The 66,619-nt window shown below is 39.3% G+C and overlaps 4 protein-coding genes across 6 annotated transcripts; 2 read left to right on the top strand and 2 right to left on the bottom strand.

Moving 5' to 3' along the window:
* Positions 1–9,653: 9,653 nt before the first annotated feature.
* On the bottom strand, positions 9,654–11,185 carry LOC122019977 (protein ELF4-LIKE 3-like). 2 transcript variants are annotated; one of them, XM_042577648.1, is made up of 2 exons: positions 10,957–11,185; positions 9,654–10,254 (listed from the first exon to the last, which is right to left on the bottom strand). In XM_042577648.1, exon 2 carries the CDS (start codon positions 10,227–10,229, stop codon positions 9,900–9,902), a length of 330 nt encoding a protein of 109 aa, XP_042433582.1. In that variant the 5' UTR covers positions 10,230–10,254; positions 10,957–11,185; the 3' UTR covers positions 9,654–9,899. The 2 variants fall into 2 exon arrangements, with proteins under 2 accessions (XP_042433582.1, XP_042433581.1); XM_042577647.1 differs by having other exon boundaries at positions 10,919–11,183.
* A 4,514-nt stretch (positions 11,186–15,699) lies between these two features.
* On the top strand, positions 15,700–20,160 carry LOC122019976 (stress-response A/B barrel domain-containing protein UP3-like). Of its 2 annotated transcripts, none has more exons than XM_042577645.1 (2): positions 15,700–16,569; positions 19,889–20,160. In XM_042577645.1, the coding sequence occupies exon 1, from the start codon at positions 15,728–15,730 to the stop codon at positions 16,541–16,543; it is 816 nt and encodes a 271-aa protein (XP_042433579.1). In that variant the 5' UTR covers positions 15,700–15,727; the 3' UTR covers positions 16,544–16,569; positions 19,889–20,160. The 2 variants fall into 2 exon arrangements, with proteins under 2 accessions (XP_042433579.1, XP_042433580.1); XM_042577646.1 differs by having other exon boundaries at positions 19,842–20,160.
* A 1,861-nt stretch (positions 20,161–22,021) lies between these two features.
* Positions 22,022–39,993, top strand: LOC122020155 (exportin-T-like). The gene is made up of 13 exons (XM_042577937.1): positions 22,022–24,076; positions 24,166–24,261; positions 24,349–24,438; positions 24,560–24,664; positions 25,631–25,690; positions 25,861–25,923; positions 25,991–26,086; positions 28,789–28,953; positions 37,348–37,521; positions 38,592–38,657; positions 38,754–38,852; positions 39,417–39,563; positions 39,886–39,993. Exons 1-13 carry the CDS (start codon positions 22,397–22,399, stop codon positions 39,973–39,975), a joined length of 2,931 nt encoding a protein of 976 aa, XP_042433871.1. The 5' UTR covers positions 22,022–22,396; the 3' UTR covers positions 39,976–39,993.
* A 1,897-nt stretch (positions 39,994–41,890) lies between these two features.
* On the bottom strand, positions 41,891–44,881 carry LOC122020156 (subtilisin-like protease SBT1.8). Its single transcript, XM_042577938.1, has 2 exons — positions 42,939–44,881; positions 41,891–42,838 (listed from the first exon to the last, which is right to left on the bottom strand). Exons 1-2 carry the CDS (start codon positions 44,569–44,571, stop codon positions 42,183–42,185), a joined length of 2,289 nt encoding a protein of 762 aa, XP_042433872.1. The 5' UTR covers positions 44,572–44,881; the 3' UTR covers positions 41,891–42,182.
* Positions 44,882–66,619: the final 21,738 nt, after the last annotated feature.

The following is a 66,619-nucleotide window of genomic DNA, read 5'->3' as shown; positions in this document are numbered from 1 at the left end:
TAAGCTCAATAAAACTCCTTCGGGCGGAGAAGCCTCGTACAGCGTTGAAGTGCAGAAAACAGAAGATTAGACTAAAAGAGAGTGTGCAAGCACTGGATTTACATTCAGTGAGTTCTGTCTAAGCTTTTGGACCAAGGTTATATTTATAGTCTTGGTCCGGGCGCCTGGAAGAGTTCCGGGCGCCCTGGGGGGGATAAATTTTATCCCCCAACGGTTGGATCGAGTCAAAACTCGATCCTGTTGAAAAGTCGATTCCGGGCGCCCCGGTCGGTTCCGGGCGCCCGGAGCCCTAAGGTTAACATAAGTTGACTTTTCGACTCCGGTTTAGCTCCGTTTGATCCAGCGCGTGTTCCTTCTCGTCCACCAGCGTACTCATCCGCAGTCTTCGTCCCTCAGTCGCACCCCGTGACGACCTTCGCGCTAGCTGCGTCTCTTGCTCCCCGAGCAATCTTCCGCTCTGGCTTTCGTCCCTCGGAACCACCGCGCACGCTTCCTTCTCGTCCGCCGGTGTACTCTTCCGCAGCACCTCGTCCCTCGGACGCACCGCGTGCCGTCCTTCTCGCTAACTGCGTCTTCCGCTCGAGTACCTGTGCTCCTAAGCTCCTGCACACTTAGACACAAGGTTAAATACAACGCAGGACCTAACTTGACTTGTTGATCACACCAAAATAACCTTGGGGTTTCAACAATCTCTCCCTTTTTGGTGTGATCAACCCAAGTTAAGCTAGGGACAAAAATAGATATGAAATTAAATAGTTTATTGCAATAACATGCAACATGATAGATAAAATTAAATTTTAACAGAATTTAACAGAAAATTTCAATTTTCTCTACCTCCCCTTAAATTTCAATTTTCTCTATCTCCCCCTAGACTTATACTTTCTCTTCTCCCCCTTTAATCACAATAAAAATGGGGTTTCAAGAAAAACAATCTAAGAGTTAAAGACTTAGAAAAAAAATATCTCTAAATCAAAAAAAGAATTTCTAAGTCATTAAGAGCAATTTCGAGAACTTTGAAAATTTTGCAGTAATTTTCACAAAAAAAATCATTCTAAGCCCAAATATTTATGCAAGAAAATTTATCAGAATTGATAACGTAAAAAATTTTCTTTGCATTTATTTAATTATTGTTCTAATGCTCTTTATCAACAGGATTTAAATTTCCATTTTAATTTATCAAAACTTCTTAAATCACACTGTTTCAAATTTAAAGCCACAAATATTAAACATGCAACAATTTGTATCATGTTAATTTCTATTATTTTTTGAATTTCAACTTCACAAAAATATTCAAATAGCATAAATTCTAACTTGATAAAATTCCTCAATAATATAAAAAAATCTTTCGGCAATGTGCAAAATTCGTTTGAAACAATATTTTGTAATTTGCCAGAATTTTTTAACAATAAGAATTTGCAGGAATCTATTAATAATAGATTTCTTAATCCAAAAATATTTTTCGATGAATCAATTTCTAATTCATAAAACTTTTTCAATAAAGTAATTTGTAATTCCAAATTTTTAGGACCAGAAAAAGTTTTCGATAATATTTCTAAGTTGCATAATTCTTTCGAAAAACTTCTTTGTGATTCACAAAAGTTTTTTAGCAAAGTTTCCAACTTGCAAAATTCTTTTGTTAAGATATTTTGAAATTCGAAGAACTCTTTCGATGATTCGCAAAAATTTTCAGGCAATTCTTCGATTGAATCATTCAGTTGATCAGAGGTTCGAGTCCATACCTGACTTACCTTGTCAGTAATTGATTCTCCCCCTATCGAGTAGCTTTCTTCCGAAGATTCTCCCCCTTCAACGATCTCGGGATGTACTTCGGCTGTCGATTTCGGACTCTTCTGTCGGTGGCTCGGTGTCTATTGAGGTGTCAGCTTCTGAAGGTTCTTCGTAGAGCTGCAAGAACTTTTCCCAAAGTTCTTTTGCGCTTTCATAATCTGCGACCTTTTTGAAATCTTCCTTTGGTATTACATTCAGAAGATAATATTTTGCCCGCCCATTTGCCATAGACTCCTCACGTTGCTTTTCGTTCCAGAGGCGTAGATCGAGTCCTTCTCCGTTCGTGTTCTTTGGTTCTTCATAAGCAAATTTCATTATTAAAGAAATATCAGAATCTGAGTTAAGGTATACCTCCATGTTTTGTTTCCAGATGGAAAACTCCCCCTCGAATGCATGTGGGTAGTTGCTAGCTCCGGCCATCGTTTTTGTTGCGTCAGACGGCGGTTAGTCCTTCTAAGGCGTACTCGGCTCTGATACCACTTGTAGGACCGTTGGGCCGGCTAGGAGGAGGTTGTTAGATATCTTGCTAACACAAAAAAGAAAACAAACCCTCCTCGAACTCTTTATGCTAACACTTGCATAATTAAGTTAAGCAGATAAATTAAAAGCATAAAGAAAAGCGAGGCACAAAAGATTTACTTGGTTAGAACCGATGTGGTTGTTAATCCAAGGAAGATTAAGCTCAATAAAACTCCTTCGGGCGGAGAAGCCTCGTACAGCATTGAAGTGCAGAAAACAGAAGCTTAGACTAAAAGAGAGTGTGCAAGCACTAGATTTACAATCAGTGAGTTCTGTCTAAGCTTTTGGACCAAGGCTATATTTATAGTCTTGGTCCGGGCGCCTGGAAGAGTTCCGGGCGCCCTGGGGGGGATAAATTTTATCCCCCAACGGTCGGATCGAGTCAAAACTCGATCCTGTTGAAAAGTCGATTCCGGGCGCCCGGAAGGGTTCCGGGGGCCCCGGTCGGTTCCGAGCGCTCGGAATGGTTCCGGGCGCCCGGAGCCCTAAGGTCAACATAAGTTGACTTTTCGACTCCGGTTCAGCTCATCTCGATCCAGCTCATCTCGGTCCGGGTCTGTTCGCTCCGGCTCCGTTTGCTTGGGTGATCTCGGCCTTCCGGAATAGGGCTCACCCGAACCCATGTTCCGGCCTTCTCGAGCATACTTCCCGGCGGCTTCTCGTCCCTCGGAATTGCCGCGTGTTCCTTCTCGTCCACCAGCGTACTCATCCGCAGTCTTCGTCCCTCAGTCGCACCCCGTGACGACCTTCGCGCTAGCTGCGTCTCTTGCTCCCCGAGCAATCTTCCGCTCCGGCTTTCGTCCCTCGGAACCACCGCGCGCGCTTCCTTCTCGTCCGCTGGTGTACTCTTCCGCAGCACCTCGTCCCTCGGACGCACCGCGTGCCGTCCTTCTCGCTAGCTGCGTCTTCCGCTCGAGTACCTGTGCTCCTAAGCTCCTGCACACTTAGACACAAGGTTAAATGCAACGCAGGACCTAACTTGACTTGTTGATCACACCAAAACAACCTTGGGGTTCCAACAGGTTAGTCATCCTGAAACGTCTCAGCTCTGATATCACTTGTAGGACCGTTGGGCCGGCTAGAAGGGGGGTTGAATAGCCTAAAAAAATAAATAGAAAAGACCCTTCTCGAACTTTCAATAGAACACTTGCATAAAGTAAATTAGCAGTAAATAAAAAGCAGAAAGAAGAGGCTCACAACTTGACTTGGTTACAATCAAGGAGGTTGTTAATCCAAGGAATGAACGTGCACTAAAATATCTCCTTCAAGCGGGGAAGCCTCTTACAGCAGTGAAAACACAAAAGACAGAAGCTAAACTAGAACAGAAGCGCACAAGTGTTTGGAATGTAAATTTCTAAGTTGATTCTAAGCTTCTGGACCAAGGCTATATTTATAGCCTTGGTCGGGGCGCCTGGAAGGGTTCCGGGCGCCCTGGGGGAGATAAATTTTATCCCCCAACGTTCAGATCGAGTCAAAATTCTGGTTCCAGGCGCCCGGAGGGGTTCCGGGTGCCCCGGGCTGCTCAGGGCCCCCCGGACTGGTCCGGGCGCCCTGGGCTGGTCCGGGCACCCCAGACAGTTCCGGGCGCGCGGGATGCTGAGTCAACTCTGGTTGACTTTTGTCCGGGTCCTCTGCTCCGGATCCGCTTGATCGGGTGATCTCTGCCATCCAAAAAAGGGCTCACCCGAACCCAACTTCCAGTCTTCTCAAGCGGGCTTCCCTCCGGCCTCTCGTCCATCGGAATCGTCGCGTGTTCCCTTCTCGTCCGCTGGCGTACTCATCCGCAGTCTTCATCCCTCGGACGTACCGCGTGCCATCCTTCTCGCTAGCCGCGTCTCTTGCTTCCCGAGCAATCTTCCGCTCTAGCTTTCGCCCCTCGGAACCACCGCACGCTTCCTTCTCGTCCGCCGGTGTACTCTTCTGCAGCACCTCGTCCCTCGGACTGCCGTCCTTCTCACTAGCTGCGTCTTCCGCTCGACTACCTGTGCTCCTAATTTCTTGCACACTTAGACACAAGGTTAGAAACACACAAGACCTAACTTAACTTGTTGATCACACCAAAACAACCTTGGGGTTCCAACAACTTCAACCTAAAACATTATATGAGGGAGACCGACGTTGAGTGCTTTTCAAGTAGAAATCTCCACTTTCCACCAAAAAATTAATTGTCCTGTTGAAGACTGAGTCCAAGAGGTGAATGCGGACCAGTCGGTGGCTTAAAAATGTTATGTTGATGTAATTAGGGTTGACTCATGTAAGGCCCACCAAGCTCAAGATGTTGGTGCAGTTAACACTAATAATCTAACTCAAGTTTTGATGAATGACAAATAAATTAATGTTAGAAGTTGTGTTGTCTAATCTTGTTACCAAGTGTGCAGGACTGAAAGACTTTATAGGGACCAGACACTAGGCTAAAGTCCAGTAAGATCAGGAGGATCAGACGATTGTCAGAAAGTCCAACTGAGTCAGAGAGGACTAGATAGTTAGCTGGAAGTCCAGTCGGGTCAGGGAGGACTAGACAATTGGTTGAAATCCAGATAGGATATCTAGCAGGAAGACCTGGTGGGTCAAGAGATCATGGTCAATTAAGTCCACAAATGGTAAGTAGAGATAAACAATTAGTGGAGAGATCCAATGAAGGCGTATTTCTAGTTGAGGGAACAATTGGCATTGGTTTGACTTAGAGTTTCAGCAAAACTCAAAGTCAGGACCGGATAATTCGGATATCATAAAAAATTACTCTGCTTTAATATTACTGCTCGTTGTGCTAAACTTGTGTTGTAGAAAAACAATTGCTAAAAAAGGCTTGTCTAGGCGCCTGAATGAGTCTTGAGCGCCCAGACGTTCGAGCGCCCGAAGGTACTATAGCGCCCGGACGAGTGGATAGACATCCAGATGACGGCTTGAGGTAGTGCTCATTGGTTGGCTAGCCCATGTCTGCGGTCCAAGCGTTTGGAATTGGATAAAGTTTATGGGATAAACTTTCGATGAGGTGTAGCCTCGTCAGCACACTCTAGACACTCAGGGTTGGTTTAGGCACTCAGAGAGGTCTTATAAAAAGGCTTTCAAGTAACAGCTTTAGAATATCAATTCAAACGACTTCTACTCTTGCGAATTGCTCTGAAAAGGCTTTTACGACACCGAAAGGCTACTCCAACAACCGACGATCTTTTGTTCCTCTACTTCTTTTTTATTGTTGGAAATATTTACTTTATAGTTCTTGTACTCAAACTCTGTAAATCTTTTTGAACTGAGTAGTGATTGCCCAACGAAAGCACTCAACGAGTGTGAGCCTTGGAGTATGAGTCGTCAAAGACTCTGAACCAAGTAAATTGAACTTGTGTTAGCATTTGCCTCCTTCTGTCTTGATTCTTTTTCTTTATATTTTTTATATGAACTCGATTTTTAAAAAGAAATATTTTCAAAACCACGTGATTCAACCCTCTCTCTCACGTACTCATGATCCAATACAAGATACCTTAGTACAAGATGTTCAAGATGTGTTGGTGTCTCAACCAATAGAAGACCAAGAAGACGTGCAAATTTATCCCGACAAGTTAGAGGGGATCCCCCAAGTAGCTGCAAATCTCCACTTGGAGTTTTAAACGAGACTTGATTGTGTGTCTCTCGTGTAACTAAGATGTCTTCACCTAGTCGGCTAAGTCACAGACATCTCTCCAACTATGATGGTCCACTGGTTGAATGCACTTTTAGATGTTCGACCGCTTCAATAAAAAAAAAGCGATATTTTTCACTTGAACAGAACCAAGTGATCCAAGAAGAAATTAACAAATTACTGGAGGCTGAACACGTCCGAGAAGTCCAATTCCTAACTTGATTCGTCAATGTGGTACTGGTATTCAAGCCGAGTGGCTAGTGGAGGGTCTGCCCAAAGGATTCTTATCCTTTTCCTCGTATTGATCAACTAGTGGATTCAACTTTCGGTTGTAAATTTATATGTATATTGGAGTCACCAGGGCTATCATTAAATTCCCCTGACCCCTAAGGATAAGAAAAAGTCAGTTTTATCATCTCTAATAAAACTTTTTGTTTTACTTATAAGCCTAGTGAAGCCAGCTGGGGGGAGAGGGTGAATAGCCCTGCAATTAAAATTATAATAATTCTCTTGCTATTAAACTTAGCAAGGACACACAGTTAATTAAAAAAATAATTAACTTGTATAAATTAAAGTACGAGGCGAAAAGTTACTTGGTTACAACTTGAGTGGTTATTAATCTTCTTATAAACGTTAAAAACACTAGCAATTGAATCGAATATTATAGAAGTTAAAACAAGCATGTTATATTTAACTTCGAATATCAAAGTTCTATTTATAACTCACTAGTTGAAGTTAGTTGTTGGCTGACGTGGCAACTCCAAGGTGCTTGGACGTTGTCGACTCAACCTCCTCTGCAACGACTTCTTTCTAATGGATCCTCGCATCCCAGGCGTCTGGACCTGATCTGGGCATTTCGAGTCAGCTAACGTGGACTCCAGTGTTGATCCTCGCTGCAACGACTCGCTGATCTGGCCAAGACTGGTTTTGGCGACTGGACTAGGTCATCTTCTAGGTTGACCAATTTTTTGTCTGGTCGCTTAGGTGATTCTCCGGTCATCCAGAGTTAAACTTATGTGAACTCAAATCAGGTCTTTTACTTGAGCAATCTTCCTTCCCGACTTCTCGTCCCTCGGAAGTGTCACGCGCATCCTGCTCGTCCTCCGATGTACTTTTCTGCAACTCATCATCCCTCAGATCCACTGAGCCTAACGACTCACTTCATGTATGATTCTTCTCGCTAGCTATGTCTTTTGCTTGACTTCTTATATTCATAAGTTCCTGCACACTTAGACACAAGACATCAAAAAATGTAGAGTCTAACTTAATTAGGTTGATCACATCAAAACCAATCTAAGTTACTTACAATATTGTCATGTCGTTTAGCTTAAAGAACGCAGGAACAACTTATCAAAGGCTTATGGATCAGGTCTTCAAATATCAAATCGGGAGGAATATTGAGATTTATGTAAATAATATTCTAATCAAGACTGCTTGATCTGAGAATTTAATTTCAGACTTTGAAGAAACATACAATACTCTAAGGCGGTACGGGCTCAAGCTCAACCCCAACAATGTCTAATCGGAGTCAAGAGCAGGAAATTTCTTGGGTACATTGTGACCGAATGGAAAATTGAAGCCAACCCCGAGAAGGTTAGACGCTTAAAAATATGCCTTCCCTCACAATTTTAGAGAAGCGCATCGACTGGTCAATCACATTACAACGCTCTCCCGATTCATCTCACGTTTCACTGGTCAGAGTCTACCCTTCTTTACGGTGTTGAAGAAGACTTCCAAGTTTGATTCGAATGCAAATTGCGACAAGGCTTTCGTTGTGCTGAAAGAATATGTATCCCGCTTAGAGGTAATTGGAAAATGTCATGTGGCTAAGAAAAAATCAATAGTTTTGTTAAGGTGGAGGTCAAAGTCGACAAAAGACAGCCTCTAGCTCCAGATCGTCCCCGATTCTGCATCACTCTTGGCTCCAGATCATCCCCAACTTCGGATAATCCCCAGCTCTAGATCATCTCAGACTCCACACTACCCTCGGCTTCGTTCAATCTCTGCATTTGTATTATTCACGACTCCACAAGCGAGGTGTGAAGCCATTGCTTACGTAAGATACCGACAACGTAGCCGTTTTCTTTAGAAAATGTGAAAAAAATACAACCATTAATTTCAGAAAATATAAATAGCATAACTGGAAATCTCAGAATACATGGAGAATTTGAATATGCAGCTACAACTCTATTAAAAGTTGCATGCTCTTGCATGCGTAGGTACACACATATCTAGACTTTCAAAAATCCAAAACCATTAATTCTTCTTGTTCATTCTCTCCGGAATTGGAAACTTATTTAGACATCCAACCTTATTTAGACGCTGAAGTAGCTGTGCTGGAGAATTTACCGACCATTATTCTAATCCTCTCATTCATGTTCTTTTCTATTTAGACTTTGGTTAGTCTCTTCACCGTTTCTTACTATTTTTTGAATAATTGGCCACTTAGTCAACTTCAGCTACAATAACAACACCAACTCATCATCGGTGATTACAGGATCAATCAGTATCTTAAATTATGAAAAAAAAATTATAAATCGAGGTGGCATTGAAAATTACTTTGTGAAATTATTTTTCTGATTGATGACCTGCATCGAGGCATCCATCAGAAAGCAGACAGAGATCCTATCTTTTGCCATCCTCGCATACCAAAGTTCTGGATAAGTTTACAGTTGCATTTGAATTTGTCTGCATCTGACTGATGGCGATTTCCAACCTAATGGGACAAATAATATTCATCTCCATTGCCATTAATATATGCCATTGCACTGTGGCTCAAGTTTGTAGGGATTCCCTTTATTGGCCTTTTGTCCAGTTCTTCGTCCAGGCTGTTCGCTGAATTATTATCTTCTTCAATAATTGATTCAACGGGAGGCTGTGTCTTCCACCAAGATCTTATCCGCTTGTGCATGCATGTTCTCCGAACACCGTAAAGAGAATATCTCCACACTACTATCTTATTTAGTACTACACTTCTTGCACACCCTTCACCATACAAGGTAAACCCTTCAATTAAATAAGGGCCATCTGTTGATGCAACTTGACAGCAGAGAAACAAATGATTAAGACGATAGTAGGTGGCTTGCAACAGCCATGAAGACAAGGAGTGTGAAGTGTCAGCTAACTCATTTCATATGATAATATTTGCCGGAATCAGCAAACTCAAGAAGACAAGGAGCATGATCAGAGTCTGTGGACCACCAAGACCCTGCTGGCGAGTCAACCTATGGTGGAATCCTGCCTCTGCAAGCTACATCAGCAAGCATGAAGGAAAGGCACGCAGAGCTGAATAAGGAGATAAGCATTGATGTAGCTTTCATCATCCAAACACTTTTGATAAGGTCTATAGGGACCAAACTGATTTGATCCTTCATGGAGATGTTCATGTGCAATATAGAACTGTTTTTGTACAGGTTATGTTTGAACTCCAATCAGCAGGTGCCTGCCCACCATCAGGTAATAAACAAATGGTCAAAAGGGCTCAGCTACTCCCCTCATTTGAGATTCTCCAACAATGGTACAAGCATTGCATGATTGGGGGACAAAACGTTAATCTAATGCAGCAAACTTACCTGCTGATGTATTAAAAGGCACTCTTATGAGCCCACTTAACTAGCAGTCATTTGCTGTCTCAGGAAAAAGGACGGAAAGATCTCTCTCCATCTGCAGAATAAAAGCTTTGATACCATGACAATGAAATTATCAGCAACAACCGAGCACAAAAACACCATGCAGAAAACATTAGTAAATTTGGAACACACACATGTTGATAGCTTTCCAGTGCTGCAATGACATGATGATTAATTACTACAATGCAGGTAAAATCATCTGTTATTTTGCTCTGCGAGTTACTTCGTCTCCTCCTCTCACCTCCAAACTTGCACAATTCTGAATCCTAACTTGTGTAATCTGTGACACTCTCTCCTCTCTCTCTATCTCTCTCTCGGTTTCTCTCGACTAATTGTTTGATTGCTAATTACAGAGGTCTGTTCCTCTTGTGGCCGGACTTCCCTTCGGAGTCCCCTTCCGAGGAAGCGTCCATGGACCTGGTGAAGGAGACGGAGAGGTCGGCGTAGAGGTCGACGACGCGTCGTATGTTGTTGTTGAGCTCGCGAATTAGGCTGACGTTGCGGGTGAGGTTGTCGGGGATTTTGGACTCGTGGTTCTGATTGATCTCGTTGATCAACAGCCTGTTCTGGTCCAAGATGCTCTGCACCTGGAGGAAGCTCTTTTGGAAGGTCGCGAAGACCTTGCCGTCGACTTGACTTCCGTTGCCGAACCCGGAGAAGCTATCCCCTTCCATCATCCCTTACCTCGATCGCCAAAAGGCCCTGCAAAATAATCAATTAATCGTATCAAAGTCGAGGACTTTTTCCAGTGGAAGACGGAGAACACAGAAAAAGTATAATATCGGCGATAAAAAAATACGGCGCGCAAGCTGAGTTCCAGTCTACAGAAAGAGAGATGCAGAGCAAGGACTGAGAGAAAGAGAGAGAAGAGGGAATCTATTGAAAATTTGTCGCGATTCACTAGGGCACGAGAGACAGTAAGTGTCGAGAGATAATGGCCGCTGCAGCTCCTTTTCAGAGAGGAAAACGAGATCAGATGGAGCAGCGCGGCTCTTTTTGTATCCTGGCGCACAAAAGCTTCTCCAGTTCCCCACGGAGAAAATGCTCTCGCCTTGGTTCATGTCGCAAATCCCACTTTGAATCAATCAATACGAACAATCAACGAAGAAGAAGAAGAAAAAAAAGTTCATTAGATCGTCAAAAGGAACCCTATCGTGAAAAAAATATGGTACAAATAAAACTTTATCACTGCGGTTCCATCTCGAATGGCAGAAAAAGATGGAGCAAAAAACACAAAAAAAGCGGATCGGCTCCGGAAGCCAAATTTGTCCGCTAAGCGACGATCTTTGATGGATAAAACGCATGAAGAAAGAGATTTCAGTGCGATAGAAACTTGTAAACACACGACACGGAGCGAGAGGCCGACCTTTGTTGTGTCAAACTGGTGCTTTTTGTGCGACAAACCTAGGAGATGCGGGGGAGCAAGGAGATGGTGAAATCGATGGGGGCGAAGCCTCGAAGGTATCAGCGATTCCCTCGAATCTCTTTTTGAGAGAGAGAGAAGAAGAGAGATCGATCGACGAGAAAATGAGAACAAAAATCCCGCTGCGGAGAATGAGACAAGCAGCCGGGTGGCTCCTCTTGCGTGTTCGCCTGCCTCTCCTCTCCGCCGCCAGGAGCTTAAACAGTCACCGACATCCTTTAGCGATCGCCGATTGGTCGAATTTTATTTTTCAAACCAAGCCGGTCAATCGGCCCGGCTCGACCTCCGTTTTATTGAAAAAAAACAGAATTTCTTATCCCATCCAATAGATAAATTTTCAAATTATCTAAATCATTTATCATAATTTTAAAATTATTAAATTATATATTTGTTTTCTGTTTTACCCTCATCTTTAAATTAATTCAACTAATTTTTTTTCTATGCGTTTAAAAAAAATTATGGAATTTTGGTCAAAATCTATATAGTAAGAGTAGTGATTTTTTTAAATATAAATATATTTGAAAAATTAATTCATCTTTAAAAAAAAATATTACTCTAAATATATTCGATCAAATTGATATTTGATAATATTTTTACAATCAAAAGAACTAGATAAACACATATGAACTATTTTATGTCATTTCGAAGTCTTTATATCCATCAGTCGATTTTGGTTGAAACCGACTATGGATTTAGATAACTCGAAATGACATAAAATCAGTTCCTATGTGATCGTCTAGTTCTCCTAATTGTAAAAATGTTATCAAATATTAATTTGACACAATATATTAAGAGTAATGATTTTTTAAATACGAATGTATTTAAAAATTTAATTCGTGTTTAAAAAATCATTGCTCTCAATATATTGGGGCAAATTAATATTTGAGAGTTTTGATAACTCATAAGATCTGGTTTCACTTTATTCCTTTACTCCGAAAAAAATAATAATCCCAGTTAGCCTCATTGACTATCCCTAGGGGTGCGTTTGGTTCAAGTTATCATATATAACCTTGGTTATGTGATTACCAGGTAATCACATAACTAAGGTTATAAGGAATAAAACATAACCAAATGTTGTTTGGTTCAACCTAGGTAATGCAACAAAAACTTGTTTGTTTGAAGGTTTTAATGAATACCTTAGTTTAATATTTTACTGTATTACCCTCAGTTACAGAATCAACTATACATATTATTATTATTATTATTATTATTTATTTTTTTATGTTTTTTTTACTTTTCTTTTTCTTGTATATCTTTTTTACTTTTTATGTCTTTTTTTATTTTTTATTTTTTATATTTTTTTATTTTTTTACATTTTTAAATTTTAATTTTTTTTAAATTTTTTAAATTTTTAAAATTTTTACATTTTTATAAATTTTTTATTTATTTTATTTTATTTTATTTTTGATTTTTTAAAATTTAAATTTTTTATTTTTAAAATTTATATTTTTTAATTTTTTTTATTTTTAAAAAATATTTATTTTTAAAAAATTTAAAATTTTTACATTTTTAAAATTTTTTAAACATTTTTTTATTTTATTTTTACATTTTTTATTATTTTTTTTACAATTTTTTCTTATCGAAAGGTATTTTTGGTAAAAAAAATTCGTTAACCCCGGAATCAAGAAAAACCTTAGTTTTCTGAGGTTTTCCGATTCTGGGCTGCATGGAACATTACTCGGGAATCATCGAATACCTAAACCAAACAAGGTTTTTGTTGATAACTTTGGATGGATAACCAAGGTTATCAAGAATAACCCCGAACCAAACGCACCCTAGAAGTAATCGATCCGGCCCCACAGAAGTTTTCCACCGGGCACCAAGATAAACCAAGAAGCACACGTAGCAACCAGTCCAGAAGTCCATCATCCTTTGGTTACGCCCCCATTTGGAGGGAAAATTCTTGCAAATACGTCTTCGCTGAGGTTCAAACTGTGAGTGTCTGGGTGACAACCTGAATGCCCTACCATGACATCATGGCCCCGGGGACAGATTTCACTTTATTCCGAGCTCTTAGGTTCATCCAGCCATAATTTCAAAAAATTAATGCTCTCAGTATAATGGACCTAGAAACCTTAAATGACATTAAATGAGTTTTTTTTTTTGTTCGTCTAGTTTTTCTGATTATAAAAATATTATTAAATATCAATTTGACGTAAGAGCAATAATTTTTTAAACACAAATGTATCTAAAAAATTAATTTATATTTAAAAAAATCACTGCTCTCAATATATTAGGTCAAATTGATATTTATAATACTTTTCACGATCAAGAGAACTAGATGAATATATATAAATTAATTTTATATCATTCCAAGATTTCTAGGTCCATTAGTCGATTTTGGTTGAAATTGATTGATAAATTTTTTAAATAAAATAAAATAATTTAATTGATTTTTTTTAGTCAAATTAATTTAAAGACGAGGGTAAAACAAAAAATTGATATATTATTTAGTAATTTTAATATTATGATATATAATTTAGATATTTTAAAACTTATTCCGATAAAAAATTGGAATAAAAAATAACTATCCGGGAACTTAGATGGAGATTCGAGAAGTCAGCCACGTCATTATGTTATCTAGTCCGCCAGATGCTCCGGCTATTTGATGACAGATAAAATTTTTAAAAAGTATTATTTATTTTTAAAACTATAATTAAAATATTATTCTTATTTTGGAAATAATTTGATTTAATATTTTAGATGGAGACACCGTTTTGAGCACGCTAACTGGACAGTAGCTATAGCATGAACGAGCTGCAATCACTGAATAATTTCCACACGCGTAAATTTAACTTTTTTGGATTTAAAAATTCTTTCGAAAATTAATTCATCTTTTCTGATTAGACGTAACTATTCCTGCATTGGATAATATTTTGTTGGCTAAATCTTTAATAATAATTTTAAAAAAATATTTTTAAAATTAGTTATTAAAAAGAATTAAATATTATTTTTTAGAAAAACTAATTTTTATATAAAATTTAGTTTTCTGTGATAATAATTTTATTTTTTATTAATAAAATTATTAAATTATTTAACTTTTTAGTTAGAATGTCAAATAGAGTTTATTAATTTTAATTTTCAAAATTTTATTTTTACTAATACATTTTATTTTATATTTTATATTTTATGATAAAAAATCTCTAATTCGTATTATTATCGAGAAATAAAAAGAAAGAGCGAGGAAGAAATATTATCGACAAAGAAGAGAAAACGTTCTTTGTGAGTATCATCGGTGAGGAAGGAGAAACATGTAAAATCGTTAATAAAAAAGAAAAGGGCACAATGTACTGGTGAAAAAATTATTAGGATTTTTAAAAAATATTGAGGAGAAAAGAATTTATTATGTTTTATAAGAATAATATTACTAATTGCAAAATAAAATGAGAATCGGAGTAATAATAAAAAAAAAGAAAGAAATATGTCAATTTAAAAATGAATTATATTTAAGGTAGAGTAAAATCTCATATAAAATTATGGTAGACAATTAATGAGAAAATAAAGACAAGTACAAGGGATAAATAGGAAGTGGAATCGATAATGAAATAATTGACAAGATGTCATTAATGAATTAACAAGACATTTATAATTAATTAATATTAATGGTGCTAATTTAATTTTTTCAATATCTTTAATTAATTAGCCCCAATAAAATTAGGGCTCTAGGCATATGCCTTAATGATCTATGCCTTGAGCCGGACCTGGTTATTATTCCAAAGATTAGTAGTCGTCTATGATTTACTTTCTCCGTATTGATCCTGAAATAAATTGACGAAAGTGCTGGGAGTAAACACATTCATCTTTTATCACCAATCATGCTGATCATCCGTACCAATCATGCTTCTCAAGTTTTTTTGGAATCGGAATCGGACCGATCGTTTTTATATTGAAAGATTATAATTCTGAGTGACCAATTGGAAAAAAAGGATTATTTTAATATACAGACTAAGCCCTTTTTAGCATAGTTTAATATGATAAATTTTATGGTAGTTTAGTCAACCAACGCCTAAAAGTTTTTAAATCTCAAATCACACAATTTAAATTTCGAATTATCAAATTAAGCACTCCAAAATATCCCTCAGCCCTTCCTTATGAGATCTTATGAGATAGGATTCTCCGTCCCAAAATTTCCTTATCCTCCTATCTCACTTGTCACAGGCAATTGATTGCCTGCGGCCATCGTCGACGAAATCTAAATTATACTAGAAGGTGAATTTAGGAGGTCGTTCTCAGCATGATCATGGTTAGAATTTGACAACGGAGGAGCAAGAGCCCGAGTCGACGGTTGTAATTTCACAATTAGTTCGATCATAATTTTGGAACCACGTAATAGGTAAAAATTAATCATAATTTAATCAAACTAAGCTCATTCATGATAGTAAAAATTTAATAATCAAATCAAAGCATACTACTAAAATTTTTATCTAAAATATTTTAATTAAAATTTAAGGATCAAAATGATTAAATAATATTACATTTTAATTTTTTATATTATTTAAAATTGCAGAGGAAAAAGATATTTTTAAATGAAATATATCCTTCGATAAATTTTAATTTTTGTTACCTCGTTTAATAAATATCAAATTTAAACGCGGATTTTGGTTAACCCGCCCGTTAAATGCGTACACCAGAAGAGTGTAACATGTACTCCTGCAAAACGTGACGACTTTAACGTGGACCGGCGCCGTTATTAAAACCCACGACCGACGCCAACAACCACAAAGCAGGGCGTGACCTTACAGAAGAAAGCCCATGGCGTGTCTGAAAACCTTCCCTAATCTTCACCGCCCTCGCTTACCCTTCAGATCCCTCAGCTCTGCCCCTCGGCTTTTTTCCTCACATCATCTCCGCCCCTCCGCCACGCTATCCTTCTCCTCCTCCTCCTCCCCCAACACCGCTGCCATGGCTGCCGTCTCCACCGTCGAGCACGTGGTCCTCTTCAAGATCCGGGAGTCCACTGACCAGTCCAAGATCGATGCCATGATGTCCGGCCTGCGATCCTTGGTCTCCCTCGACGTCGTCAGCCACCTCACTGCCGGTCCTATCCTCCGCCACCGATCCTCCGCCGCCTCCGCTTCCGGGTTTACCCACTTGCTTCACAGCCGCTACCGATCCAAAGAAGACCTTGCCACCTACTCCGCCCACCCCGCCCACATGGCTGTCGTCATGGAGCTCGGGCTCCCCATCTCCGATGACGTCATGGCTGTTGATTGGGTCGTCGATCTCGATGGTCCGGTGGTGCCACCGCCAGGGTCGGCGATGCGGCTCACCCTCGCGAAGCCGAAGGAAGGTGCCACTGCGGAGCTCATGGAGACCCTCTCCAAGGTCAAGGCCTCTTCACCGGCCGCGGTCACGCAGGTGAGTTTCGGGGAAAATTTCTCGCCGGCGAGGGCCAAGGGGCACGGCGTGGGGCTTTTGGCGTTTTTTAGTAGCCTGGAAGAGCTCGATGCGATGGATGCGAGACAGAAGGATTTGGTTGATTCGGTTAAAGAGAAGGTCAGGCCGCTTTTGGAGAGCTTCATTGTGCTTGATTTTGTTGTTCCGCCACCTGACGATGCTAGCCTTTGATGCTTTTTCACCCGAAGCCCACAGAGGTTCATTCGAAACTCCATTTTTTTCCGATATAATTGAACTTTCAAATGCCAATCTCCTCAAAGAAATAATTTCCTCTCCAAAATTGTATATTTGTAGCACATATTTTTGGAATTATGCTGAAGAGATTAATTTTATTGATCCTTTCTATTTGTTAAACAATCTTGAACAAAATTGGTCTTAGAAGAATTAGAGTTTTGATTACACAAAAAAGACTGGCTTAAAGCTCGTCAAACTTTGGGATTGGAATTTGAAGCAACCTATATTAACAACTTAATATTACTTATTACAGGGAAGCAACTTTGGTAGTGAAAAGGGATTGATTGCATTCCTTGGGTCAAGCGATGTGCATTGTATTTATAAATTACAATCCGACTTCCCTCAACATAGACTAACAAAGACTTGTTAAAGTTACAACTTAAAGTTTTAATGGCAACTACACTTATTTTCCAAGTCCTTGGATTATATTTTTCCTGATTAATATACATATTTAAGATACTTGGGCTCAATATAAAATTACACTTTCAATCATTTTGTTTGTAATCTCTCTCTCTCTCTCTAAATCTCATTTGGAGTTGAATCATAGACTTTGATTTTTTGTTCCATGGTGACTCTGCTTCTTGCTTAGTTAAGATGGGAGGGGCCACTAGCTACACCAAGAAAACTTTAGTTCAGGGATCTAAATAACTTAGGTAATACTAATGATGGAACTTTACATAGAGCTTAATGGAGAGATATCAAATATAACTGACCAAAATTAGGTTGGGCACAAGCTCACATTCACGGAGTTGTGTCAAGTCACTAGGCATTACTTGCCATTTAATACAATGCCCAAGCCTTTTAGTCTAATCTGAGTAGCTTGCAAGCTGTTCATTTGTGCCTTGTTTGTTACTTTAGATGCCTTTTCTATAAAAGAAATGAGGGAGGAGAAGGAGAAAAAGATCTAAAATTCTGTGTTTTCTAGGATGGATGGAAAAAATGCTTACTCATCTCTTTGTATGGATTAGGCTTAATTTGTCCTTTTATTTATTTATTTTTTAGGTTGTATAAGATTCAGACAAAAAGACAGTAAACTCCACCTGCTGGTCTAGTTGGTAATGGCCTCAAATTGGTGCCTGTGTTCCTCACTTTCAATCGTCAATGGAAAAGAAACATATTGGCACCTTAGACCATCACATTTGTTCATGTGGTACTATGGATATGGAGCATTGTAGCTTCAACACTTCCTTTTAAGGCGGGGTGTACCTCTTTCCATTCCAAATTAATTTAAGAACCCCAAAATGCCAAGATTCTTTATTGGGAAAGTTTCATGATCTTAACCATGTACGATTGAAGGGAGGAAATGACTCATATTCTCTTTCATTGCCTTGAATTCCAAGTTTATCAAAATTGAGACATTGCTTTTGTGATCATGTAGAAATTGGGTGGAGCCACTTCGTCCCAAAATCACTTGTCACTTGGATGGAAATACCTTATTATAATACTCACATCATGGATTAGGCAGATTATAGGCACAACCTCAGCTAATTGTGACCCTGCTCCACTAAACCCATACCTAGCCTAGCAAATTAGAGTTGGCGCCAATCCATACCCTAGCATAGCCCAAACATATTTGCAAGATTCAAGATCTTGAGTAGTGCTAAATTTTTAGTTTTTGACTGGAATAATATTGGTTTCTATCATGCTAGCATTTTGATGTATGGTGCCAATGGAGAATTGGAGGTGGAGGAAGAAAGGAAGGAGATAAAGTAAGAAAAAGAAGATAAGGCAACCATGTACTTAAGTTCAAATTTTGTGTTCCGTCTAGAAGGGTATAATATTGATATTGTTTTGTATGACCATGAGTTTAAAAAATAATAATGGGATTTCAATTCATCTTTACCTATATTATAGCATGCCAAAGAGTGTCAAGTGTTGCCATGACATGTTACTCATCCGCATGATTGACACGACACAAGAGATAATACTCGTGCTGAATAGTATTGAGTTTAAGAAATTTATTGAAATGATACATTTCGATCGTGCCACATAACATGATATGAAATTTCAAACCATCCATGTGTGTCTCAAGCTCATAGTTATTTAAGGCGTGAGACGTCCAAAAGTGCATAGGTGCTATAGGGCCTGAGGCGCATTGCGCAAAGTGAGGCGCACACCTTATCAAAGTAAGGCGCTCTGGGTATAAAATTTTACAATCCAAACATATATAGGGAATTTCTATCAAAATATTTCTCTAACAAAACTATAGTCCATAAAATATTAAACAATAATGTAAATATGCACACTTAAGGCGTAGGCGCAAGAGGCTTGCTTGGATGCACCTTGCGCTTGCGCCTAGGCATAGCTAGGCGAGCACCTTTAATAACTAAGTCTAGCTTATATTTAATAATAAAATCTGAGGTATAGAAAGGCTAAGAAGAGGGCTGAATAGATGGAGAGAGCAAAGCTGTACTAGGCATGTTGTGGGACAAGTAAAGGGACCAAGAGTTTAATCATGAGGGGACAAATTCAAAATGTCAAATAGTTATTTATGGGCCAAGAAGTGCTAATTCTGTAAGTTTTATTTTACCAATGTGGTTCCTTGGTTGGACTAGTGATATTGCTCTTAAAGAAGCTCAATGACTAGAAAAGACCTTTGGAAGTTGACTAGATTTTTGCTGATTCATTCCTTCAAAATTTTCATAGTTGATCTGTAAGGATTTCAAATTTTGTGAATTCCTAACAGTTCAATCCTTAAAAAGGTATAGGGAGATATACTAGCTAAACTTTTAGTTGATACCTAGGTTCCAATTTTTCTTCAAGACCCAGTTCATATGTACAGCTCTGTTCTTGAAGTTAATCCTATTTTCACTATTATTAGCTCTTTGTATGTGTAGAAACAATTTCTGAATAACATGGCATTGACAAAAATCCCCAAAATGTTTCACTTGAAAAAATTAAAATGATTGGAAGAGCTTGCTTTACAAACTATATATATTCCTACTATAATTGGAGCAACGTCGCTACATGTATGTTGTAACTCGGATTCAGTTGCAAGTATGCTGTAGTTTTCAAAATTTTATACGTGGACAATGAACTGGGTATATAATGAATCAGCAATGTTATTCAGGTTACAATGACCATTGCTGTAAATTTCATATGAAGCATGCTCCTTGTCTCCTGGAAAATTCCTATTTTGTTACATGTAGCTACTTGAAATTTACATATGCCCATCAATTACTATATGTTCTTATTTCTTACAGTTGAAATAATCTTGAGATCTTCTAAATTCTAGGAATTTTCCAACAACTTTAATGAAGTGTCATGGTCTTCCTCTTGCAGTCTCTCAGTTATCAAGGAAGCTTCTGATGGATTTTCTGCATGTTGTCCTACAAAATAAAGGCATTGTGTTTGGTTCTTTTCCTGATTTAGGCAAATATTATTTATCCTTCCTAAATTGGACTGAACGTTTCGTGTCCAAGATTGTAATCTTTGATGCCCTAATTCTGGATCTTGTGCCTGCCTTGTCGCCCATCAATGGAGGTTGGTTGCATTTTTTATTAGAGAAATGAAGATTGCAGCAGGAGAATGTGAATATCATTTCTTCTGTTTTACATAAAATGATATTAAATGGTGATAAATTTTTTGCTCGACTGTAATAACTCTTATCTTAGCAGTTATATTCATTTTGATACAAAAAATTGTAATCCAGATAGGAGTTAAATTGCACCACAGATATTTAAGACATCACAGTCATCCCTCAACACATGCCTTACACTTCAATACAAACCCGAGAACAAAAGAAGCATCATAATCCCACAGGAAGACCCTCCAAATCTATGTATCCAGTGAGGGTAAAACGACTCGAACCTCATGATCCTTTTGTCGATGAAGCGATGCTGATGGTGAGGACTGGAATTATGAACACAAAAAGAAGCCAAAGGGACAGTGATATGCTACTCTCACGATAATCATCCTCTGGCTCAGCAACCTGTCTTCCAGTCCATGTATAATGGCGATAGCACAGCAAGAAGTGCCAGTGTGATGGCAGCAAGCTTCACAGTAGAACTATTAGTCCTACCCATGCAGCTTCTGGAGTCAGGATTTTCTGGACGATTTTTTGTGGTCTAGAAGATGCGCCACTTGTATTTGTGGGCGGATCATGATCGTGATCCGGCCGTAAATTGTTGTGATCCTTTCCTGGATTCACCATCCTCATCATGTTATAGTTTTTGTTCGGAGCGGGCGGTCGGAGACCGCTTGGAGGACATCTTTACTCGGTGCCCAGTAACTTGATCACTTATCTACCATCGGAGGCTTTCGGGCGGTCTCCGGCCGCCTGTTCCGAACAAAAACTATAACCTGATGGGAACGATCAATCCAGGAAAAGATCACAATAATTTATAGTTAGATCACGGTCACGATCCGATCATAAATACGAATACCACACCCCCTGGATCATAAAAAAAAAAATGATCCAAGAAATTTGTGCTCGCAGCTCTGAAGGTACGATCATCCTCTGCCTTAATGCTATTGAAAAGGTCAATCTCCAAAGATAGTCGCAGTTTGCCTCACTCATAAGAGATTTCATTGCTTTCCCAAATGTGTTAGTGATTGATGGAGTCAGATGCTTCAACTAGTGGAAGATAAGGTCCTGGAAATCCATAACAGAGATTTTATGATTGACTAACTATCTCGCTATGCAATCAGTGTCTGACATGCCTATGATCAAGAATAACCTAATACAACATTTTCTACATCCTACAAGATTACTAGTTGATACGCCATTTGACAAATTGAGCATATGGTATTCAACCAAATGTGCAGTTTATTCTCATGATGAGCATCTGGTATTCATACAAATTGAGAATAGTCTTTAGGTGCCAACTGGTTTAATTTAGTTTCAATACAAGGTATATGTTCTTGGAAAAACCAGTTGGAAAAGTGAGTTTTTTTTTTCCTTCTCATTATTACTTGAAATAAGCAGTGGTACATTAAAGTTTTAAGGGGGAGATAATTGAAGAAGAAATGGGCTTAGTGAATGCGATTGATAAATGTAGTTTCATTTAAACTAAATCAGTTGATAAATATATAGATCAGCTTCAAACAAACTCAAATTCATAAAAAAATAAACCAAACTAAACTTAAACAATCATTTCAAAAATTTAATTCATTTTAAACTCAGCACAACTCTACTCGATTATCTTATTAAATAAATTTAAATATCCTAAAATTCAGCTCAACTTGATTCATTTACCGTCCTATCCGTAAAGTTTAGATTTTAGATGATAATAAATCCCCTTAACCCCTTAGCTTGCAAAGTCCAAATAACTTGGTATGGCCCAACTACACACACAGAGGCTGCTTAAATAAGGCCCAATTCAGAAAACATTCTCAATACGATGGCCGCGGGCCTACACGTTCCGTCCCCCATCACCCCCAGCCTTCCAGCTCACCTTATAACGTCGAATCCCCGGAAACCCACCCCATCGAATTCCCATCTCACGCTCCGCTCTTTTCGTCCGTCTCCATTCCTCTATTTTGCAGCAGCCCTCCTTCGTTTTCGCTTCTAATATATACTCTCGTCGCATACGCTTCCTAAAACCCTTCTCTCTCATTTTTTCATTGGCTGCCACCATCGTCGCTGTGCCCACTGCAGCCGCTGCCGCTACTGATCAATCTCGCCGCAAAATCCACAAAATCACAGCGCCGTGAACCGTCGCAACTCGACTCCGCACGCAGATCGATCCCCCCTGCGCCTCTTTCCTGGCGAAACAAATAAAAAAAGCCGCCCATCGAGCCGATCCATCGCTAGGGTTTACTGGCGGAGCGCTAGCGAAGAAGGTGCCGATGGACGACCTCGAGAAGGCGATCCTCCTCGCATACGAGCCGAGCGTCGCCGACTCCACGCTCCGCGCTCAGGCGATCGCCTTCTGTGACCGCGTGAAGGCCGACGCTTCAGCACTCATCCGCCTCTGCCTCGACCGCCTTCAGCGCTCCCCGCTCGTTCCCGTTCAGTTCTGGTGTCTTCAGGCCCTCCACGATGTCATCCTTCTGCGCTACTCCTCTATTCCCCCCGCCGACCTCCCCATCCTCCGCTCCGCCATGCTCTCCCTTGCCTCCGATCGCCCTCTCCCCATCGCCTCCCCTCCTTTCCTCAGGAATAAGCTCGCCCAGGCCGTTGCCGCCCTTATCCGCCATGAGTACCCTGCCTCATCCTGGCCAGATCCTTTCCTCTGCGTACTCCCCTCTCTCCCCGCTGCCGACCCCGCTTCCATTGACATGTTTGCCCGCTTCCTTGCCGCTCTCGATGATGACCTTCTCAGCCTCGACTATCCCCGCTCCTCCGAGGAGGTCTCCGCTGCTTCCCAGGTTAAGGACACCATGCGCCAGCAATGCGTCCCTCAGATTGCCCGCCACTGGTACGACGCGGTGTCGCTCTACAATTCCTCGGACCCTTCCCTTGTCACTTTAGTACTCGACACCATGCGGCGTTACATCACTTGGATCGACATTGGTCTGGTCGCCAATGATGCTTTCGTCCCTCTCCTCTTCGACCTCATTCTAGCTCCTAGCTCAACTGATCAACTCAGGGCTGCTGCTGGAAGCTGTGTTCTTGCAATCGTTCTCAAGAGAATGGATCATCGCCAGAAAATGGCTCTTCTCAGCAGTCTACGACTAAGTAGGATTTTTGCCAATCCTGATTTGGTCCAGAAGGTTCCAGCTTTGGTCACTGGTTATGCTGCTGAGGCTCTCGAATGCTACAAGAGGTTGGGCTCTGCGGATACGGATGGTTATTCGCCTCTCAATCTTCTCGACGAGGCCTTGCCTTCTATTTTGTATGTGATGCAAGAAAGTGAGGAAATGGAGTTAAGTAATGTTGTTGCTTTTCTGTCAGATTATGTGATCGCTATGAAGTCCCATTCCGCAAAACAAGCAATGTACCTAAGTCAGATCCTTGAAGCTATTAGAGTGCAAATTCTCTATGATCCTATGTACAGGAACAATCTTGATTTACCAGATAAGATTGGTAAAGAGGAAGAGGATCAGATGGGAGAACATCGGAAAGAACTATTAATACTCTTTTCTAGCATTTGCCGAGTGGCACCGAGTGTGACCCAGCTTTTTATTCAAAATTTAGCAATTACAGCCTTGTCTTCTTCCAAAAGTAGTGTGGAGGATGTAGAAGCGATGCTTACTTTATTCTACAGGTTGGGTGAGACAATAAAAGAAGAAGCTAGAACTGGCAATGGTTCGTTGGGTGAGTTGGTGCAGTTGCTCCTTTCAGCACGATTTCCTTGCCATAATCATCGTCTTGTTGCACTGATCTACCTTGAGACAGTCTCAAGGTTTATTAAGTTTGTTCAAGATAATGCTCAATATATACCTCATGTACTAGCTGTCTTCTTGGATGAAAGAGGTATACGCCATCCAAATCTTAATGTGAGCAGACGAGCTAGTTATCTTTTCATGAGATCTGTCAAGTTACTGAAAGCTAAGTTTGTGCCTTATCTGGATGTGATTTTGCAAGTATGTCTCCTCTTCTGTCATGGTCTTGTTTCTATATATATGCATATTTCTTACTTGTTTATTGTTTCACATGTTTATTCTATTCCCAGGGATTGCAGGATATTGTGGCTCAATTCACTAGTTCAGATTGGAGCTCCAAATATCTTAAGTGTTCAGGTTCTGAAGATGGTAGCCAAACATTTGAGGTCTCAGTGTTGAAATGTCGTCTCTGTTGTCTCCTTTTGTTGACAAAACATTCTCATTTCTTTGCCTATTTCTTTTTGGATTTATAGGCAATTGGATTATTGATTGGGATGGAAGATGTTTCCCCAGAAAAGCAATCTGAGTATTTGGCAGCACTTCTTGACCCTCTTTCTCAAAAGGTTAAAATTGGATCTGAATAATTTCTTTCTTTTCTTTGGTCCATTTTCTGGCTGATTTTTGTAATTATTTCACATCATCTGGTCAATAACCAATAAGTTGACTGATGCTTTTTTAATCCAGCTGAAGGGGCTTCTTTCAGATGCCAAAGCACATGGCCTAGAAGAATCATCAGCAAAAGCCTCAACCATCCAGCAAATTATTATGGCTTTGAATGCTTTAAGCAAGGTGTGGTGTTTTGTATTCTGAATTGTTGATATGTATTTTTCTAAGAGCAGTAAGAATTTCATTTTTCTAAATTTGTGTTTTATAGCATTGTATAATACCAATAATGAAAATGTTCTTTCTGATTTGTTTACAATTATGGAAGTTGATTGTTCCTCATGATTCAAGAAAGGGGAGCGCTTATCTGATGTTAGAGAAGTTTTTTTTTCCTATTAAATTTTGTGTATAGTTTATATATCATATGTTCTGGTGTTGTTACTTGGCATATCAAAGTTTTGGTACACTGCCCTTATGAATTTCAGGAATGATGGAGGTTCTCTTAAAGGGAAAGAGCTAAAATTCCTATAAGTTTTTTCCTTTGATGCTTTGGTTTTTAAAGTGAAAAAGAAAACAGATTGGCCATTGCAGGTTGTTATAATTCTTTGTTTTTTGAGAATAATTTAGTTTTGTTTACTTTTTAGTGAGGGTTAGTTTGAATTAATTTGTAACTTGAATTTCTGTCTACTAGTACAAGGGTTAGAATTTAAGAATTTCAGTTTATTGTAGTAAAAAACATACATATGAAATTTAACATTAGCAATACCAAAATAAGTGAACAAATAAGCAAGCTTGATGATCTAGATGTTTGCAAGGTACGAGTTTTCATTGATTTTTCAGTAAAGAGCAAATATCAACAAATATAATATTCAAATTTCGTGTTTAACTATTGTGTGCCCCTTAATCAAATGTAAAAGTTCTAGAGATAATACTTGACCAGTCAAGGACAGTACTATATAGTTTGACTAGGTCAATCAACTATGGTTGGATATCTATAAACCTGACAATCTGCCTTATATTGGATTTATTTTATATTTAGTAGTAATTGTATCAAATTTCTCTGACTTTAAATTGGTCATCTTGCTGTATTTTTTTTAATATATTTGTATAAACAAATCTGAACCTCTGTTTGTTTATATTTCTTATAAACAGGGTTTTAATGAGCGACTTGCTATGAGTAGCCGCCCAACCATTGGAATTATGTTTAAAAAGGCTAGTAAACATCCAAGGCATACGTACTTTTTTTGTACATATTCTTTTATGTTTTAACTACATTTGTGTAATGGAAAAAAATTGGTTTTATGTAATTGAAGGAAGATGATTGGTTTCAATCACGACCTTATAAATATACATTTGAGATTCCTCTTCTTTTTATTTTGCAGACATTGGGGATTGTCTTGGAAATCCTCGTCTCATTTCCAAATATTAGAGCTTTGAGAAATAAGGTCATGCAAAGAATCTTTGCAATGTGCTTTTCGTTCTTCAATAATTAATAATATGTTGTGGTTGCAGATCACATCATTCATTCATCGCATGGTTGAAATTTTAGGAGCATCTATCCTTCCGTTCCTTCCAATGCCGCTAAAGCATCTTCTTGTGGAGAATGAGGTACCTTTACCTCTCCACCTTCTACAAATTTTATTGAGGTTTTTTCCTCAAGTACTCCAAATCGTGGATGATTTTTCTTGGGTAATTCATTTTGTTTAATTACTATGAATCGTCATTGTGGTTTTAATCATCACCAAGCCATGTTTACCTTAACTATTTTAAGTTGGCCATATGGATCGTATTCCTACATTGGCCTCTATCTTAGGCTGACTGCTAATATTCAATTCAATTTGATAATTTTTAAATTGCCATGGCACGTTCATTAGTTTTTGTCATGCAGTCTGGATATAATCCTAATGCCCAGTGCAACTAACTAATACTCATTCTTCAAATAGGAGGCAGAGTAAGCAATAAGGCTAAAATGTGCCAAGTAGGAATTAGAAGAATTCTTAACATAGGTATAAATAAATTTAACATCAAGGGTGTATCATCAGGGAAAATGGAATAATGAAAATACATGATGTGTGTATTGCATCTCAACTTCAATGTACAAGCTATCATAAGGTAAACCTTCATAGGATACGCTAGACATCAATCAGGGGTGAATCATGGATCTGTGGGTTTACCTTCTGCACTCCTAAAGTTACTACAGGGAGTGGCACCATGTGTCTGTGTTAATATGGATACGATTTCTGATTTAGTCCAGGTTATGTTGCTCCAATGTCTTGTACAGCTTGTAGTTTCTGGTCCCACAAGAGTCATATACATAAAGGCCATGAATAATTAGATTATCATATGTCTGCCCTATGCTCCTAATAAGTACAACACAATCATCTGCTATACTGACATGTAGATATCACCTCATCTAATTTATACTTGTCATAAGTAAATAGAACAGATAATCATATAGCCAATTGTGCTATGATAGACATATTTACAATTAAGCATCATGCCCCACATGAGAAACTGCATGATGCCCCACAACTTAAGATAATGATTTGATATTACAACATGATATAATTGCATGGTATAACGTGCATAATTGCTTCATTCTATTTCTGTCACATAATCACATGAGCATAGATAATATGATTTTGCATGTACACACATAATTGCTTCACTGTATTTTCCAGTTCCATTGTTAGAACCATTAACAAAATTCTAGAGTCCTCACTGTGTAATTATAAATTAAATGAAAATTATAAAGTAGGTTCATCTGGTTCTAAACCCAAATCATATAATTCCATAGACTTTTATTTATTTATTTCATTTCTTTGCTATTATCTTTGTTCTCATCTGTTTGTTCATCCTTTAGTAATCACATTTGAGAAATGGAACAACTCGGATTGACAGTTATTGCTTCCAATCCAACTCAGTCGATCTAAATTTTGGAGCCAGCCTAGTTTCCAAATTGGGTCTTGATTCTTCCAGTTTATATCCAACATTGACCGTAGCTAGCTCAAAGCCTCAAACCTCATTCCCTGGAATAAAATCCAATACCCCAATTAAATTCAAATTGAGTTCAAGCAACCAATTGGATCGAGATAAAATCAATTTAAATTGATCCAATGAACTCTTTGAATTCAAAGATACTACTTAAAAGTCATATTGTAGTAATTTCTTTATTTTGATCAGACCTTTATCTTCTTACCTGAACTATACTATCTTCAAAATTTGAACTTCCTTGATGGTTTTACAAACTTAAATACAAGTTATTTTTGAACCGGTTCCATTGTTTTTCATGCTCTCCAACCAACTTGACATAGGTAATCGTTACTATATTGCTTTATGTAGAGACCAGTGACTCTACAAGGTCCATGTATTCAACTCCCAATGGTTGGGTAGTTGAGGCATATGACTTGTGGCACTTCAGCATTTAATGGCTGTTATTGTAGATGGTCTTGTTTCATGTTGTCATATTATCAAAACTTAGTTATAAATATTACATTTTGACAAGTTTATTTCTTTTGATTTTGAAACCAGACCATTATTTCCACATCGGAACTTTTCTGACTTTGTAGATCTTGAGCTTCTTTGTTTGTTGTACAAACTTAACTACAACTAAAAAGGTGGATTTTATTCATATTGAACTGGCTCCATTATCTTTACATGTTCTCCCACTACCTTGCCCTAGTCTCCACTGATGATGTTGTCTGTATAGAAATCAATGGTGTCATGACTCATGAGGTCCATATAATTAACTCGAAATAGTTGGATAGTCAGGACACATGGCTTGTTGTGGTAGTTTTGGGGTTTAATGATTGTTACTGAAAATGGTATTATTACATATCAGATTGCTGTAATTTGCTACTAAGGTACAGTTGTTGCATTTTTTTTTCCTAGTTTTGCTCTTTTTGACATTGAAATTACACCTTTGGCATTTGAACTGTCATAAATTCCAAGAACTTGAGCTTCTTAGCCGACCCCATTTAGTGGGATAAATGTTTGGTTGTTGTTGAAGAACCTTATGTGTTAATCTTACTAACTAAATACAACTCGAGGGTATATTTTATTCATAACAAACTGATTCCATTCTTTTGCATGTCCTACCAACAACTTGACCTTGTCATTACTAATGAATTTTGGCTTACTGGGGGATCAAAAAGTGCATAAGGTCCATACACCCAACCCTAACAAGTAGTTTGATAGTTGGGGACACAGCTTGTGGTAGTTGTGGCGTTGATATCTTCTATTAGAGCGATATTAGGAGCTTTAAATGTTTGATTTCAGTAAATATGATCTCCTTAATTGGTGCTTTGCAGCCAGAAGACATGGTTGATTTTCTTGTACTGGCCAATCAACTAATAAGCAAATTCTCCACTTCTTTAGAGCCCATACTAGAAGATATATTTCCTGCTATTGCAAGTAGACTAATTGAAATACTTCCAAGGGATGCATTTTCATCAGTACCTGGATGCATTACAGAGGTATAGCTTGATCTTTTTTAATAGACTATTCTGTATGATGTTGATTGAGATTAGTAGCAATTGTTTTATATATATATATATATATATATATATATATATATATATATAATGTGTTATGTGCTTTTTTGATGAAAAGTTGAATGTTGCATTAAATCTAATACAACAACAACCAAGCCTTATCCCACTAGGTGGGGTTGGCTATATGGATCCTTTTACGCCATTAGCTTTATCTCTTACTATATCATCATCTATACTTAAATAAATTTTATCTTGTTTTATTGTTGCTAACTAAGTCTTTTTTTGTCTTCCTCTTTTTCGCTTGATATATGTGTTTGTTATAGTTTCACATTGCTTAATTGGAGCATTTATTGATCGTCTAGGTACATGCATGCACCATTTTAAATATGTCTCTCGGAGTTTTCTCTTAATAGATGCAATTCTGATTTTTTTCTAATACTCTCATTTTTTATTCTGTCCATCCTCGTATGCCCACACATCCATCTTAACTTCCTTATCTATAACTCTCATTTTCTGCTCATGTGTTCGAGTCATAGCTCAACATTTAGCTTCATATAACATAGCAGGTCTAACTACGATTTTGTAGAATTTTCCTTTAAGTTTTAAAGATACTTTACAGTCATATAAAACATCTGATACTTTCCTCCATTTTAACAATATTGCTTGTATTTTATGTAAGACATATCTCTCGATCATTTCATGGTTTTGTAAAAATGATTCTAAATATTTAAAACTCTCAGTTTTAGACAACTCATTATCTCTTATCTTAATAATTGTTTCATTACGTCTAATATTGCTAAACTTAAATTCTATATATTCTTTCTTTATTCTACTAAGCCTAAAACATTTCCCTTTTAGTGTTTCCCGTCAAGATTCTAGTTTAACATTTATTTCTTCACGTGTTTCATCGACCAAAATAATATCATCTGCAAGCAACATGCATTACGATACTGTGTCTTGAATGTGTGTAGTGAGTTCGTCATAATTAAGGTAAAAAGATAGGGACTTAGAGCTGATCTTTGATATAATCCTATATTTATTGAAAATGTTTCAGTTATTCCATATGAAGTCTTACATTCTTGTACATATTTTTAATTAGTTCAATATATGTTACGCTAATGCTTCTCTTTTCTAGAATTCTCCGTATAATTTCTCTTGGGACTCTATCATAAGTTGTTTCTAAGTTAATGAATATCATGTGTAGATCTTATTTTTGCTTCCGATATTTGTCAATTAGTTGTCTAAGAAGATGTATATCTTCTATCGTCGGCCTTCCAAGCATGAATCCAAATTGACTTTCGGTCACTGTAGTCTTATTCCTTAATCTTTTTTTATTATTTTTTTCCAAAGTTTCATGGTATGACTCATTAGTTTAATACCCCTATAGTTTGTACAATTTTGTATCCCTTATTCTTATATAAGGGAAATAGAGTATTTACCCTCCCCGAGGGTATACTTGTCCATCAAATCGGACGGTATCCCTAATGACAATATAGAAAATAATCGATATCAAACCATTTCAAGCCAATACAACAACAATGCAATATAAAATCGATCAGATACAAATGTCAATGCGTGTATGTATGCATGTACATGAGTTCATACTATAAAATAAAAGTCATATTATTCTAACAAAGCTCAAAACTGATCTAGAAAGAAAATTGTAAACACCAGCAATGGAAAATAAACCAAACAACTCAAAAGGAATCCAAACTCGAGTGGGACCGACAAACAGGACCTCTAAGCGGCACAACACATCCTCTATTCGCTAATCTAAAAGTCAAAGGAAAAGCAAACATAGTAATTACAACAACTCAGTGGGTATAAGAATATATTCATGATACTATATATAAGGAGATCAAAGGATACAGTCTCAGTCAATAATACTTACTACATAAGTAAGGACACCAATATAATCATCTGCTAACTAAAAGTATAACCAACAATATAAACTCCACTAACCTGCTCGACCAGGTATAACCAATAAATCGGGAGTACATACAATACATCCAATCCCTGCACAAACAACTACATAACCAGAATATAGCAATTCATGTCTGCATGCGAACTCGCTACCACAGATGTCTTGTGGGCAGATAAGGATATACGTAGCTATCTAACTACGAACTACATGTGAACTCATTGCCACGGATGTCTCGTGGATAGCCATATGTATCGTGATCACTGACAACTCCTTCAACTATGAATAGGAGACAATGGTCACAGGATATACACCATGTCATGATAAGAAAAAAATAAACATTCATATCCAATAATAATACCCTATAACTACACCTCGGTATGTTATCATTAACATATGGTATGAGAATAAATATCCACCAATCTAGGTAATGCAATAATTAGTGTTCTAAAAATTGGCCTAAGCGGCTCCTAGGTGGCTTTGGCACCTAGGCGGGATTAGGCGGTCCTAGGCGCCTAGGCGGGATTAGGCGGTCCTAGGCGTCGACTAATTGGTCGAATTGTCTAGGCAAGGTGAAAATAGTACAGGATATCAAGTATTTTACTAGACCTTTTAAGAGTAAAGCTATACAAACTATACTATGGTATAACCTCATTAGCATATAAGCATGAGCCTAATTAACAAATAAAGGTCTAGTAGGATACTCGATATCCTACACTGGGTATGATCTTACTAAGGTATAGGCATGAGCCTAAATAACAAATAAAGGTATAGTAGGATACTCGATATCCTACACTGGGTATGATCTTACTAAGGTATAGGCATGAGCCTAAATAACAAATAAGGGTTTAGTGAGATATTTGATATCCTACACTATGGTATCACTACATAAAGGCACAAGTATATATAGCATGAATAGCAACGAGACTGTATGAATATCGATAGATCAAACCAAGTACAAACAATTAAGTATCAACTTAAGAAATAATTTGAGTGGAGACAGGGTAAACAAGTAAATGCTACCTAATCAATATATAATCAGATATAATCATGCATTAAAATCAAAGATCTAAAGAGGGCAAATAGGAACTACCTACCTTGAAAAGTAGCTTGTGTCACAATAAATTCCATCTTAAGATGCTCGTCTTAAGATCAAAATCCTACATCACCATGTGTTATTTAGCTAATTACATATGAAATAAATAGCTAAATCAAATCCCAAATTAATTTGGGAAAACCCCAAGTCGATCTATCATTAATTAATACCAATTAATAATTAACTTCAATTTATTGCAATTCCTTGATTAAATTTGATCTAACCCATCACTAACCTTAATCTAATACATCCAAATGATTAGATTAGGTTTATCCATATCTTCATCATAATACTCACCAAATTTGGAGTGGTTGATGGTGACTCAGCCAGAGAGATGACTAGCGCACTGATGAAGTCCCATGGCCTCCTGCTCGTGACCGGAGCAGGACTGGCAGAACAACGACGTTGGGGTGGCCGCAGACAATCTCCTAGTACTGGCAGCTATGGCTGCGACAACTGAAGCAAAAGAAAACGACGATGATGACCGGCTGAGCTCAGCACAACTAGAGGGGGAAGGGTTAATAATGGTGCTAGCAACATCTCACAGCGGTGGTCGGACACGCCGAAGAGCGGAGATGAAGGGGACATCCGCGGCTCTCACAACAGGCAGTGGCTAGATTAGCATGGCCGAAGAGGGTGGCGGCTGTGGCGTCGCTACGGTAGTCTCACACGGAAGGAGGCAGTGGTGCAACGATGATCCGGTGGTCGTGGTGACGGTGTTCCGTCGACTAGCAGTGGTGGCAAGGCACAGGCGAAGTGGGCGGATCGGGAGAGGAAAAGGAGACGACGAAGATTTTAGGTTTTCAAAAAGAAAATAAAATGAATTTCAAAATATAAACATTTCCTCATTTCAATAGGTTCACAAAAACATGCTTTCCTCTTACCCGTTTATCCCATATATTATAAAATGTCTCATTAAAAATCTAGAATTTTTTAAAAAAATTCTTAGAAAATTCTATAGGGTAATTTCTTGATCAACCCTTATTTTATTTAATTGTTGTATCTCACATTCTTCCCCCACTAATAAAAAATTTGGTCCCTAAATTCTATAAGATGTTCGTTTTTCCTTTAATTTTTTTTGTACTTTCTTATTCCACTACCAAGATTCCTTACTTAGTGGTATATGCCCCTTTGACTCACCGAGTACACTCTTAGTTACTATTTTTAATTTTGATACTATTTTATCACATGTCGTATTAAAGTCACTATATATTTCACCTAATACTTATACTCATACTTTCTCTTTAAATATATTTTGTTTTTCATCCTTTAACTTCCACCACTTAATTCTAGGAGTCGTTTATATTTACTTTCTATTGATACTATGCATAAGACGTATATCCAATACTACTAATTTATGTTAGGTAGTTAAACTTTTTCAAGGGATATGACTTTGCAATCTTTATAAATTTTTCTATCATTTTTCCTAATTATAAGAAAGTCAATTTGTGATTTTATTATTCCAATTTTTGAACATGTTCTTTTCTTTTCTTAAAAAATGTATTAGCTAATATAAGATTATATGCTATCGCAAAATCTAATATAGTTTTTCCTTCTTCATTTCTCGTTTCAAACCCATGACCTCCATGTACCCTCTCACATTTCTCATTTATCACTTCGACATGTCCATTTAGATCATCTCTTATTAAAATCATTTCATTTAGCGAAATATTTTGTAATATTTCATCTAAGTCGTCCCAAAACCTTGATTTGGTAGCTTTATCTAAATTCTACTTGCAGTACATATATGCTAATTATGTTCATAGTTTTTGTCGCCACTATTATCTGAATTTTATCCCCTTTTTTAACTACTCAACTTCATCCTTTAATGAACTATCTACAACAATATCTAATCCATTTCTTGTTTTACTCTTTCCTGAGTATCATAACTTAAAACTCGAGTTCTCTATCATCTTTGCCTTGTCGTCTACCCATTTTGCCTCTTGTACACACAAAATACTAATTCTTCTCCTAATCATCGTATCTACTACCTCCATTTATTTACCAATGAGGGTTCCTATGTTTTATGTTCTAAATCTTAGACTATTAGTTTTTCTATCATATTTGTTTGTATCCAACCCAAGTGAGATGTAGCGGTCCTTTCCGATATATTATAGTTGGACCTTGCAACAGGAATTCTTGCAAATTTAGCATTATATCCGAGTTTTGGAGATGTAGCGGTTCTTGCTGAGACGTTATAGTCGGATCCTGCAATGCGTTTCTTCCGGGGAACAACCTAGCATTAACACAATAGTTTAATGGATACATTCATTGAACATTTGACATAGTTTTAAGTTTAACGTTGGTTGACAACTTAACGCAACCCTTCTTTATCCGGGTTTGGGACCGGCCATGACGGGTTCGTCATGGACAGAGTTTGCTGCATTAAATGTAATATGTATGTCAAATGTCTCACTCAAAATTGTGTGAAAATCTCTGACAATGGAAGTCTGTTGGTGCTTGATCTACTTGTAGGAAACCTTGATCTGCCATTTTCTTTTGATCATACATTGATGAAATTTGTTTTACTGTGTTGTTTTATATTTTTCCTTTATACAATGTTTTGTTGTGTAGGGATAACACAATGAATGAAAAGTTGGAAAAGATAAACACGGCATTTTCTGTAGACTGAATATTGGGTGAGGAAAGGTGGTGAGAGTAAAACTCTCACATCAAAATTGATTTGCTCAGGCTGGGCTGATAACTGTCATTGCCTTGTTTACTCTTCCATTGACAATCAGTCATCAATGTAGTCATTATGAATCGTCTACTCCATCCTTTCCTGTTCCTCTTTTCCGTTGACATCCACAACCAACTTGTGCCCCCAGTGACATCCATTCTAGTCTGATCTACCACATCTTACCCATACTGTGCTGACTCATTGTACCATGTCAGCACTGCCGTCCTCACCAACTATTTCCTCTGCTATTGACCTGTTTGATGCCAGTTACATTATCAAGGCTTGGTCTAGTAGCCTTGCCCTTCACTTCCCTTCTTCAGCCCTCTGCTCTGACCTGCATCGGTGACCATCATTGTGAGTTGGGAGGTGCCAAGAAGATGATGGCTTGGATGCGAGCTTAGAGGATGAGTGTGTAATAGTGAATTTACTCTTTTCCCTTTTTCCATCTGTTAAATAAAATGCAACCTAATGCATTTCCTTTTTCTTATCTTTTGTTATGGTTGAAACTATAACAGAATGGAAATTTGCTAGTTCCAACTAGTTTGGACCTCAATTTTGGAAATTGGCTAGAGGGGGCTGGAGAGGACTTTGGTTGGGTTGTGTGGGTTTATTGGTTTCATTCGGCCAACTCAGTAAAGAGTATAGTGGAGTTCACACCTCGGCTGAGCTTTAAGCAATTCAGTTGAATTAAACTAATAACCTCATTTAACGGTCAAAGTCCTCTCCAGTCCAGCCCCCTCTAGCCAATTTCTGAGTATGAACTAGTTGAGACAGCTAATAAACCTCCATATTTCCACATATAGATTGATGTCATTTGTGAAGGTGCTAGGCAATTTAATTTGGTTAAAAGTATACATGCTCGCTAGCTGTTCCAAGTAGCTTGAAGTTTAGTATGGAAAATTGGCTAGAGGGGGCCAGGTGGAGAGGACCTTAGCTTGGTTGAGTGTGGTCATTAATTTATTTCGATTAAAGTTTTTGGAGCTCGGTGGAGATGTAGGATGAGCAACTAGCTTGAGGTACATGGGTATGAGATTGAGTTTGGCTAGTACTTGTATGATGTGGCTTGGCTACGAAGTGGAGTAGAATAATTTTGTGGGGTGAAGGGGTTAATGTGGATTAGATTTTGATAAGTTGTCTAGGGTGGGTTTAGAAATGTCCAAGGTAGTATCTCGTTTCTTCTTATTTGGTTGAATTCTGTGATTGGTCTTCAAATACAGTCCAAAAGTTGTACAGTCCAAAAGTTCATCCTTAGTAGGTGGCATTTGCTCCTTTTTTATAGGCTTCAAAGTGAATACCCAACCAATGAGTAATTGCCTGAACTATCACATGACAAAGTTTTCCGTGCAAACCCAGCTTGTCATTGTAACTGGTTTAACTGTCAGCTGAGCAACACTGGAGAGTTTTTCGGGTTCTTATTGTCTGATCTTGGTGTATAGGATTGATCCTTACTCCCATTATGAACCATCTCAAAGTACTTATGTTAACTATCTAGGACACCCATGGAATAATCTCTCCAGGATACCCGTGCCTAGTGAGTAATTTTATCACATCACCCTTTTTTCATTTTGTCCCGGCCTCTTTTTCCTTTTCCCCTTCTCCCACCTTCTTTCCCTCTTCCCTGTTCTCTCAACAAGGAAGCACAACATTGTGTTTTTACAAGGGAATTGATTCAATCTAGGCAGCTCAATTTCATGCAAAATGTATAAAGTTTAAGCAATCCTCTGCTTACAATGAACTATCTAGCTTTGTTATAAAAATATTCCCTATACACATTTGTTCCTTCATGTCTGGTAATATAATTTAGATAACTTGAAAGCTTTTGTTGTGTTTTATTATTCATATATGTTAATTACCCACTCTTCTATGTATTTTGTATACTTTGGTCTTAGTTTTACCTAAATAATTTTTTTTAAGAAGATCTGTACCGAAATTTGTTCAGAATTTGTCATAATCTAAATTCTCACAGGCACAAAAAAAATCATCAGCAAATGAATTACACCATGAAAGCTTATCAATCTTGTCTTTGGCTAGTTACTTCGTGGAAAACCAATACTTCGGTGTTAACCAATGGACCATAGTGTTGTACAGTAATGTTTTCTGTTGAAGAACCAATACTTTAAATGTTAACTCATGGACCATGGTATAGTATGATATTTCTATAGTATTAGGGAACTTGAGAACAAAACACCACCATTCAGTCTTGACAGGAATAGTTACAGACAGCATCCATTGCAAGCAATGAATTCTGAAAAAAAAGAGGGTAGAACATTTGCTGATTCTCTGTTTTATTTTAATTAATTTAATTAATATAACAATATATTCCTAGGATAGTAATATGAAAGTGTTCATGCAAAATAACCATTGCCATCAGTTCTGAAAGGAGACAATGCAAGTTAGTGAAATTGTAACATGCACTTGACAATGACAAGTTGAAAATCTAGTGTATGATGACGAAGCTTCTGATAGGTGTATATATGTGTAGTGTTCTTTTCCAGCTATTGTAATTTTTTTTTCTGTCATTAAAATTTATTAGTGTAAGGTAACTGGAATCCTGTCACTGATAATTTATTTTGATTGAAATTTATTTTGAAATTTTGATTTTTAACTACAGTTAAACTTTATAATTATCACCATGTGGATTGTTTATTACATGATTGCTTGTCTACTTGACTCTTTAAGGAAGTGCGAGAACTTCAAGACCTGCAGCGAACACTGTATACCTTTCTTCATGTGATGGCAAACCACAATCTTTCCTTGGTTTTCATCGCTCCAAGTTGCTGGAGATTCTTGGATGTAATAATGCAGTTACTTTTAATAACTGCTTGTAGTCACAAAGATATACTTCTTAGGAAGGTATGAGATTTTTTTTTGGTTCTGTTGTTTCATATGCAAGTTTTAATTGTAATCAAGGTTTAAAATCTCGATCTGTGCCGAGGTTTCGATTCTAGACCGGAACGATACAATTTCGATATCGTATCGTGCCGTGCCGATACGGTTTCGATATTTTTTTTATTTATATATAGTAATTATTAGATAAATATGCTTATTGTGTATAGTTTAAAAACAAGTTGTATATTGATTTTATGTAAGTTCTCAATAATTTAATATGATTAGAAAAAATAATTAATTATAGTTTTCTATAAAGAAAATTGATATATTAATAATTCGAATTAAAATAGATACATCATAATTATATAAATTAATTGTTTATTCATTTAATTAATTATTAGTTTAAATAATATATATTAAAAATATTAAAAATATCAAAATATCAATTAAACAATAAAAAACACAAAATAATAATAAAAAATTATCAGAATATAAATATGATTTTTTAGATTTTTTTAATAAATTTTAAAACAGTAAAAAAGAATTTTTATAATATCAATTAATAATTATTTAATTTTTTTTTTATTTTAAATATATTTTTTAAGGGTAATTTAATTAGGGTTCACGAAAGCTTATTCGAAATATCACATCTCAGTTGGGAATTATTTAAATTAATTAATTTTTTTCCCGTAACAGTACACAAGATCTTGCCGGTCCCACGAGGAGGCACTAGAAGCCTCCCGTGACGCTTCCGGCGCCGCGACGCTTCCGGCGGTGTTGGAGGTGTCCCACGATCGTCGATTGTACACAGAATTGTGGTGACGCTGACACATGTGAAATTTATTTGTATGCGGTGTCAGTTTCACTTCCACACCGGAACGATAAATTCTAGCGGTTTCGGGCAGCACGGCTCTGCACTTGAAACACTGATTGTAACTATAATAATGCTAGCCTGTGATCATCTTTGATCTATGATATCTCATTCAGTTAGACTGTAACCATCATCCATTATGGAGTGGTGCAAATTCCTTGTTCAAGGGGAATTAGCACAAGAATAAACCTTGTTCATGTGTTTCATGATTATTATTCTGCAGATGTGCGTGCAAATTTTTGTGAAACTCATAAAAGATTGGTGCACCAGTTATAATGGTGATGACATGGTATTTCACTTGCTATGTTTTGAGCATGTCCTCTTAAATTCTTTCTTCTTAATAAACTTTGTTATTTTGTAAACCATTTTTTCTTCTTTTTTTTAGGTTCCTGGATTTCGCAGCTTTATAATCGAGAAATTTGCGATCAATTGTTGTCTGCACAGTGTCCTTGACAAATCATTTGATTTCCGCGATGCAAATTCTGTATGGTTCTAAACTGTCCTTTTTTTTTAGTTATTCACCTGATTGATGATTTTTTTTCTAAAAAAAGAATCTGTTTGTTGAACTTGTAACTTGACATGCTGTGGCTTTTATGATATAACTGATTACTTGCAATAGGTGGATAGTTTAATTCTCTGGTTAACAAACCTAATAAAGATTATTCTCACAATTGTTTAGATATTGTGGTGTTTTGCTAATTCATTAGAGAGAACTCTTATGAATGTCACTTTTTCCAACTACTCTGAATAACATACTATGAAAGGATCTTTACTGAGCTGATTGGTGCCAGACTTGGTCAACTATTTTGTGTTAATATCGGCATGGGATATTGTTGCCTGTCTTGTGACCTTTCATATTTGCACCATTCTGCATCCTGATAATTACTTCTTGTAAAAGCTGTCCCTTTTTCCTTTTCCACTAAATGTATATCAGCCTTTAAATGTTCTGTCTAATGTTATAACGACCATATGCAAACTTTGGCTTGTATAATTGTTACCATTAACAGCCTTCTAAACTTATTTTCCAACATACCTTTCCATGCAACAGTTGATCCTTTTTGGAGAAATCGTGCTGGCCCAGAAAGTAATGTATGAGAAGTTGGGTAGCGACTTTGTTGTATATTTTGTGTCTAGCGGGCTACAAGGAGTTAATTGCCCTCATGAACTAGTAGAACAATATTATGAAAAGTTGCAGGTACGAAAATTGTTTTAATATTTATTTGATTTTATTTTCTGTGTATCTATTAAGGTCTCTGTGTGTTGAATTCTCAATGAACTTGTCGCTGTTCTCATGGTGTATGAATATTGGTAAATTGTTAATATAATTGAATTTTTAAGATACCAAAGATTGGGAAACCATCAATGTCTCTAGAATTTGATAGGCATGTTCTTCCATTTATGTTTGCTTTTGGTATTGATGTTTCGTCTAACTAGTTTCATTCTGCATGAGAGCAGATTGTAGTTATATGGCAAGATCTTCAATTACTTTCTTTTAATTCATGAACTCTTTTCTGCAGACTGATGATTTGAAGGCTATGAAATCTTTTTACCATCTATTAATTGAGAATTTGAGACAGCAGCAAAATGGAAGTCTTGTTTTTAGATAGAATATTTTTATGATATGTTCAAAAGAAGTCAACATCAGAGGCTAGTTCCATAATTTAATGATTTTGGACTTGCTTGCCTTGTGCAGGCATTCAGGTACTTTATTATAGTAATGTTTTCTTTATTGCGTACCTTTTCTAATGCCTATGGTACTAATTTTTGCAGGGAAGTTTTGTCCATGTACATATAGTCATTGAGAATTGAGATACATTTGAAGGTGAGAAGGTATGCTTTGTCGTCATTTTAGTTACTTATGGACATGTTTTGTCAAGATTTTTTTTTTCCTATTAAATTTGCATAGAATTGAATATAATATACAAGTGCATCAGTTTTACAACCACATCTTCATTCCAGCAGATAAGATCTTAGGCCTTTTCAAAAAGTTTGGATTATTTAAGAACAATGAAGGATGTGCTATCTGCATTGTGAATTTGTATACAATGTTTGAATAGTTGATTTCCCCATGATCTCAAGGCTTCCCTATGAGCCTGTTAAGTCTTTTCACTTTGCCTTGGAGGGATGCTGTTTCACTCAAAGTAGTTTAAGGCTTTGCTGAGTTTGCCTGAGTTGGATGCAACTCAACGGTCATGCACTTGTTGTTCATCCACCAATTGGTGGTAATTCTGATCCTCCTGTCTCCCATCGCCCCCCTCCCTGTTCATGGTAAAAAAAAAGAAAAAGGTGTAGACTTATCAATTTACAAGTAATTTTGAGTTTCAGGTCTTATCTGTGTCATCTTTGGTCCTCGATAGTTGTGATAATCAATTGTGAAATTATGATTTAGCTCCTTGCTGACTAGTATATTTTGATCATAACCTCTATTCGTCAGACGACTGCATGTTGGCACTGCAACATTGATCGCATCTATGTTGTATTTTATGAAAGATATTTATGGAGTTTTATTATGATATATTCATGCTATACGTCTTGTGGACATTTTATTAGAAGCCAATATGTACTTCACCCTCGTTGCTGCTATTCATGTGCAGATGCTGTACACTGCGGGGATGTTTTCTGCCAGAACAACACAAAGGAGCTCCCTTATATAAGCTTCTGAAATGTCGTTAATGGGAGAAAAAGATCAATAAAACATTGTCTATATTTTTTTTGTCGCTCCAAAGGAATAATTTTATTATTTAAATTTGTTCTCGTTAATTTGTTGTTTTTATCACGTGATATAAGGTTTTTTTTTTTTGCATGTCCAGAGAATAAGTAGGGATTCGTGTTGAGCAGGAGAAACTTTTTATAAACTTATGTTGTAGTTTGAGGGGAAAATCAAAAGAAATAATAGATTGTGAAGCAATAAGTTTACGGGGGGAAATGTAGGATGCTTGGCCTCGATTTTCTATTTCTGCTTTAAGTTTTGTTTGTGGTTTTTGAATTTTTTGTTGTTGCAAATTTATAATTTATGCTTTAAAAAGAATAAAGGAAAAAATGAATGATTTTTTATGTGTTGTCTTGTCAACACAGGGTTGTTTCCTCATAGACAGAAATTCTTCCATGGAAAGGTACGTGATTTGAGATGCAACTTCTCACATTTTACTTGGATAGAATACGCTGATAGAAAAGGGTTTATTTACTCTCGTGAAGAATTTTTTTACTTTTATTTTCTGCTTGCTCAAACGGCAAGTATAGGCATCATGCCATCATCTGCAATTTGTGAAGCAGAAGTGAGCAGAAGTGAAGGGTTACAAAAAAAAAATCCATGTAATTTATGATGTCGATAGAAGTTGGAGGAAGAAGGCAGAGGGATGTAGCGAAATCTGCAACGCTTGGAATGCTGGAGAACGGTAACAAGCAATGTTTTACTATACAATTGCTAAAAGGTTGAAAGAATACATAAAAGTTAGTAGAAAATGCGATCCTCTTACATTAGCAAACTGTAAATAGCACAGAACAAAAAGCCTGATAAGGATGTTTGTAAAGATGATTGTAGAAGCACTGTATTAGATTAATGAGAACACACTGTAGAAGCAAAGGCTCCACCAGCTCTCAAATGCTTCTTGTTAAAGCGTAAATGGAAATTTGAGGCTACATAAGAAAACGCATTGCAAGAACTAAAACTTTGGGCGGTGAAAACAAGAAAACCATATGGAAACCAACAATAAGAAGCTTGGATTTTACTCTCTGCTAACAACTCTCTTGACCTGAGCAGAATTAGGTAGAGTTGCATCATGCAGTTAGAAAAGATCAGAATTTAAATCAATATTCACCTCTTCCATGTATAGGCTACAGGAGTTTGCACTTTGTGCTGCTTGCTAGCCCAGGTGATCCGACCAAATGCCTCACCCCTCGATTTCCCCCTTTCCTTCGATACGAACGTCACACTGTACTTCAGCTTCTGATGAACACGTTCGAATACAAGGCGTGTTGGCCTAACCGTCACAACCACATCGTCGGGTCCAGTTACCTTTACTTCATACGAAGTTGCAGGGCCGACATTCGTCACCTCCCTTCTGTACTTTACGGCCCTCAAATTCTTCTCGAACACCACTGAGAAGGAAGGGTAGTTGAGGTTACCCGGATTCGACAGCCTCGGCAAGCAAGTGACGTTCCGCTTTGCGATGGCCTTGATGTGCGGAATGGTGTAGTTCAAAGAGCATAGGAAAGAAACGTAGTCATCCGTCGCGATGTCATAGATGAGGCCTGGGGAGAGGGCTTTCTCTGGATCGACATGGCCAGCGCCATAAGCAAATGGCGTGGCGAATGAACCTCCGGCAGCGTCAAGAAGGGGAGATCTGGTGTTGTCGACGTAATATGCAGTTGTCATGAGAGCAGACTTGATGGCGGCAGGGCTCCAGTCAGGGTGTGCACCTTTCAGCAGTGCAGCAACTCCACTGATGTGCGGGCATGACATTGATGTTCCTGCACACAGAGATGAAGGTAAAAAGAACAAGGTACATGTTTGGCTCGATGAAAGTTCTTTAATTGTAGAAGTATTGATCCACAATTGTAGAGCACCTACCAGACATTATATTGAACTGAGTCCTCCGGCGATCCTTGGGCAACCCCGTCGGTCCAACTTCTCCTGACCATCCTGCTAAGATGTTCACTCCAGGCCCGATGAAGTCCGGCTTTAGTATCTCCGGTGACACCGGATTCGGTCCCCTCGAGCTGAAGGCTGCCACCACCGGCGACGGCCGCACCCCTAGCACTGTTCCCCCAAAAGCTAGCACTCCCCTCGGCTTCGCGTCGGTGGTGATGTACAACCTTATCAGGTCGCCTTCTTTCTTCCCCACGGCCATCGCCGGCAGTAGGTGGCTGTCGGCGACCAGCTCCTCCCCGTTAGATGCGGTGTTCGCCAGAATCATCCCGGCCCCTCCGGCGGCCTTCACCACCGCCCCCTTCTCGACGCGGGCGCTCACCCCGCGATCGCAGAGCACTAGTTTCCCACGCACCTGTGCAGGGTTCAGTGTCCCCTCAAGGCACAGCTTACTTGCGTTGGTGCTCCCGGCGCCGTACACTGCCGGGATCAGCTTCTTCCTCATGCCATTGCCGCTGTAGAGCGAGACGCCGGTGTACTTCGCGCCGTTCCCGAGACGGGCGTATGCCGGGAAGTCGCGGTCCAGGGTTCCGGCCCCAACGGTGGCGATCCAGGGGGCACCGTTGGCTAGGGTTGCTGGGCCGGGGCCACTGTTTCCCGCCGAGCAGGCGACGAAGATGCCACGATCCGCAGCGGCGAAGGCGCCGATGGCAATGATGTCGTGGAAGTAAGGGGCAGATCTACCGCCGAGGGATAGAGAGAGCACGTCGGCGCCGTCGACGATGGCGGCTTCGATCCCAGCAAGGATGTCGGACCCGAAGCAGCTGGAAGCCCAACAGACCTTGTAGGCAGCGACTCGGGCGGCGGTCGCCATGCCCCGGGCTGTCCCAGCAGCGTACCCGAGGAGGCTGGCATTCGCCACCGCGGATCCAGCAGCCGTCGACGCCGTATGTGTTCCATGCCCGTCGCGATCCCGCGCCGACTGGTACTCCTTAGGTTTGCCCTTCACATTGCCGTCGCCGGCAGCCGCTGCAGCGGCGCGGAAGCCCCGAGCAAAGCTCCGGGCGCCAACCAGCTTGCGGTTACATAACGAGGGGGAGAAATCAACTCCAGCCTCACATGCGCCGCGCCACCGGGATGGGACCTCAGGGAGGCCCGCGGGAACCGAGAAGCTAGGAGCCTCCGGCCAGACACCAGTATCAAGCACAGCGATGAAAACGTCTCGGGAGGCGGCCTCGACGGCGTCGATGGGACGGGGTAGGGCGGAGGCGGCGTCGGAGGCGAGGCCTAGGAACTGGGGAGTGCGGGTGGTGTGGAGATGAAGGACAGGGTCGGGTTGGATATGGAGAATGGCCGGAGAGGAGCTGAGGACGGGGATGTGGTGGGGGAGGAGTGCGGCAGCGAAGCCGTGGAGGACGTCAGAGTAGGCATAGAGGAGGTGGCGTCCGGGGTCGATGGCGAGGGACTGAAGGTGGGCCGCGTACCAAGCGTGGTGGGTCGGGTGGACCGCCGGGCGGAGCGTCGGATCCATGTAAACGATGTACGTCTGGTTACAGAAAACAAAGCTACCGGCGAAGGAAAAGAGCACGAACACCAACGCTGCTACGCTCGCCATGGCAGCAGCCGTCGATGCAATTGCCGTAAAGGCCCTAGAGGAAGAGAGAGAACTCCGTGGCCATGAACACGAAGCAAGGGAAGGAAGTGGGAGGGTGGAAACGGTGTTAAGGCGGTAGGAAAACGTGAGGGTGGACGTCGGCGACGGGCAGCGGTAGTGGAAAGGGGCAACGGGCAAGCAGCACAAATCTCCTGCGACTCGCGCTGCAGTCGATCAGCTCCGCAGACTGCACTGGACTGAGTACTGCACAGCAAGGAATAGGAGTCACGGTCGGGCAGTCTCGAGCACGGACAAGATTTGAAATTATTCAAAGGCTAAATAATTTTCAACCTGTGTTTTCCATCCAAAATTTAAAATTATTCAAAGGCTAAATAACTTTCAACCCTTGTATTTTCCATCCAAAAATAATTTACCTCCTATATTTAAAAAATAACACTTAACCTCCTTATATTTAAAAAAATAATAATAATAAATGACTAAAATAACTCTTACTTTTATTTAAATGTTAAAATTATGGCTAAATAACTTTAAGTCCCTTTTATTTTCCATCCAAAAGTAGTTTCCTTCCTATATTGAAAAATGATACTTAGCCCCTTATGTTTTAAAGAAAAAAGAAAAAAAAATAGTAAATGATCAAAATAATTTCTTTACTATTTTAAATGTTAAAATTATTCTAACTGAAACATCCTTATTTAAATTAATCTTAGAATTTTAGACAAAAAGAAAAGTAAAAAATAAAAAATCTCACATAATCATTGAAAACTTAATCTTAATCAAACCTGATTTATATATACGTCAAAAATTTCACTTATTCCTAAAAAAACTCTCACAAAATTTATACATGCACCAGTAAAATTTTTGTGAGAGTTTTTTTAGGAACAAGTGAAAATTTTGACCTATATATCAATCAAGTTTGGTTAAGATTAAGCTTTCAACGATTATGTGAAATTTTTTATTTTTATTTTTCTTTTTGTCTAAAAATCTAAGGTTACTTTGAATAAGAATAAGGATGTTTCAATTAGAATAATTTTAACATTTAGAATAGTACATGAGTTATTTTGCTCATTTACTCTATTTTTTTTCTTTAAAACATAAGAAGCTAAGTGTCATTTTTTAAATATAGGAGGAAACTACTTTTGGATGGAAAATAAAAGGGGTTTAAAGTTATTTAGCCATAATTTAACATTTAAATAGCAAAGGGTTATTTTGATCATTTATTATTTTTTATCTTTTTTCTTTAAAATATAGGAGGGTTAAATGTCAATTTTTTAAATATAGGAGGACAAACCATTTTTAGAAGAAAAACATAAAGAAATTTAAAGTTATTTAGCCTTATTCAAACGAATAAAGGGAGCTGCAACCGAACTTTTCTATCTGAGATTGTTAAGTAGTTAGAATTTGGCGATTTTTTTTTAATAATTTTTAGGATTATTGTTAAGGATAACTAATATTATATATTTATAAGTCGATTATTATTTTTATCTATTTTTATATTTAATTTTAAAAAAATAATATCTAATTAATTTTCATTAGTAATACTTAATTATTTTTTAAATTAGCTTAATTGATTTTTTAATTAGATAAATTTATTTTATGACGGCCACGATTAAGACTTACTGTTTATCTATCCCAAAAGTAAATTCTTGATTTTTTTTCTATTATACTTTTATCCACTACTATTCCACGAGTGTCACATGTATGCTGGAGCTGAGAAGTGGGATGGATGAAAATGACTTTGCAAATTAAAGTCGGAGTCGACTCATTAAGTCAAGCTCGGCTCAAGAGATAGCTCATTAAAATTTATGCTGATTCATGTTATATTAGGACCAACAAATTATATATATATATATATATATATATATAAATTAAATATGAATATTAATTTTAAAACATATGAATTTAGATATTAAATATTTAAAATTATGGCTAAAATAAATTTTAGTCCAGATTTATTTTCATTAATAATTTTAATTTTTTACTAACTCAAAAATTTTAAGTTTTTTATAGATTAAATCTGGATTTTTTTTTTATTTTTTTATTCGTATTAGATTTAATTGATAATTTTAATTTATACTATTAAAATTAGATTTGTTTGGTATATTTTTTTATTATTAAAATTTAATTAATAATTTTAAATTTTTTACTGATAAAATTTTAATTTATTAATCAAAATTAAATTTTGTTAATAAATTAAAAATATTTATTGATTATACTTAATTAAAATTCTTTTTATAAAAATATATTTAAAAGTCAAAACATATTTAATATTATAATATTACTTCTTTCTTAAATTTTATTTTTTTTCACTATATTTTGAATAATTCACCATCGATATTTTCTAACTAAATATTTTTAGCTAAATAAATTTTATTAATAATTTATCAAAGTTAAAATTGATTAAAAAAAATAATTTAGTTCGTGAAACTCCCGCCAATAGGGGATTTTGAGGAAAAATTTATTATATGTAGTGACTATATCTAGCACACACATATATTTCTTCTAAATCATACAATAATTTTACCGCTGTATTGAGACTTTCCTTCCTCGAAGTTAAAAATGATTGTTAATTTTTTTAAAAAACTGTAATTAAAATGTATATTAAAAATATTACAATAATTTATTTCTTGATTCTAAATTAGTTAATATAAAATATTTTTTATTTTTTAAATTTTACTAATAATAAAATAATGAGGTTTGAGATAAGATTAAGTTATTATTACTAAAGGCCCCCGATTTTTAGGGGCCCCAAATTTGATATATATATATATATATATATATATATATATATATATATATATATATATATATATATATATATATATATATATATATATATATATATATATATATATATATATATATATATATATATATATATATATATATATATATATATATATATATATGAATACTAATTTAAAAATATATGAGTTTGGATATTAAATATTTAAAATTATGGACTAAAATAAATTTTAGTCCACATTTATTTTCATTAATAATTTTAATTTTTTGTTGACTCCAAAATTTTAAGTTTTTTATAGATTAAATTTGGATTTTTTTTATTGGGGTTAGATTTAATTGATAATTTTAATTTTATACTATTAAAATTAGATTTGTTTGGTAAATTTTTTTATTAAAATTTAATTAGTAATTTTAAATTTTTTACTGATAAAATTTTAATTTATTAATCAAAATTAAATTTTGTTAATAAATTAAAAATATTTATTGGTTATACTTAATTAATATTATTTTTATAAAAATACATTTAAAAGTCAAAAATGTTGGAGCAATCCCAATGGTCCGTGCGACCATGTGTTTTGGTGTTTGGATAAAGGGTTTAAGTTAGGTTCACCCTTGTATTTGATATGTATATTTGAGTTGTGCAGACTGCAGGATACACATGTGACTCAGGTTGACGGCTTCGGGTCCAGTGAAGGATGGAGCATCCGAGGGACCGTGGACAAGGCAGCGAGGAAAAGGGCCGAGGAAAGCGACTTCGAAGCATACGCGAAGGATGATATTGGGGAGGAGCCGCAGGCTTGAATGCATCTGAGGGACGAGAGCCAAATGAAGTAGGCTTGAAGGCAAGAGGTCAAGGCTGCAAATAAGCGTCAAGTGACTCATAAGGGTGAGGGTACGAGTGCACGAGAGATTGTACTCGGAGTAAAATCCTAGTTTTAGGGGGGTACTGTAGTGTTACTGTAGCAGTACTATAGCGCTACTATAGCAGTCGACTGGTGCAGTCGACCGCGTAGTCGACTGAGTGCGAACAGAATGATTCTGTTCGTTCGGTCAGTGTGGATCAGTCGACTGCATGTTTTAGCAGTCGACTGCACCAGTCGACTGCTAAAACTAGCAGTCGACTGGTATCGAGCCGTTGGGATGTAACGGTCGAATTTCCACAGAGGGCAGTCGACTACATCTTTTGGCAATCGACTAGTAGGCGGGGTTTTCAACCCGCAGCCTATATAACCAAAGCTTGGGAGCTTGATTATAGCTGACGAAATTAGTGGTGGTAAACCCTAATTAGTAGTCTACTTGTTCTCAAGTGTTTGTGAGTGTTGTGGTGAGATTTCTTCACCCACAAGGAGCTATTTGAGATAGCCGGAGTTTACCGGGGGCTAATCCATCGACGGATCAGGATCGTCCACCTCAAGGACACGTCGTGGAGTAGGAGCCCTAATTTCCGAACCACGTTAAATGAATGTGTTAGCGGTTTGCTTGTTTTTCTTTCCTTTATTATTTAGCTTGTTTGTTTTAGTATTATTCCGCTGCGCAAGCTAACAACGTAGGAAGAGCGAGTATTTGGGGGTATCGTCTATCCAACCCCCCTTCAAGCCGGTCGTTCGATCCCCAACAAAAAACATATTTAATATTGTAATATTATTTCTTTCTTGAAATTTATTTTTCTTTCACTCTATTTTGAATAATTCCCCATTGATATTTTCTAGCTAAATATTTTTGGCTAAATAAATTTTATTAATAATTTATCAAAGTTAAATTTGATAAAAAGACAGTTTAGTTCATGAAACTCCTACCAATACGGGATTCTGAGGAAGAATTTATTATATGTAGTGACTACATCTAGCACACGAACCTATTTCTTCTAAGTCACACAATAATTTTACTGCCTGTTGAGTCTTTCCTTCCTTGAAGTTAAAAATGATTATGAATTTTTTTAAAAAACTGTAATTAAAATGTATATTAAAAATATTACAATAATTTATTTCTTGATTCTAAATTAGTTAATATAAAATATTTTTATTTTTTAAATTTTACTAATAATAAAACAGTGAGATTTAAGATAAGATAAAGCTATTGTTGCATAACTTAATTAGTCACTTCTAATTATATAATAATGCAATATATGAAAAAGTCATTTTAAATTTTACTAATAAAATTAAATATTACCTCTGGGATATAGTTGATTTGATTAATACAAGAGATAAGGTGTCGAATCTCGACCAAATTAAGAAAAATATTCTCCCTGCAGTGACCAACTACAATTTGATCGTAGGGTCGATAATGTTGAACTACTAGGGTGACAAATTCTACCTTTTACTATAAGTAACAAAATTAAATATTTCTAATAATATTTATTTAAAAAATATTAAATTTTTATTTTTTACTTATGACTTAAAAATTTATTTAAAAAATATTAAATTCTTTGTTTCGCCCATAGTCAAGAATGATTGAGACGATCCTGCGCACTGAGTCGATTACAAATTAAATCTTTTCACTTGTACAGCAACGTGGACCCGTTGGACTGTCATTGTGGCACCAAAGGCTCATTATGGGCATTAAAATGCCGCACAACGCCACTCTTTCTTCTCATCTTTTCTTCCAGTAAAACACGTTTCACGTTAGCTTTTAGCGTTTTCCTTTTGTTTAATGAAAATGAATCATGACACTTAGCGAGGGCAAGAAAGGCGTGTGGGGGGATGGATGGAGGATAGTGCTGGAATAAGTGTTTGCCACTCGCATTGAGTACTTTCCAACTCATCGCATTACAAAAGATATCATAATCACACATTCAGTGGCAAGCTATGCGATGCCCACACTCGCAGTGGCTGTCTACTCTTTAGGTGTCTAGTCCACTAATTTAAACAAACTGTTTCTGGGTTGACACTAGTTATTTCAGATTTATTTTTGAAAAAAAAATCCATTGTATAAACCTAGAAATAGACCCATTGAAACCTCTTGATTCGACTAACTCTGAGCAAGGAGCCTGAGCATTTTGAGCTCAAGTTTTGATCTTCTAAGATAATCACATCCTATTATTTCTGATGGGGCGAATAAGGTAGGACCTTTGAATTGGGTCAAAGTCAAGAAAATTGACCGACAAAAAGAGGGAGTAACACTCAGGGCTAGCTCAGGACCATTGTCATGACTAGGAGACCATCTGACCAAATCCTTGGGTCGATTAGATCTAGAGCCTCTCAGTATTGATGCAACTCCAAGTTGATTCAACTCCAAGTTATCATGCAGTTAAGCATATTAAGGGTCTCTCAATTTAAAGGCCTTGCATTTCTTTTTGTCGTTGTGTGCTATGGATGACAGAGAATATTCTAGATGCAAGTTGTAGAGTAGAAGCTTTTACTCTGTCAAACACAGAAATTGCGAGTTCATTTTGGAAAAGGTGTCAGAGCATCTTTATGGTCTATTCTTTTTTGGGAATACTTTGAAATTCATGTGCAGACAAACGGTAGCACTATAAAAAAGGGTCTCAATCTACAGGTGCAGGTATACGATGCTACATAATTTTATACATTCATAACCACTATTCATCTGACTGTTCGACTCGATCACTGACTTAAGCGTCGGAGTATCTGTGCTAAGGATCCCCTCCCTGACTCAGTTGCTAACGTTCCTTTTGACACACAGGACGGTTCGGAGTCAACTTTTTTAGCTAATAGTATTCGTACAGTCAATATCAAAGCCCCGTATCCAGCATACCATCTCTACCAATTCCAGACTGGATCAATTTCTTTAGCCATAGCCATTGTGGCCTGAGATGCCAGAAGTTTCAAACTTTTCGCATGTTATCCAGGATGTTATCGGTAAGCTTTGTCATACCTTTTGAGACGAAACTAATAATAAGTCCTAAGTTCTAGGACCAAAGACTTCAGCTTACTGCACCTCCATTCCCCCTTCTACTCCTACCAATTATCATAATTTACCTTAGATTCCAATTAATATAAGAAAGGAGACTAACAACAGTTGGATTATCCCTTTAGATGCTCCATTTCTTCTGGTCTCCCCAAAAGATCTGGTCAATAGATCACTGAAGGTGATGAGAGCAAGGGAGATAATGGATTTCCTTTCCTGAGGCCCATCTTATGAGAGAATCAAATCAAGTCCCTGGTTACTATTGATGAGCATTATTGAATGGGTGGCGGTCACTAGCATCTCAATCCCCTTAACATGTTTTGAGTGAACATCAGTAGAATGTCCCACCCAATTATGTCAAAGGACTTTTCATAATCAATTTTGATCATTACAATTTCCGTCCTAGCTTTGATACATCATTCAACAGTCTCGTTAGAACACAGATAACAATTCTATGTGCTCGTACCTTCATGAATGTAAGATGATACTCATAGATGATCTAACTTGACTCATAATTATTAGTTCTCGTAAAATTTAAGTCGTATAAATTCTAAGAACCATATAAAAATTCATATATAGGAAATACAAGAACATATGAGTATGAATCTTTATTCCATTAATTAAATATGACATAAGAAAAATAAATACATAAACATAATAGATAAAAAACCTAATCGAAGAGTCATATCCTTGTCTTTAAGGTCTCGACTTGATTTCTGTGGAAGAAGATGCAGCGGAAAGGAAAGTCTTCCAAGGAGCTTGAGGGATGACGCCGTCGTAAAACTTCTTGTCAATGGGGAACAAAAAACTATGTCAAGATTCCTCCCTAAACCCTTGGGGACCAATCCTATATATAGTGGATATCTATTATCAACCCATAGATAATAATAGATGCGGGACTATAAGTTCATATATATACTGAACATCTATTATCAACATATAGATGATAATAGATGCGAGACTATAGGTTCTACACATAAGATCCACATCCAATTACCCAAAACCCATTAGACATAAGTTAGATCACTTTAAAGGGTTCAGATCGTATTCACATTTACAACTTACAAATAAGCCTATTATCAAACTTTATTAGTACAAAATACCTCTGTAAATAATCTGGTTCATTAACTTCATTGGTATATGACTAAAAAAGTCATAATTACTGTATATGATCGTAACAAGCCCCAACAGTAATCACAATACCAATGTCATTAATGACATAGATCAAGATGTGGATATGTAGAGTGGAAATTACATAAAATGTGATCAGTATATGTCAATTTTCAACTGGTCCTAAGATGACTTCAAAAGAGGTCAGATCATATTTGTAAAATACTTTATGCTAAACTACAATAGCAAATCATGATCCAAACTGTATGATTCCAAAAAGAATCTATATCTTATTTACAAACATCAAATGCTAAACATCAACAGTAAATAATGATATCATAGTCAGAGTGTCAAACAAACACATAAATTCTCATTAACATTTTAAATTTTAAGTACGTACAAAAAGCAAAACAAATGTTTGTATTTATTAATCAACATAGAGCAATAAATATAGACTCCTACTAGATGAGTTCTTCTTCCATAAGAAGGACTCCCATATCCACAATATGCACATGAAATACCTTAGACACTAAGCCTTTGGTGAGTGGATCAGCCAACATAGAATCTGTGCTGATGTGCTCTACCATAATCTGACAACTCTGAACTCTTTCTTTAACCGCTAGAAACTTGATGTCAATGTGTTTAGACTTCAACGAACTGCAATTGTTCTTGGCATAAAGTTTTGTGGCTTTATTATCACAGTAAATCCTCAATGACCTATCAATGCCATCAAGGATCTACAATGCTGTGATGAAGTTCCACAGTCAAATCCCGTGATTGGATGCTTTATAATATGCTATCAGCTCTGTCTCCATAGTAGAAGTGGTTATTAGCGTATGCTTGACACTCTTCCAAGATACAACCCCTCCAGCAAGCATAAAGACATAACCTGAAGTGGACCTCCTGCTATCCAAGCATCCAGCAAAATTAGAATCTGAATATTTAATCACCTCCAAGTGATCTGATCTCCGATACGTGAGCATATGTCCTTTAATTCTTTGCAAATACTGCATCACTTTCTTTACCGCTTTCTAGTGTGACGATCCTGGATTACTAACATATCTGCCTAACATTCCCACTATAAATACTATATCTAGTTGATTACAAACTTGTGCATACATGAGACTTCCACTGTTGACGCATATGGAAATTGCTCCATCTCCTTTATTTCAAGTTCAAGTCTTGGACATTGCTGCAAGCTAAACTTGTCACCTTTTGACATAGATGTGTCACCAGGTGTACAATTCTGCATATCATACCTTATAAGTATCTTTTCAATATATGTCTGTTGTGAAAGTCCAATAATGTTTCTTGAATGATCACAATAGATCTGTATGCCTAAAATAAAAGATGCTTTACCAAGATCCGTCATTTCAAAATTATCAGATAGAAATGACTTGGTTTGATGCAGCATACCCTTATTATTGCTCGCAAGCAATATATCGTCCACGTACAAAACAATTATAACAAACTTGCTCCCACTGAATTTGACATATATGCACTGATCAATGGGGTTCTCTTTAAATCCAAATGAGGCAACCACTTGATCAAATTTTTGGTACTACTGACGGGATACCTGTTTTAAACCATAAATGGACTTCTTTAATCTACATACTGTTGGATCGTGACGCACGTGAGAGGGGGGGGGTGAATCACGTGGTTTTGAAAAACACTTCTTTTCGATTTTTAAAACACAAGTGTACACAGCGGAAAGTAAATACGAAAAGCAACACCAAAAATAACACAGGCGGTTTTTACTTGGTTCGGAGCCTTCGGCGACTCTTACTCCAAGGCCCAGGTCCCGCGGACCTATCGATGGGCAATCCACTAAAAACCTCTTCTGGTACCCCCGGAAGAGAGAATCGAGTACAATAAGAATGAAGCCAAGTGCAATACACTGCACTTGCCTTTTATAATAATTAAGTACAATAAAGGAAATTTTACCAACACTTTTAAGGATCAAAAGATGAAGCACTTCGTGTTGATATCTGTCTGCTGGGCGTGATCGGAACTCCTCGGAGCAGTCGTCGAGTGCAGTAGCTTCGTAGCAGCAGCCCAGAGCAGTCGGAAAGTTGTTTGGATACATTGAAGCACGTATGAGGGTTCTATGTTTGAAGCTTGCTCAATCCCTCCTTTTATAGCCCCTTGGAGGAGTCTCTAGAGCTTATTAGATCCCAAAAATTCGGATTAGATGAGGAGAGTTCGAATCTGGCTTATCCCAGACGCGTCCAACTACTTGTTTGACACAGTAATCTTCCGAGGGCCATAACTTTTGACTCCGAACTCAGAATCAAGCTCTGTCAGTTGCTACTCGTGCAGAATTCGAAGTTCTACATTTGTATCTACAAGATAGAGTTATAAAAAATATATGCATAAACAGTTTATATAGATTTATGATTTAGGTCTTGTCTTCCTGAGACCAGAACCTAGTCAGGGTCTCAATTTAGGGATCCAAAATGGACCTAAGCTGGACCGACGCCTACTGTCCCTTAACTAGGACGTGTCCTCACAGTCACTCTCCTCCAGTGACTTACCTTTACTTACCTCTTGCCAGACATCCGGTCAGCCCGTCGACCTGTCTGGACTTCATGCCAGCTATCTAGTCGGCCCGTCGACCTAGTTGGACTTCGTGCCAAATATCCGATCAGCCCGTCAACCCATCTGGACTTCGTGCCAGCTATCCGGTCAGCCCATCGACCTAGCTGGGCTTCGTGCCAGCTAATTTTCAATAACAAAGCAATTTTCAAAAATAATTTTTGTAAAATTTGATTTTACTTAATTTTGACAAATTCGATTTTCAAATTCAATTTTTTTTAAAAAAAAATTAAGTTAAAAAAAATATTTTAAGATCTAAGTCTTTTAAAAATAACTTAGTTTTTATAAGAGTTAGTTTTCAAAAAGAAATTTTTAAGAAAAACATTTTTCAAACACAAATTTTAAAATATTTTTAATAAAGGGAAAATAAATATTTAACTAATTCCTCCCTGAACCTGATATTATTTTAAAATAAAGTTTTTGAAAATAAGTGCTAAAAATATTTAAAGTAAGATAATAATTTTTTTTTGAGGTAGGATTTTCTAAAGAAATTTTAAAGAGAAATTTTTAAAAAAGTCTAAGAAGTTAAAAAAACTTAGGGAAATAATTTTTTAAGTAAATGTAAAAAGATGTGAACCTCCCCCTGAATTTGATTTTTTTTTATTACTTTCCCTTAATTTTTTTTCCCCCTGAATTTGATACTCCCTCTGAATTTATTAGAATTAGCTAAGTTTATAATTAATATTAAAGTTATTAAACAATGTTAAGGTTTAATTTTGAATCAACCGATGAATTATGATTTAATTATAGTGAAATTAAGATTTTGATTAATGTTAAAATTAATATTTATTAAGTTAAATTAAGGTTAAGTATTAATTAACTGTTTAATGTAAGGCCAAATTTAATTTAGATTACAGTTAATTTTTTTGAAGTACTTACTTTAATTATTTACTTATTAAGTATTTAATTAAGTTTATAACTTTAAGTTAATCAAATTTTAATTATTTGTTAATAATATTGATCTGGTGGTCAAGGCAGGGGGCCCCATTGCAAGAGGTCAACGCCACGTGGAGATTAAAGGGCCGGGGGGTCCACCGGAGGAGGATGAGCCGACCGGACTCGGAAGAAAAGGATAGACCGATCGGCTAACCGAGAAGCATCCAACAGTAAGAGGTGCCCTGACAGGGGTCGGGGTTCCGACGCTCAGTTGAAACAATGTCTAAGAGCCGAGCGGAAGGCACTCGCCCGGAAGTCTCCCCAGCCTATCAATGCAAGCGACAGGCGAGACGTGAGGGGCGTGCCGCCCGGCCAGCGTAGGGGATGAGGGCCATCCGGACGACGGTCTCCGTCCATCCGGCCGGATGTACGTCCCGGCCGGCGGTGGGTAAAGGGGGACAAGAACATCTTCTGACAGCCGTCAAGTCCTATGGCTAGGCCATACTCCAAGTCTGACAACGAGGTGTTCTGTTGTCCCATCGAAGACGTGATTGGACTGTAGCAGTATGGCGTCAGGTAAGCTTTCTGACAGACACATACCGAAGTATGGGCTGCGGACATGTATGTGCTTCGGTGGACGCACAGGAACTCTTCCACCGTTCTATATAACGAGCCTCATATTTCGCCGGAGGTACGCGTGAAACACCTTTGGAGCTACTTTTTCCGCCATTTGCTTACCTGACTTGAGCGTCGGAGGGTCGCCGCCGGGAACCCCTTCCCGGCCCGACTTCTGTGCAGGTTCGCCGGAGCTTCTTGCCTCCAGTCGAAGATCCACGTCAGCAATCGGAGAGCGCCTCGTGCCCAGCGTCCGCTGATTCAGTATTCGGACAGGATCGGCGAGTATAATGGGACAACCGACCCAGATGATCATCTGGGTAAGTTTGATAACACGGCAACCCTGCATCAATACACAGATGGGGTGAAGTGTCGAGTTTTCCTCACCACCCTCTCTGGGTTGGCTCAACGGTGGTTTCGGAGGTTGCCGGACGGATCCATCACAAGCTTCAAGGACTTCCGAACGGCCTTCCTCCATCATTTTGCAAGCAGTCGGCGCTATCAAAAGACCAGCGTTAGTCTGTTCGCCATCAAACAAGAAGCCCGTGAATCGCTCCGAGCTTACATCCAACGGTTCAACAAAGTGGCGATGGACATTCCAACGGCCACTTCGGAAACCATGATGAATGCCTTCGCACAAGGCCTAGTGGACGGGGATTTTTTCCGATCACTCATCCGAAAGCCGCCCCGAGATTATGATCACATGCTATACCGGGCTAACGAATATATCAACGTGGAAGAAGCGCAAGCGGCCAGGAAAAAAGAAACTCCAACTGAGCGGGCTCCTCCTGCCGGCAAAGACGCTCATCACCGCCCGGGGACCAAGGGCGAAGCAATCCGATCCCCCACGGGTGCAAGAGGTAGCGGCCGCCTGCCAAGCCAAAGAAGAAATGGACCCCGATGTTCGCTCCTTCCACCGGACGGATCGCACAACGCTGGATTGTCAAGTCTCCTTCGTGGCTCATCCGTGCCGGAATGGCGGCCGCGGTCTCCCTCGATCGGCGACATAGAACTCGATCGACCAAGCGGTGAGGTAGGCCACGGCAACAGACTCCCGATCGGCATTGTTCTCCAAGGCGGAGAATCGCCGGCGTCAGAACGGTCCCACCGTCCGCTGGAAGAGGAAAATAAAGCAATACTTCCGGCGAGATCAACATCATAGTGGTGGGCCGGAGGAGACTCCAACCGAGCGGCGTCAAGCGACTCAATCCATGCGATCGCAGCGGCGAGTGGACCCGTCGATTCGGGCGGGGACTTGGAAGGTTGAAGTGCCCCGACGATGCTTTGCTCATCAGCGAATAACTACACTATTCACCGCGTATTCATTGACACGAAGCTCGGTCAACATTATATTTAAAAGGCGTTTGATCAACTACAAATTGACCGAGCGAGCTGCTGCCCATGACGACCCCTCTCTACGGTCTACCGGTCGGGCAAATCCGACTGGCTATCTCGCTGGGAGAGGAGCCGCTCATGAGGACGAGGACAGCGAACTTCGTGGTGGTCGACTCTCCTTCTTCCTATAACATCATTTTAGGACGACCGGCGCTCAGCGAGTTCCGGGCGGCCGTCTCCACCTTCCACCAGAAGATCAAATTCCCCGTCGAAGACAAAGTGGGAGAGGTACGGGGAGACCAACTGGCAGCTCGGCTATGCTACATTGAAATGGTCCGAGCAGAAGCAAGTTCCGCTCGGAAATCGCCCCGGATCGAGGTAAACGCCATAACTGAAAAGCCTCCCTCTTTAGTTTATGAAGAAAAAGAGGAAGTGCAGATACACCCGATCCGATCGGAGGCCACGACCTTCATCGCGTCCGATCTGGAGGCCAACCAGAAAGAGGAGGTGATCCAATGCCTCCGAAGAAACCATGATGTCTTCGTCTGGTCAACGCATGAGCTGCCCGGAATTTCACCAAGTGTAGCGCAGCATGAGCTCCACGTCCGACCGGACGCTCGGCCTGTGAAGCAGAGAAAAAGAGATTTCAGCGCCGAGCAGAATGCCATCATCCGAGCGGAGGTGGAGAAGCTTTTGGAAGCTGGCCATATACGTGAGGTGCAGTTCCCGAGCTGGCTGGCTAACGTAGTATTAGTTTCCAAGCCGGGCAATAAGTGGAGAGTTTGCATAGATTTTCGGGACCTCAACAAAGCTTGCCCGAAAGACTTTTATCCTCTGCCCCGGATAGATGAGTTGGTGGACTCTACGGCCGGCTGTGAATTAATATGTATGCTCGATGCTTACCAAGACTATCATCAAGTTCCGCTCGCCCATGAAGATCAAGAAAAAGTCAGCTTCGTGACAGCCGACAACACATATTGCTATAATGTGATGCCGTTCGGATTGAATAATGCGGGAGCCACCTATCAGCGCTTGATGAATAAAGTATTCAGAGAGCAGATCGGGCGAAATCTGGAAGTGTATGTGGACGACATTCTCATCAAGACCGTCCGAGCGGCCGATCTCTTCAAAGACATGGAGGAAACCTTCCGAACGCTACGCAAATATGGGGTCAAGCTAAATCCCCAGAAGTGCCTGTTCGGAGCAAAAGGGGGGCGTTTCTTGGGGTACATAGTGACCGAACGGGGTATTGAAGCAAATCCCAGCAAAATAAAAGCCCTACAAGACATGCCGCCCCCAAGGAATCTGAGGGAAGTGCAGCGTTTGACCAGTCGGATAATTGCTCTGTCCAGATTCATATCCAAAACTACCGACCGGAGCCTTTCTTTTTTCAAAATTTTGCGCAAAGCTACAAAGTTTCACTGGGATGAAGAATGTGATCGGGCGTTCGAAGACTTGAAGGCATATCTGAATTCTCTCCCGGTATTGGCCAAGCCGGCTGCGGGTGAGCCGCTTTGTATTTATTTGTCTTCAACCGAGCAAGCAATCGGCTCGGCTTTAGTGAGGGCGAGCGGAGAAGAGTCTGTGTATTTCCTTAGTCACATTTTAAAAGAGGCTGAATCTCGCTACACTGGGCTCGAGAAGCTGGCTTTCGCTCTGGTCCTCGCCGCTCGGCGTCTCCGTCCATACTTTCTGGCGCATACTATCATCGTCAAAACCAATAGCCCGCTCGGACATGTTCTACTAAATCCAGAGGCATCCGGACGGCTCATCAAATGGACGACGGAGTTAAGTGAATTTGATATCCAATACCAGCCCCGCTCGGCAATCAAAGCGCAGTCCTTGGCAGATTTTGTGACTGAGATGCAGAATTCGGAGTCGGAAGCCATGTGGAAATTATTTGTGGACGGATCGTCCACTCGGCTCGGAAGCGGGATTGGAATGCTGCTGCTCTCCCCTCAAGGAGAGAAGATGCACTTATCCGTCCGGCTGGATTATAAAGCCACGAACAATGAAGCAGAATATGAAGCCCTCATAGCCGGCTTGCAGGCAGCTCGGCATGTCGGCGCCGGTCGGGTAACGCTTCACTCGGATTCGCAGTTGGCCGCTCAGCAGCTCTCTGGTACCTTCGAAATCAATAATGCTCGGCTCAAGCTCTACGCTGAAGCCTTCGAGAAGCTCAAAGCCGATTTTAGAGAAGTTATTGTCCAGAAGATACCCAGAGCAGAAAATCAAGCGGCTGATGAGTTAGCCAAGCTCACAAGCTCAATAACGTTGGTCGCCATTCAGCAGCCAATTGAAAAAGTACTGTTGGTGGCGCACGTCGACCGGATGGATGGACTCACGTTTCCAAGCGACTGGCGGACACCCATCATAGAGTTCCTCCGCTCGGGCGCCACGTCACCCGATGAGAATGAAGCCCAGCTGCTAAGAAGGAGAGCCGGTCGGTTCACACTCATCGGCGATCAGCTTTACAAGAAGGCTTTCTCACGCTCGCTGTTGAAATGCGTGAGCTCGGAGGACTCGGCTTACATCCTCCAAGAAGTACACCAAGGATTGTGCGGAGGACATCCGGGCGGACGATCACTAGCTAAGAAGATCCTGCTAGCTGGATACTTTTGGCCGACTTTACAAGCAGACGCAGCTCGGACCGTGTCGACGTGCCTTTCATGCCAGAAGTACCATAATTTCTCCCACCGACCGGCAGAGGAAATGAAGGCATCAACCGTTTCATGTCCGTTCGATCAATGGGGAATGGATATTGTTGGTCCATTTCCGATGGCGACCGGGCAGAGGAAATTTTTGCTAGTGGCGGTCAATTATTTTTCCAAGTGGGTGGAGGTCGAGCCGCTAGCAAAGATCACCGAACAGATGGTCAAAAAATTCATCTGGCAACACATCATCTGTCGGTTCGACATCCCTCGCCGATTGGTTTCCGACAATGGGCGGCAATTCACAGGGAAGATGCTAGAGGATTGGTGCAAAAGCTACGGCATCGAGCAACACTTCACGTCCGTGGCTTATCCCCAAAGCAACGGTCAAGCCGAAGTAGCCAATCGGGAAATTTTTCGCATTCTACGCGCTCGGCTCGACCATTTGGGAGGAAGTTGGGTAGATGAAGTACCGGGCGTCTTATGGGCCATCCGAACGACTCCAAAGGAAGGGACGGGCGTCACGCCTTTCCACCTGGTGTATGGCGGTGAAGCGGTCATTCCTGTTGAAGTCGGAGTTGAATCCGCTCGGATCCAAAATTATGATGAGGACAACGCCGAGTGGAGGAACATGAAGCTGGACTTGGTCGAAGAAGAAAGAACCAAGACGTCCGTTTGGCTGATGGTGTACCGGCAGCGGATGAAACAAAACTACAACCGCCGCGTAATCCCCAGATCATTCCAGGTCGGCGATCTTGTCTGGAAGAAAGTCAAGCCGGTCGGCGACGTCGGCAAGTTAGAAGCTCCTTGGGCGGGCCCCTTCAAGGTTATTGAAAAGCTCCGCTCGGGAGCCTATTATTTGGAGGATGAAGTCGGGCGTCAACTGGACCGGCCGTGGAGCGCGAATCATCTCCAGCCTTATCGGGCTGGGTGAAAGGTGCACTAATGTAACTTATTTTTGCATATATTTTAGTCGCCCGTACCCTTGTAATGCAGGAAGCAAAATTAATCCAAAGGATGGCCAATGGGTTTGCCGAGCAGCTGTATTGAAGTTAGCCTTAAAAAAGGTCGTCGAGCTCCGACGTTAAATATCGAGAGACGAGCCGGCGTCTATAAACGTCCGAGTGGAAGACTGTCGAGCTCCGACGTTAAATATCGAGAGACGAGCCGGCGTCTATAAACGTCCGAGCGGAAGTCCGTCGAGCTCCGACGTTAAATATCGAGAGACGAGCCGGCGTCTATAAACGTCCGAGCGGAAGTCCGTCGAGCTCCGACGTTAAATATCGAGAGACGAGCCGGCGTCTATAAACGTCCGAGCGGAAGTCCGTCGAGCTCCGACGTTAAATATCGAGAGACGAGCCGACGTCTATAAACGTCCAAGCGGAAGTCCGTCGAGCTCCGACGTTAAATATCGAGAGACGAGCTGGCGTCTATAAACGTCCGAGCGGCTCGCATTGTAAAAATTTAGCGAAAAACCCCTTTGAGGTAAGGCGCAAAGCAAAAGATGGTTAATTAGAATTAAAAATGTGAGCACGTGAACAAGTGATGTTCGTGTGCCGAGCGGCTGCCCAATTGCATGGCGAAAGACGTTATTGAAGGCAAGCGGCTTGAGTCCACGTTAGAGCGTGGAGCCGAGCGGAGGAGTTTTAAAGAACACTTAATGTGACGAAAGAAAGATTTCTTGCCAAAACAAAAGTTGAAGGAACGGAAAAGATAATCTATTTATGTCGAGCACTGGGCAAACAAAAAAAGTTACAGCAAATAACAAGTTTGGCCGAACGGCAAGAATACAAAAAAGTTGATGAGAAACACTCCTCACGCGTCAAAATCAAAAAGTGCATCAGGAATGACGCCCATCACGGTAGCCAGATCCTCTGGGGGGATGGTCAGCTCGGCGGGAAGGTGGCCCTTGGTCTTCAAGTGATCCACAGCCGCCTTGATCGCCTCTTCAAAGGTGAGGGAGATCTTGTCAGTAAATTTCTCCCCAAAGGCATCCGAGCGGACGAATGCCTTCCTCACTTCCTCAGAGCGAGCCGACTCCCCCTCCTGATACTCTTTGAGCGCGGTCTGGGAGGCATCGTTGGCAGCATGGAGAGCCTTTAAGTCTTCATCAAATTTCAGCAAATCGGCCGAGCGGCCCTCCTTCTCGGTGGTCAGAAGGGCATCCAGATCCTTGATGCGTTGTTCTAGCCCTCTGATCTCCACCTTCATTCAGTCCATGTCATCGATGGCCTGGCGCTTCCGAGTGGTCGCCGTCTTGATTTCCTTATCTCGTTGTTTGACCATCGCTTCAAGCCGAGCGACCTCGCTCGCCAGATCAGAAGCTCATTTCCGTTCGGCTTCCAATAATCTTTTGGCCTTCTCCAGAGCGGTCGTCGGTTGTCGGTTGTCCCCTGCGGCTTTAAGTTTTTTCAATTCATCCTCCAGCTCGGCCAAATGATTGCTAATGGCAATCTGCTCCACCCAGGTCTGCGAGCAAAAGTGAACAGGTTAAAAACTTAATTCAAATACACGAACAAAGAAAAAGAGCATACCCCGGTGGCATGTTGAAGGTTGCTGTCGCCGAGCTGCCCGGGAGTCATCGCGGTTATTCGGCGCCGAGCATCCTCCCAAGCTTTTGCAAGAGGGCCCGTCAAGGTGATCTGCTGCTCGGGGACCACTGGCCGATCAGCAGCAGCCATGTATTCCTCTGAGGGGAGGCACAGGACGGTTTTAATTAAATTTGAGCCGCTCGGATCGCTCTGAGAAGCATCGGCTTTACCGGATGGCCCACCGGTGGACGAGGAGGGAAGCTCGTCCAAACGCCTGATACGGCGCATAGTTCTTGAAGGGCTGGACGGCGGCACCTCATAGCTTGCCCTCGGAGAGCCATGTGGGGTCGGGGTACTCTCTAGAGAAATGGTCCCCGATAACATCGGAGCATCCGCGCCCCGCTCGGGCTGTGGCTCATCAAAGGCAGTTGATGCGGAGGCTGGCTCTGGCCGTCTGCGCTTCCGAGTGAGCAGGGGAACATCATCAGCCGAACGGCCCTCCACTTCGGCTTGGGTAGAAGGTTCTGTGCCGCCCGCTGCCTCGTCGTGAGAGGTAGTAGCTGCTAAGGCTTCAGGGGCATCCTGAGTCCCCTCACTTGCTTCGCCGGCCGGATTAGCTGGAGCAAGGCCCCGCTCGGCGACCTCCTTGTTCTTCACCGCCTCAATCTGAGCGGCTTTCAATTTGAGCTTCTCGGTCGCCTTAGCACGCCACATAACTTCAGCTGCAGAAACAAAGATTAAATCAATTAGAACAAAAGAAAAAGGAGGGATGAGAATCGCTTACTCATGCTGCAGGGCAGATCGGCTGGGGTAGAAGACAGGCCGAATATATGCATTACTCCCGGAAGGAGCAGTTTGTCAATGTGATAGCGCTGACCCACCAACCGCTCGGCCGCATGAAGGTAGGCCGCATCGCCTCTAAATTTGCCGAGTTCCGGTTGCGCCGGCATCGCCGTCTGCCACTTGGTACGAATACAAGTAAGTAGAAAAACCAATTCAATGTTTGTCGACATATTATCAAAAAGGACAAAACCTATCCTAGACTGGAAAATAAAGGTACCCCACTCGGCTTGCTTGGGATAAAAAAAGTAGTGAAAAATCTTAGGGTCGAGGGGGATGTTGTTCAGTTTAAAAAGGACTATCACTCCGCTCAACAGCCTAATGGAGTTAGGGACTACCTGGCCAAGCGGAATGCGAAAATAATTGTAGATTTGTAAGAAGAACTTGTGGGGTGGAAAACGCAGCCCGACCAAAAATTGGTCTCGGAAGAAAAGAACGGTGCCTGGCGGCGGTTCATGTGGTCGGTCGGTGGTGTCAGCTACTATGATGTGGTGGTCGGTCGGCATATCATAGGTTCGAGTGAGGCGCAAGGCATCCTCCTCATCGAACCGACTTTCCATGGTAGAATACCAAAGACCAGGAGCACCGCCGGTCGGCTGTGAGGTACTGGTCATGGTATAAGGCCAGGGATGGACGCGTGATGGAAGGAAGGAGAAATAAAACTAGGAAAGAGTGCAGGATGATAAAAGAAATAGCTAATAGAGAGAAGAAAGGAGAGGCAGCAAGGAAAAGGAAGTCTTACGGGCAAGGGAGATGATCGGAAGAAGCTGTAGGGTCGCCGGAGAGCCGGAACGCAAGGTCGCCAGAGAAGAAAGGAGCAGCGAGACGTCGGGAGGAGATGAGGCCGAAATGCGGCGGAAAGCGGAAGTCGGAGCTTTATAAGGGCGGCCGCTATTAATTTCAGCCGTCCGATCCAGGTCGTCGATAACGAGGTCATCATCTAGCCGTTCATTTCAAACGACGGCTGTCCCATCAGAAGTGACGCCACTGCTATACCCTGACAAGAGAAAGGTAGCCACGTGTCAGCAAGTTACGGGTAAACGCACGTGGTTGACAGACGCCTCGGCATAATTTCCAAGGCACGGGCAAGATATTGCCGAACGACCGAGCAACCCTCATCCTGTCCGAGCGGACTAAAGTATCGGTCGCCACTCGACCAGATCGGCAGTCTAGTCAGTCGGACTTCGCCTCCTTCGACTAGACTTGAGGGGAAGGCAAGTGATCCGGTGGTCTAGGCAGGGGGCCCCATTGCAACAAGTCAACGCCACGTGGAGATTAAAGGGTCGGGGGTCCACCGGAGGAGGATGAGCCGACCGGACTCGGAAGAAAAGGATAGACCGATCGGTTAACTGAGAAGCATCCAACAATAAGAGGTGCCCTGACAGGGGTCGGGGTTCCGACGCTCAGTTGAAACAATGTCTAAGAGCCGAGCGGAAGGCACTCGCCCGGAAGTCTCCCCAGCCTATCAATGCAAGCGACAGGCGAGACGTGAGGGGCGTGCCGCCCGGCCGGCGTAGGGGATGAGGGCCGTCCGGACGACGGTCTCCGTCCAGCCGGCCGGACGTACGTCCCGGCCGGCGGTGGGTAAAGGGGGACAAGAACATCTTCTGACAGCCGTCAAGTCCTATGGCTAGGCCATACTCCAAGTCTGACAACGAGGTGTTCTGTTGTCCCATCGAAGACGTGATTGGACTGTAGCAGTATGACGTCAGGTAAGCTTTCTGACAAGCACATACCGAAGTATGGGCTGCGGACATGTATGTGCTTCGGTGGACGCACAGGAACCCTTCCACCGTTCTATATAACGAGCCTCATACTTCGCCGGAGGTACGCGTGAAACACCTTTGGAGCTACTTCTTCCACTATTTGCGTACCTGACTTGAGCGTCGGAGGGTCGCCGCCGGGAACCCCTTCCCGGCCCGACTTCTGTGCAGGTTCGCCGGAGCTTCTTGCCTCCAGTCGAAGATCCACGTCAGCAATCGAAGAGCGCCTCGTGCCCAGCGTCCGCTGATTCAGTATTCGGATAGGATCAAATATAATTAAGGTTTAGATTTTGTTTAATATATTTTATTGTAATTTGATTTTTTTATTTTAACTTTAAGTTTACTTGAAGTGCTTTTTAAATTAAAATAACTTTTTTAACAAATTTTTAAGAAAAAAGTAAAATTTTAAATTAAAAGATTTTAATTTTTTTTTAAAGTTAAAAAAAAATTAATATAATTTTTAAAACGATTTAAGTGTAATTGTAAATTTTAAATTAACTTTAAATTTGGTTTAGTTTAAGTTTAACATAATTTAATTAGTTTAATTTAACTTAACTTAGTAAATTTTCAACTTAATTTTAATTTTAGTTTTGATTAGTTTAACATAATTTTTTATGATAGTTTTTAAGTTAAACTAAAAATAAAATTTAAAGGTAATTTTTAAAAGGGAATTTTAAGTTAAAAAATAAAATTTTAAGTTTAAATAAGATTTTAATTTAATTAAAGAGATTAAAATAATTTTTAAAAGGATTTTTATAAGTTTTTAAAATAATTTTTAAAATGATTTAAAAGTTTTTTATAAAAATAATTTTAAAAAGAGTTTTTAAAATGATTTTCAAAAGTTTTTTTTAAAAATAATTTTTAAAAGAATTTTTAAAATGATTTTTGAATTTTTTTTAAATATTTTTTAAAAGAATTTTTAAAATGATTTTTAAATGATTTTTTAAAAAAGAATTTTAAAAATGTTTTTTAAAATTTTTTAAAATGATTTTTAAAAGTTTTAAAATGATTTTTAAAATAATTTTTAAAATGATTTTTAAATTTTTCAATATTATTTTTCAAAGAATTAAAAGAATCTTTAAAGTTTTAAAAAGAATTTAAAATAAATTTTAAAGTTTTTTAA

The sequence above is a fragment of the Zingiber officinale genome, chromosome 9A (genome assembly GCF_018446385.1).
Source record: "Zingiber officinale cultivar Zhangliang chromosome 9A, Zo_v1.1, whole genome shotgun sequence".
Taxonomy (NCBI): domain Eukaryota; kingdom Viridiplantae; phylum Streptophyta; class Magnoliopsida; order Zingiberales; family Zingiberaceae; genus Zingiber; species Zingiber officinale.
The sequence above is the reverse complement of the archived record's forward strand: the minus strand, read 5'-3'. Positions and strand labels throughout refer to the sequence as shown.

Bases quoted from the DNA above. Each gene is read 5' to 3' on its own strand.
- LOC122019977 (XM_042577648.1), bottom strand. From the start codon at position 10,229: ATGATGGAAGGGGATAGCTTCTCCGGGTTCGGCAACGGAAGTCAAGTC.
- LOC122020156 (XM_042577938.1), bottom strand. From the start codon at position 44,571: ATGGCGAGCGTAGCAGCGTTGGTGTTCGTGCTCTTTTCCTTCGCCGGT. The intron at 42,839-42,938 runs GTAGGTGCTCTA...CTCTGTGTGCAG, and splicing joins TCAGTTCAATATAATGTCTG to GAACATCAATGTCATGCCCG.
- LOC122019976 (XM_042577645.1), top strand. From the start codon at position 15,728: ATGGCGTGTCTGAAAACCTTCCCTAATCTTCACCGCCCTCGCTTACCC.
- LOC122020155 (XM_042577937.1), top strand. From the start codon at position 22,397: ATGGACGACCTCGAGAAGGCGATCCTCCTCGCATACGAGCCGAGCGTC. The intron at 26,087-28,788 runs GTACCTTTACCT...GGTGCTTTGCAG, and splicing joins ATCTTCTTGTGGAGAATGAG to CCAGAAGACATGGTTGATTT. The intron at 28,954-37,347 runs GTATAGCTTGAT...TGACTCTTTAAG, and splicing joins TACCTGGATGCATTACAGAG to GAAGTGCGAGAACTTCAAGA.